The sequence below is a fragment of the Dendrobates tinctorius genome, unplaced genomic scaffold (assembly GCF_039654945.1).
Source record: "Dendrobates tinctorius isolate UK_male_01 unplaced genomic scaffold, ASM3965494v1 ptg000020l, whole genome shotgun sequence".
In the NCBI taxonomy this organism is placed as follows: Eukaryota; Metazoa; Chordata; class Amphibia; order Anura; family Dendrobatidae; genus Dendrobates; species Dendrobates tinctorius.
In genome coordinates, this window is record NW_027361688.1 from 45,876,681 (window position 1) to 45,948,769 (window position 72,089).

The window sequence follows — 72,089 nt, forward strand, 5'->3', positions numbered from 1 at the left end:
ACAGTGGAAACTGACAGGTTAAATCTCTGAGACAACTTTTTGTATCCTTCCCCTGAAAAGCTATGTTGAATAATCTTTGTTTTCAGATCATTTGGGAGTTGTTTTGAGGAGCCCATGATGCCACTCTTCATAGGAGAATCAAATAGGAGAACTGCTTGCAAGTGGCCACCTTAAATATCTTTTCTCATGATTTGATACACCTGGCTATGAAGTTCAAAGCTCAATGAGGTTACAAAACCAATTTAGTGCTTCAGGAAGTCAGTAAAAAGTAGTTAGGAGTGTTCAAATCAAGAAAATGATAAGGGTGCCCATACTTTTGCACCGGTCAAATTTTGTTTAAATGCAGATTGCACATTTTCTGTTAGTACAATAAACCTCATTTGAATCCAGAAATATAACTGAGTCCATCAGTTATTATATATATGAAACTGAAATACCTGTTGCAAAAACCAAAATTGTTATAAAGAAAAAAGGTTAACATTAATAGGGGTGCCCAAACTTTTACATATGACTGTATATGCACACACATACTATATAAACATATACAGAGACACATGCTTTATACTGCACATGTACACACACAGATAAACATATACATTTATACTTACCAAGTTCTGTGGCTTCACTTGTATAGATCCAATCCCAGGAAAGTGCTTTAGGAGCAACCATGATGAGGACTCAGGAGGAGAGGACACAGACACACAGGGCTGCTGGCATCTTCCTGGCCAGCTCTGACCATGCTGTGCTGTAATTGGCCCCTCTCCCTCACTCTCAACTTCTAGCCTGACACTGCAGGGAGAAAGAGGGAGAGAGGGAGGCTGGAGGGGCTTTTTGGAGAGATACTCCGTGACTACAGAGGATGCACAGCGTTACTCACAGCTGTACACCCTCTGTGCACTTCATAAATGGGCTTCAGATGCAGAGTGCTCTGTTTGTGGGTTGGGGCCCTAGGCATCTGCCTCGTTTGATTGCCCCAAATGCCGGCCCTGGCTACATGCCTCATGGCTGTTCGACGGCTGCAACACATGCAGGGATCGCCTTTTTGTTAGGTAATTCTTCCATGTGTTGCGGCTATTGAAGAGCCATGAGACTAGGGCCAGTCACACTAAGAGATATCGCTAGCAATATCGCTATGACGTTATAGCGATATTGCTAGCGATATCTCTGTGTGTGATACTTACCTACGACCGGCTCCCCCGCTGGTTATCGCTGATCGCGCGAGAACGTTCAGGACTGTTTCTCGTCGTCAGCTTCCTGCGGCGCTTCCTGCTGTGATGACGAGCGACGCGTGGAGCCGGGCGGGAGGACGCAGGATCGCCGTGTCTGACAGGTAAGTAGCGACCCCCGTCCCCAGCGATGTCGCTGGTGAGATCTGCCTGTGTGGCAGCTCACTAGCGACCACTTAGCGATGTACCAGAGATCCTGACAGCGTCATATCGCTGGTCGGGATCGCTGGTACATCGCTAAGTGTGGCAGTACCTATACAGCTGCGGGGACTCGAACGTACTGTATATTTCGAGCATGCCGGAGTCACTCGGTTAGCACCCCAGCATGTTTAGGTGACACTTTATTAGAGAACATTCGCTCATCCCTAATGGCTATTTTTGGCATAAAAATGAAAAGAAAAGTTATGGCCCCTGGAAGAAGGTGAGAAAAATCTGAAATAGCAAAAAAAAAAAAAAAAAAGGAACTTAGTTGTGTCGAGAGGGGATTAAAAAATAGCCATTGGAAAAAAAAAAAACAGACTCAAACTCGAGCTATTAAATTTTTTTATTTTATCATTGATTCTCCTGGATAAATGTGGTGGATCTGATTTATTACTATTCCGAGTGCAGTAATAACACAGCGACTACCACTTTTATGGATCTCTTCTGTTCACTTGTAACAGCAAAAAAGTTATTAAAGAGACAGTATAAACTTCAAGAAAAGCATACAAATATGAAGTGGCATGTCGGCGTACCGGAATAAAAAAAAATGAAAGCCTCTTTATGACTTAGAGGCTCTCCTACCTGTCAGATGTACAAGACTCACACACTCAAAGCTGCTTTCTTAGCGCTATTCTTATTGTTCCGCAGCCAGATTAAGCCGTTTGGTGTTTTTTTCCCCACTTTCATCTGTTTGTCAAGAGATTGAAGGAAATTATTTTAATGCTTTTGCTTGCAAGTGGAAGGATTATATAGAGGTCAGACAGGTACGCTGCATCGCTGCACTCCACCGGTACTTAATGTTACATCCTTATTAACGTCCCCCAGTGGGTACAAGGCATTTTAAGTGATAAAAAGAATAGCACGGTGTTACCTCGGGTGTATAATATATAAGTGATTATAATCAGGCTTTAATGTGAACCTTATAGAGCTTCCATCGTGTGGCACCGTACTCAAAGGACATTTTAATAGCACTGTTGTGTTTTGAAATCTGTCAAGTAATCCCCTGTTTTGCTCATAATGCATGTCCTTTGCCGGCAAGAAGTCTTTGTGCATTGAATTTATCCAACAATGGCTAGTTAATTGGAGCATATTGGAAAGGTTACGCTACCTGGACCCCCTCAGAGGATTAAAACTAATTTCTCTAACTTGTTATAATGCATTGCTTAGAAAATAGTCCTGAATTACCAGTAACGCATACAAATATAGCAGGGCCGGGTACAACGTAGGCGAAGCTCATTCACTTTATTTTGCTGACGATTCCTCTGGCGTCGGTTTTGTTGCGAATAATCAAATTCTTCCCCCCCAAAAAAATCAGGAGCATTTTTCCTGTAGAAGTCTTCCGTGAGCCATTCCTCTATTCTGCTTAAAAATCTACAATGAGTGCTGCTTATTGTCAATAAGGTGTGTCCTGTTAGGGCTCGTGCACACCACCGTTTAAATCGGACGGGTGCTATCCATGGTTTTGATCAATGGCACTCATACCCATGTTTTTCTAAGAAGCAGTGCAGATGTCTGATTTTTACCCTCAGACCAAGAGTTCCAAGGAAAAGTAAGCGAAGCATGCCTACTTTGCATCCGAAAATCATTCAAGTCTATGGGTCCATGGAAAAAAATCAGACTGCACTTAGATGACATCCCAGTGTGATACGATTTTGAGACATTGACATAATGGAGAATGTGGAAGAACTTTTTTCTTTTATTTCTCTCCATGTGTAAAAATCAGATTCCACTCTAATCAAACTCTAATCAAAGTCTGATTAGCATAATTGGACCATTTTTCTGGGATGGAGAGAAAAAGGTCATTTGCACCTGCCTTGAAAAAATGTGTACTTTTTTCTATTTAACCCCTTTCCGACATCGGACATAGTACTCTGATGTCGGACTCACTCCCTTTGATTTGTGCTCCAGCACTGAGCCAACATCTTTCCCAGTACATGTCAGCTGTTTTGAACATCTGACATGTGCCACTAACAGCCTCGGGTGGAATCACGATCCACCCACATTTGGTAACCTGTTAAATGATGCTGTCAGTCTCTGACAGCAGCATAACCCACACTTCCGGCAAGCGCACCGTAAAATATCACCTATCGTGACCTTGTCACGTGATCGCGGGTCACCGATGGATTGGCATGAAAATCAGAGGTCTCCAGCAGACCTCTATGGTTGTCATTGCTAGCGGTGGTCGGCACTCATACCAAGTGAGCATTTCTGCTACATACAGGTGATCTGATCATCACCTGTATGTAGCAGTGCCAATCGGACAAGTGCAGCTTCTAGTTTCCCATGGAGACTATTGAAGCATGCAAAAAGTAAAAAAAAGTTTTAAAAAACATTAAAAAAATAAATAAAAGTTCAAATCATCCCCCTTTTGCCCCATTCAAAATAAAACAATAAAAAAATCAAACATACACATATTTAGTATCACAGCATTCAGAATCACCCGATCTATCAATAAAAAAAATAAATAACCCGATCGCTAAACCGCGGAATGAGAAAAAATGTCAAAATGCCAGAATTTTTTGGTCTCCGCAACAATGCATTAAAGTGCAATAACGAGCGATCTAAAGATTGTATCTACACCAACATGATATCATTAAAAACATCAGCTCAGCTCACAAAAAATAAGTCCTTACCCAACCAGAGATCACGAAAAATGGAAACGCTACGGGTATCAAAAAATTGGCGCAAATTTTTTTTTGTAATTTTTTTCACCACTTGAATACAAAAAAATTCTGAAGAAGAGTGATCGGTCACAAGGGGGAATGACCCCACCGGTATCGCCACACCGCGTGGTTTCCTCACGGAATCCAACAGGTCTTATTCAGCCTTAATTACTTTCTCTCCCCCACCCTCTGTTTATTTCTCAAAGGGCAGAGACACACTGGCAAATTTTTCGTCTGAGAATCGGATGGTAAAACTTGCCCTGGCCGGCACCTCTCCTGACCTGAACTTGACAGCTGCATAGTAATCCATCACGCTGTCATGCTCAGGTCAGGAGAGGTGCCGGCCAGGGCAAGTTTTACCTTCCGATTCTTGGACGAAAAATTTGCCAGTGTGTCTCTGCCCAAAGGGTTTATGTTTTCATCTCTCCCTTTTAAGGATTCCATTTATGTGTTTTTATGGGGCTTTAGGCAGCTACTATTGATTATTGTACTGTATTATATTTCATTGTGACTCTGTTGGTCTTACCTGGATAATTATTGTTTGCCACTGATATTACTATTGTATCTTTTGACAAATGTCCAGGCTTTTCTGGTGTGTTGCGATCTAATTTTGTCATTATTGTCAGTGGCTCTATGTATGTTTCATTATAACACACTCCCGGTGCACATAGCGGAGGAGGGGTTCTTTCTGCGTGTGGGGCACTTATAAGGCCCTTCATGCTGTTGTACATTTGATAACCTATTTTGTTTTTTTAATTGTTTTTAAATTTGTCTGTTGCTTGTCTAACTTTAATTGTCTCAATAAAAATGGAAAAATTGTTATTTGTCATACCATTTGTGATGATTGTTGCCTTTACAAGCTATTTTTTCCTCTTTTTTTGTAGAGCTTCACTACCATTGATGAAAGTAGAATCTCTTTCTTCAGAACTTGATTTCCCTGAACAGCACACCATGTGGTAAAGAGTGGCACTGCAAGCTTAGCACGGGCAGCATGGTGGCTCAGTGGATAGCACTGAAGCCTTGCAGCGCTGGAGTCCTGGGGTTTGAATCCCATCCATGACAACATCTGCAACGAGTTTGTATGTTCTCCCCGTGTTTGCGTGGGTTTCTCTGGGCACTCCAGTTTCCTCCCACATTCCAAAAGACATACTGATAGAGAATTTAGATTGTGAGCCTCATCGTGGACAGTGATGATAATGTGTGCAAACTGTAAAGCGCTGTGGAATATGTTAGTGCTATATAAAGATTATTATATCCAGCAGGGCACAATTATTATTTATTTATATAGCACCATTGGTTCCATGGTGCTGTACATGAGAAGGGGTAACATACAAAGTACAGATATCACTTACAGTAAACTAACAATCACATACTGATATAGAGGAGAGAGGACCCTGCCCTTTCGGGCCTACATTCTACAGGATGGTGGGAAAGGAGACAGTAGGTTGGGGGGTTGTGACAGCTCCGGTGTTTGGTGACGCGGTAGCTCCGGTAGTGGTGAGGAGGCAGCGTGGATAATTGCAGGCTCTAAGCTTTCTAAAGAAGTGGGTTTTCAGGTTCCATCTAAAGGATCCAAATGTGGTTGATAGCCGGACGTGTTTGGGCAAAGAATTCCAGAGGATAGGGGCAATTCGGGAGAAGTCATGGAGGCGATTAGGTGAGGAGCTAATAAGTGTGGAGGAGAGAAGGAAGTCTTGGGAGGATCGGAGATTACGTGAGGGAAGATATCGGGAGATTAGTTTAATTAGTTCAATTATCACAATTATAAGTAATAATTAGAGTTGAGCGAAACGGGTCGAAAAATTTCAAAAGTCGCCGACTTTTGGCAAAGTCGGGTTTCATGAAACGAAACCCGACCCTAGGATGAGGTCGGCCACGAGGTCGGCGACTTATGCGCCAAAGTCGCGTTTCAAAAGTTTGTTTTGCGCTCTTTTTCAGCCAATCAGGATCCACGGACACTGTGGGCAACGTGATGACATAGGCACGGGTCACCACCATCTTTCAGAAGGGCATGCAAGTGATTGGCTTGCTTTGGTGGGCGTCACAGGGGGTATAAAAGGGCGTGCACGCCGACCGCCATCTTACTTCTGCCGATCTTAGCATAGGGAGAGGTTGCTGCTGATTCTGTAGGGAGAGTGTTAGGCAGGGAAGAAGAAAAAAAAAATGCTTCTGCTGCTAGCGATTGTGCCTGTACAACACACCAGTCACTGTGTGTGCAGTGCAAGGGGAGGCTATATTGTGGTGTATCAGTGGTGTTGGTTGTTGGGCTGCCTTCTAAGGCTTCCTGACAGCTGCATTGCTGTTTACCCACTGCTCTGCAAACTGCTTTTTTAAAAGCAATCCCAATTTTTTTTTTTTGTCCTGCTGAGGTACTGAGCTGCAAACTGCTTTTTTAAAAGCAATCCCAATTTTTTTTTTTGTCCTGCTGAGGTACTGAGCGTGCATTTTTTCACACCATACAGCGGTGTACTCTCCTCACACAGTACCGTGTAACGGCTGTTATCACAGCCACAGTGAAGCTATCTGTGTCACTCTGTGAGAATAAGTCGAGGACATGTTCCGTTCTTACAGACCTGCACTCTAGGGAGATTCCTACTCTGCCCAATTCTACATACACCTTGTAGTTTGTGATACACTAGCCAATTTCTGCCTGTGACATAGCGCTGTGAAATTCAGTGGCCTCACACAATCCAAAAGTGTCCAGTGTCCAAAAGTGTCTGCAGAAATTCAAAATCTCACTTATCCTCTAGTCACTTTGGTCACAGCTGTGCCATCGAGCCTGTGACATAGCGCTCAGATATTCAGTGGGCCTCACACAATCCAAAAGTGTCCAGTGTCTGCAGAAATTCAAAATCTCACTTATCCTCTAGTCACTTTGGTCACAGCTGTGCCATCGAGCCTGTGACATAGCGCTCAGATATTCAGTGGGCCTCACACAATCCAAAAGTGTCCAGTGTCCACAAGTGTCTGCAGAAATTCAAAATCTCACTTATCCTCTAGTCACTTTGGTCACAGCTGTGCCATCGAGCCTGTGACATAGCGCTCAGATATTCAGTGGGCCTCACACAATCCAAAAGTGTCCAGTGTCCACAAGTGTCTGCAGAAATTCAAAATCTCACTTATCCTCTAGTCACTTTGGTCTCAGCTGTGCCATCGAGCCTGTGACATAGCGCTCAGATATTCAGTGGGCCTCACACAATCCAAAAGTGTCCAGTGTCCACTAGTGTGAGCAGAAATTCAAAATCTCACTTATCCTCTAGTCACTTTGGTCACAGCTGTGCCATCGAGCCTGTGACATAGCGCTCAGATATTCAGTGGGCCTCACACAATCCAAAAGTGTCCAGTGTCCACAAGTGTCTGCAGAAATTCAAAATCTCACTTATCCTCTAGTCACTTTGGTCACAGCTGTGCCATCGAGCCTGTGACATAGCGCTCAGATATTCAGTGGGCCTCACACAATCCAAAAGTGTCCAGTGTCCACAAGTGTCTGCAGAAATTCAAAATCTCACTTATCCTCTAGTCACTTTGGTCACAGCTGTGCCATCGAGCCTGTGACATAGCGCTCAGATATTCAGTGGGCCTCACACAATCCAAAAGTGTCCAGTGTCCACTAGTGTGAGCAGAAATTCAAAATCTCACTTATCCTCTAGTCACTTTGGTCACAGCTGTGCCATCGAGCCTGTGACATAGCGCTCAGATATTCAGTGGGCCTCACACAATCCAAAAGTGTCCAGTGTCCAAAAGTATCTGCAGAAATTCAAAATCTCACTTATCCTCTAGTCACTTTGGTCACAGCTGTGCCATCGAGCCTGTGACATAGCGCTCAGATATTCAGTGGGCCTCACACAATCCAAAAGTGTCCAGTGTCCACAAGTGTCTGCAGAAATTCAAAATCTCACTTATCCTCTAGTCACTTTGGTCACAGCTGTGCCATCGAGCCTGTGACATAGCGCTCAGATATTCAGTGGGCCTCACACAATCCAAAAGTGTCCAGTGTCCACTAGTGTGAGCAGAAATTCAAAATCTCACTTATCCTCTAGTCACTTTGGTCACAGCTGTGCCATCGAGCCTGTGACATAGCGCTCAGATATTCAGTGGGCCTCACACAATCCAAAAGTGTCCAGTGTCCACAAGTGTCTGCAGAAATTCAAAATCTCACTTATCCTCTAGTCACTTTGGTCACAGCTGTGCCATCGAGCCTGTGACATAGCGCTCAGATATTCAGTGGGCCTCACACAATCCAAAAGTGTCCAGTGTCCACAAGTGTCTGCAGAAATTCAAAATCTCACTTATCCTCTAGTCACTTTGGTCACAGCTGTGCCATCGAGCCTGTGACATAGCGCTCAGATATTCAGTGGGCCTCACACAATCCAAAAGTGTCCAGTGTCCACTAGTGTGAGCAGAAATTCAAAATCTCACTTATCCTCTAGTCACTTTGGTCACAGCTGTGCCATCGAGCCTGTGACATAGCGCTCAGATATTCAGTGGGCCTCACACAATCCAAAAGTGTCCAGTGTCCAAAAGTGTCTGCAGAAATTCAAAATCTCACTTATCCTCTAGTCACTTTGGTCACAGCTGTGCCATCGAGCCTGTGACATAGCGCTCAGATATTCAGTGGGCCTCACACAATCCAAAAGTGTCCAGTGTCCACAAGTGTCTGCAGAAATTCAAAATCTCACTTATCCTCTAGTCACTTTGGTCACAGCTGTGCCATCGAGCCTGTGACATAGCGCTCAGATATTCAGTGGGCCTCACACAATCCAAAAGTGTCCAGTGTCCACTAGTGTGAGCAGAAATTCAAAATCTCCCCTGTCCTATAGACACCTTGTACCTTGTTTTACATTACTATATAGTTTGTTGGATTTTGTATACATTTCTACCAAAAATGAGGAAGGCTGGTGGAAGAGGCCGTGGAATTGGGCGGGGGTTGGCAGCTGGTAATGATGGTGTTGGTGGTGGATCTGATGGTAGTGGCAAGAGCAAAATAGGACCGAATGCAGGAGGTGTTGAGCCTGCGTCATCGTCTGGCTCCATAAGGCTTCGAAGGCTTAGTTTTCTAGGAGTTGGCAAACCGCTTTTAAAGCCAGAGCATCAGGAAAAAGTTTTGTCTTACATTGCTGACTCAGCCTCCATCTCTATCGCCTCCTCTTCTTCAGTTGTAAAAAGTAAAAGCACTGAGTCGTCATTGGAGGCTCATGTTCATGAACCACACCTTTCCTTGTGTCCTTCACCCCAACCAAGATTGAAGGATGACGCAGGCCATACTACTGATTACTCCATGGAGCTGTTTTCACATACCATGCCTGGATTATCAAGTCAAATGGTGAATTACCCAGGCCAAGATGAATCTGACATGGAGTGCACTGATGCACAGCCGCTGATGGATGATTCTGCTGGTACATTCACTCAGAGCACTACATTGTCCTCGCAGTGTACAGAGCCAGATTCTGACCCTGATGAGACTCAGGTGCCCCTTCCCGCACACTATACCACCATACACGGTGACACAGAGGAAGGTACACTTGACATAGAAGAGGAGGTGATGGATGACCCAATTGTTGACCCAGATTGGCATCCATTGGGGGAAGAGGGTGCTGCTTCCAATAGCTCAGATGAGGAGCATCCACAGCAGACATCGACATCGCAACAGCTGTTATCTGGCAGGCCCGGAGCACTCCAAAGACAGGTTCCAAAAATCAAAAGAGTTGCTGGACAGCTTGTCCAGAGGGTCAAAAGATCACAGCGTGCTAGGCCGCAAAATGTCTGCCAAAGTAGGAAGAGTGCAGTGTGGCACTTTTTTGAACAAAATCCTCATGATCAGGCCAAGGTTATCTGTAAGAAGTGCGCAAAGACCTTTAGCCGACGGAAAAATCTGAAAAATTTGAATACCAGTTGCATGCTTAGACATTTAAACACCATGCACTTGCAAGCGTGGACACAACACCAAACTTCAAGTGCCACATGTGCAACTGATCACAACGAAGGTAGTCAGCAACGCTACATTGTTTCCCCCACTGTAAGCCCACCGGTTAGCACAGCAGCAAATGTTGAGGTGTCGTTGCAAGGCCACAGCAGTCAGGGAATCCCACTGTTATATCAACGAAACACTGATTCTAGGCCATCAGAAAGAACACCAACTCCATCACCATCATCAACCCTCTCTCAGTCCACCCTGTCCACCGCTATTTCCACCATATGCAGCTCTCAAGTCCAGCTCACCCTCCCAGACACTATGAGTAGGTCAAGAAAGTACTCAGTCTCTCATCCGCGTACACTGGGTTTGAACGCCCACATTGCCATACTAATCTCGTTTGAGATGATGCCCTTTCGGTTGGTGGAAAGCGCAGCTTTCCGCGAACTCATGGCCTATGCAGTACCACGCTATGACCTGCCCAGTCACCACTTCTTCTCTCGCAAAGCCATCCCAGCCCTCCACCATCATGTGAAAGACCGCATTGTCCATGCACTCAAGCAGTCAGTGAGCGGAAAGGTGCACCTCACAACTGATGCATGGTCCAGTCGGCATGGCCAGGGCCGTTACGTGTCCATCACTGCGCACTGGGTTAATGTGGTGGATGCAGGGTCCACAGGGGACAGCGGTGGTGGGACAGTGCTGCCTAGCCCACGGTATAGGAAACAGTTGGCTGTAGGCGTTCGACCCTCCTCCTCCTCCTCCTCCTCCAGAAGCGAAAGCTCGTCCACAGAGCGCAGTCGTACGAGCACTCCATCTGCAGCTGCCACTGTTGCACACGAGGTGTCCCCCTATCGACCAGCTAGTGGAAAGCGTCAGCAGGCTGTGTTGCAGATGATGTGTTTGGGCGACAAACACACCGCCGAGGTGCTGGCCGAGTACTTGAAGCGACAAACTGAGTCATGGCTGGGCAGTGTACATCTTGAGGCAGGCAAGGTAGTTAGTGATAACGGCCGTAATTTTGTGGCAGCCATAGCCCTTTCAAAACTCAGCCACATACCTTGCTTGGCTCACACCTTGAACCTGGTGGTGCAGTGCTTCCTCAAAAATTATCCGGAGTTAACAGCCCTGCTCCAGAAGGTGCGAAGACTTGCGTGCACATCCGCCGGTCGCCTGTACACTCCGTTCGTATGCAGAAGCTGCAGCGATTGCTCCACCTTCCCAACCACCGCCTCATTATCGACATTGCAACAAGGTGGAACTCCACCCTTCACATGGTGGAGTGGCTGTGCGAGCAGAGGCAGGCCATAATGCATTTGTGGGAGGATACACGGCCAGGCACTTTGAGAGCAGACATGGAGTTGACAGGTGTGCAGTGGTCGAAGCTGAAAGACCTCTGTAAAGTCCTTCAGTGTTTTGAGGAATGCACACGGCTGGTAAGCGCAGACAACTCCATCCTAAGCATGAGCATCCCACTTATGCGTCTGCTCATGCAAACTTTGACGCATCTTAAGGAGCAGGCTTCTGCAGCCAATGTTGATGAGGAGGAAGAGGAGGAGGGAATCCTTGATGACATTCAGCCATTGTCTGCTCAGGGACCTCTCCTGGACGAGGTGGAGGAAGAAGAGGAGGAGTAGGATGATGGGGATGATTACTTAGGGGAGGAGGATGCATCTCGTGGGGCAAGTGAAAATGTTGGCGTGGCAAGGTCTGGTACAGGGTTTGTGCGTGACTGGAGGGATGTGGATTTGCCAGAAAGTGCTCCTCCAACCAGCACTCGCAGTGCATCATTGACACCAGGAACATTGGCCCACATGTCAGATTATGCCTTGCAGATCCTAAAAAGGGACCCCCGCATTGCCAAAATGATGAACGATGACGACTACTGGTTGGCCAGCATCCTGGATCCACGCTATAAAGGCAAATTACAAAACATCATGCCACAGGAGAACCTTGAACTAATATTGGCTAATAAACAAGCAACTCTGGTAAATCGGTTGCTTGAGGCATTCCCAGCACACAGCAGCGGTGATGGTTCTCACACGAGCCGTACGGGCCGGGGTCAGCTTGGCAGAGGTGTTCGTGGTGCACACAGCAGAAGTGGCGTTGGAGACAGGGGTTTCATGACAATGTTGTGGACTGATTTTTCAAGTACCGCTCACACAACTGGTAATACTGCATCGATGGAAAGTGACAGGAGACAGCAGTTGTCAACTATGGTTACAAACTACTTTTCCTCCCATATCGATGTTCTCCCACACAGGTCATTCCCCTTTGACTATTGGGCCGCTAAACTGGACACCTGGCCTGAATTGGCCCAATATGCCTTACAGGAGCTCGCTTGCCCAGCTGCAAGTGTGCTATCGGAAAGAGTCTTCAGTGCAGCTGGATCAATCCTGACAGAAAAAAGGACCCGTCTGTCAACCTAAAATGTGGATGATCTAACCTTCATTAAAATGAACCATGCATGGGTTTCCAAGGATTTTGTCCCACCTTCCCCTGATGACACATAGGGTGACAGAAAAATGGCTTGCTTTGGTCCACCTCTTCCTGGGACTTGACCTATTTCACCTTTTGCATCAGCTGAATGTCCAACATCAACATATGCCACTTTCTAAAACTCCCTAACTGTGCTGCCTCCCCCCCCATGGCCGGGGTCACCATCTAGCGCACGACACCGTGCGAGTGCCGTTGCCCTGGACAGGTGGGTAGGCCGACTCTTGGGCGCGGGCACTGGCACAGGGTCCCTCATAGTTCAATCAAGTGTCTCTGATGGTGGTGGTGCACACCCGCCGTCAGACACACCGCCGTACTATGAGGGGCCCAGTGCCAGTACCGACGCCCACGAGTGGGCCCCCCTTGCTTGGGCAGGACCCCAGCATTTGCAATCTTTACCTCTCCCTGCTCTTCCGCTGTGTAGTCTGGGCCGTCAAATCCATACTGTGCCTGACACCGTTTGAGCCTGCCTCCTGATGTATAGACATATATTTTGAATGTGTACGCTATCCATACATGTTATCTGGGGATACGGTACCCTTTCTCACCTTTGTGCAATCACGTGCAATCCATACTGGGCCTAACACCGTCTGAGTCTGCCTCCTGATGTATAGACATATATTTTGAATGTGTACACTATCCATACATGTTATCTGGGGATACGGTACCCTTTCTAACCTTTGTGCAATCACGTGCAATCCATACTGGGCCTAACACCGTCTGAGCCTGCCTCCTGATGTATAGACATATATTTTGAATATGTACGCTATCCATACATGTTATCTGGGGATACGGTACCCTTTCTAACCTTTGTGCAATCACGTGCAATCCATACTGGGCCTAACACCGTCTGAGCCTGCCTCCTGATGTATAGACATATATTTTGAATGTGTACGCTATCCATACATGTTATCTGGGGATACTGTACCCTTTCTAACCTTTGTGCAATCACGTGCAATCCATACTGGGCCTAACACAGTCTGAGCCTGCCTCCTGATGTATAGACATATATTTTGAATTTGTACGCTATCCATACATGTTATCTGGGGATACGGTACCCTTTCTAACCTTTGTGCAATCACGTGCAATCCATACTGGGCCTAACACCGTCTGAGCCTGCCTCCTGATGTATAGACATATATTTTGAATGTGTACGCTATCCATACATGTTATCCGGGGATACGGTACCCTTTCTCACCTTTGTGCAATCACGTGTAATCCATACTGGGCGTGAGAACGGCTGGCGAGCTGTTAAGCAAGCTACAGCACCTGTGGTTTGCACACGTAAGTTTTTCATTTTTTCAGGAATGACGGTTAGGCCTAATTCCGGAACTGCGGTTGACCTGCACTTACTGGGAAATCATTGTTCGCGGGTAATAATTGTAATCAGTGATCCCCATCACTAACGTTGTTCAGCGGGTTATCTTCACCTGTAAGCGACAAACGCTGGCCTTTTCAGTGTAGCGCACATGCAGCCACGGACATGTAAGAGCATGACACACCAGTTATTGGCCAATCTCATGTGCCAGAGCCTCACGTGTCCCTCTAGTAAGCCGGACTCGGACCGCGGGGCATGACGGAGTCTCGTTCGTTAACGGAATTAAGCTTGCAATGTGTGCATCTGTTCTGTAGCTGGCATGGTTGAGGTTTCCCAGGTGGAGTCGAATTTAACCGTAGGCTCCACTCCTGGTGGTGCCCTTCTGGACATTCCTTTAAGGTTCAGCTTTGCAACCATACTGCCCACGTAAAACAAACACTTTGCCTTCATGAACGCTGTTTGGAGGGTCATGACTCGTGGGAATAACGCCGCCCAATCAGTTATCCTGCTAGAGAGATTGTTCGTTGCTCCCAAGCATGACATCACACTCCCTAGGAAGAAGGTAATGCCACTGTGGCGACCGTACTCCTGGGGGCGACACAAGTGCACTGATGCCCAGCCACTGCTCGATGAATCTGCTGGTACATTGACCCAGACCACTACATTCCCCTCGCACGCTACACGGCCTGAATCTGACCCTGATGAAACTCAGGTTACCCTTCCCATATACAGTTCCATCTTACACGGTGACAAAGAGGAAGCTGCAGATGAAAGTTGCAGGTTCAGCCCACCCGCCATCAGACACACCACCGTACTATCAGGGGCCCTGTGCCAGTGCCGTCGCCAACGAGTGGGCCCCCCCTGCTTGCTCAGGATCACAGCACTTGCAAAGTTGAAATACTGTGCAGTGAGATGGAAGATGGGGACGACGAGGAGTCCAGACAAGTACAGGGATTCCCTAGCGAGGAGACTTATTTGATTGTTTTCAATGTTGGGACAGCAATTTTTGGGGAGCACTATACTCTGGAGAATAATAGATGGGGCCCACCATACACTGGAACATTCCAAAGGTGGACATCAGACACTGGAGCAGCATTTACAGGGCCCATTATACACTAGAGCATTAGAAATGGGGCCCATTATGTTTGGAGCATTATTTGGGCCCATAAGACAGTGGAGCTTCATCCATGGGGACCAACATATACTGTAGCATTATGTGGAGCTCATCATATACTGTTTCAAACATTATATGGGACCAATGATTCTGTATGGAGAAATAGATGGGCCTCGTGATGAGATGTAAAAAGTGAAGTATTTTTCATTGTACTATACCGCTATTTCTCTGCCGTATCGGAGCATGATGAGTTGTGGTATGTGTTAAAGGGGTGCTCTTTCGCCCAGGGCACATGAAAACCTGGAGCCAGCCCTCCCCTCCCACAACTGTAGCCAAATAACCCCCATTTTTCAGTGCGTAACTTGTATTATGAAGTTAATTAAGGTTGACAAGCTTAAGTAAGAAGAATTGATGCTTTTGTCATTCAAATGGGCACTGTAGGTGTGTTTCCTGTCCTCCTCTCACTGCCGACTTTTATTCCCCATTGACTTACATTGGGTTTCGTGTTTCGGGACGACCCCGACTTTTCCCTATAATCGGACGATCTTGCTCGACCCGACTTTTGGAAAAGTTGGGTTTCACAAAACAAAACGCGACCCTAAAAAACCAAAAGTCGCTCAACTCTAGTAATAATCATTATAGAAGAAGCACACCGGAATTAAATAGGCCGTTGATGCCTGTTACGTCTGTATTTCTTTGCCATGTAAACAACAAGGTGGAAAGTGTTATTTCTAATTATTGAATGTAACATGTCATTTCGTGTTATCTAAACATTTATTTTCCTCCGTTTCCTTTCTGGTTTTCCGCGCTTGTCATTAACATTGTTATCATTCACCAAGAACATTGAGTTGCTCATCCAAATAAACCAAGTTAACTCCATTATTATTCACTAAGGCTTAGCAAATGTGTTTCTATTCAATTACCCTCGGTCTCGCTCTTGTCCGATGCTACGCCGGTACGGTGATGTCATAAATGTCGTCTCGTTCAGTCTGCAGAGGCGCGCAGAGAGAGAGACAGAGAGACATGTACGGAATTAAAATCCATCATTTATTCCAGAGCGAATATTACTTAATTACAGCCTATGATATAATACACGGCGCATTGTGATCTGGGGTTTCTTTGCTTAATGGGATGCATCCCATGCTGTAAATTATTGAGTGCTCCTATAAGCTATTTATTTAACCTCATTTTGCACAAGGCTGAATTCCCTATTCAGAGGAACACATCTTTATTAACACCGATCCATAAAGAAATCAAGGGACACAAGTCTTATTTCAAATTACAAAAGCATTGCAATTAGCAGAGCCATAGCTAGAGGCTCTATCAACAGCAGAACAGATCCTCTGACTAGATAACCCATGAATTTCAATAACGTCTCAAATTCTTCCTTTTTTTTCCCTTCCTACATGCAGATGTGCCTTCTAACTTCCCGAACGTCGAGGCAAGTGACTCACAATGGTAAATATCCTGACGCGAACACAAGTATCCGCTACCTGCCCCCATTGCGTCTCAATCAAAGCAATTTGTATCATCTAAAGAAATGAAAAATATTATAGCTGACGGGACGTTACAGTGATTTCAAATCCCCTTGATCTTCAGGAACGGAGCTCTATATAAGCAGCCATTTATCCGGCTTTTTTTTTTTATTTTATTTTTTTTGCTACATAAATACATACCACAAATGGTTTTGATGAGTCTTTTGACTCGATGCAAATCACTCCAGGCATTTTTGCTCCATACATAGCTGTTGATTCCTTTTTGTTACCGCTTTGAATGTGTGTCAGCATAAAGTATAATTTCTTGTATGGTTTTAAAACATTTCAAGATTTCAGGCATATGGTAATGACACATTCAAGTGCTTTCTTAGCAGTGTTTGTATATATATATATATGCAGTGTGTGATGGTGCTCCATTAAAGAGGCCACCATGCTTAGTGGACCAAAAGGCTTCTTTTTAATTATTCCCTAAGACAAGCCCTGTCTATTTGCCCTATTAGAGCACTTCAATGTCATTAAAGTGGTGACCCCTTTAAGACCGAAGCCCCTTTTTGAGTCAGGACACTTTGATAGACTTTAGACGACCATGAACAGAAGCAAAACCAAAGAAGTGAGCTGGAACGAACGTTGGAACAAATGCTATGAGTAGGTGGCACACTCACACTGAGGCCACCTACAAACACATCCCAGGACAAAAACAAAATGAGCAAGTATCCTGCAACAAGCAAATTGCAATAGTACATGTAAAAAACATGCATAGTTGACACCATTTTGATCAAAAGTGTAAAAGCCATCCCACCGCGAAAAGGAGCACCCAATCAGACAGCCCTATCTCTAGTATTAGAACTTTCTACCTGCTAGCAGGTCTCAATAGATGGAGGTAAGGTAGGGTTAAATGCATAGCCCAAAAAATGGAGAGCCAAGCCTGTGTATGTATGTAGGGATGTGGACTGTCTTACCCTGTTCCTGTCCCTGGGAACAACAGATGCACTGCGTGATTACAATAGTGCGGTTTTATATGTGAAAGTAATGTGATGTACAGTTTTATGGTTATGTATAGTGTGTAGCATGTTAGAGCATAATGTGACTGTGGCATAAGGATATGCTTGGGACAGCATAGGATATAGAACAGGTTAGCGTAGAGATAGGAAGTTGTTAAGAATAGGTTTAGCCAAGTGTGAGGGCACTAGTGCTGATAAGAAAGGGGAAACTTTCTGGTTAGAGGGAGTTTTTTGTAATCCAGTGAAGTGTGGAGTGGGTTCAAGTTCAGGTACGGTGGGTTGTTAGGGACAGAATATGTAGCTTGTTCCAGGCAGTGGGAGGCGTTACTGGGATCCTGAACAGCCGGTCCTGTCACGTTGTAGGGAAGGTGACCTGACGGACGGACGGACCTGTCAGTATAGAGAAGGAAAGGTTTGCACAGTTTAGATAGTTGTCAGTGACTGCAGTGGGGAAACAGCTAGGAAAGTGTAGTGGACGTGCAGTACCTGGGTTGACCATTAGAGGGCAGGGAGGAGTGTGAGCAAAGAACTTGACATCAGCTTAGGGCTTAGGAAACCGTTGGTCATGGGGGGCGGAGTTACAGGGAATCGGGAATGATATAAATACTGAGGGAGAGTTCCAGAAAGTTCCAGTCCCCAGGGGGAGCTCAGGTGACAGGTGGACTACGACAGTTCATGCACTCTGAGGAGAACCAGACCAGGGGGACTGAGGAGAGAGAACGTCAGGGGGGTGGTCCTGACAGGAAGAACCGCAGAAGAGACAAGACATCGGGTGTGGGACACTGTATATGACACGACGCCTGACCAGTAAAATTGCTGCTGGTTTAAGGACCTAAGGCGGCCACATTGACGGACCGGTCAGGAGCGTCAAACAGTGAAGAAGGGACAGTACGTGCATGTACTTCCCTAATGTAAAAGTACGGTGTGTATAACGGGCCCTGGAAACGGTGGGCCGTGAAGTGAAGAGAAGTGCGGTGTATTGCAGAGGCCGTCAAGTGGGCGGCAAGAGAGAATAAAACTTGGACCTGTTGTACCCAGAATCTGTCTCCATCTTGTCTCTGTTTGGTCTCTGTGCGGTAAGAAGAGGGACCACCCCCCAGCCAAGCCCTCGACCCTACACTTGGCGTAGTCGGCAGGATCAACGCCGCTAATACGTCATCTTCTGCGGCAGGCCTGCCTCAAAGAATGGAAAAAGACTGGGACTACTCTGTTTGGATTACAATCACCAGTGGATTACAAATTACCTACCTGTGGAAAACAAATGGGGAGCGCTGTGGCGGATCTGTGTCGCCAGCAGAAGATCCGGGGTGGTACCAAGTACTGTGCAGTATGGCGGTATTGCTTCAGTGTAGAGGAGAGGTCCGGGTGTTTGCAGTTGTTCAGAATGGACTGGGACTCCCTCCAACGTACCCCAAATGGAAGCTGTATGTGCCCGGAGACAGACGCTTCCATATATTGGACCCTGACCGGTGGGTGGAGAGGCCTGCCGACGCCCCACCCCACAGAGGGAGTCACACCGAAGAAAAGCTTGGGTGCGGCTGCTTGGTGCCATTCGATTGCTGCCCACCAGACGGTATGAGACGCTGCGGGTGTCGGGGCATTGGCCGCCTGGAGTGGCAATGGCGGCGGGAGACTGAGCTGCGCCAGAAGACATCATCTTCAGATCCACGGGCAGGAAGCCAGCGTGACCGAAGGTCTGGCCACGGAGGGCCCTATGGTGTACGCGGAGTTGAGTGAGGCCCCTGCCCCCATCCCTGAGTCATCCCACCCGGAGTCACCAGCGCAGAGCTCGGTTACAGAAGATGCGGCTGTACTCCCCCGACCGCTAACAGCTTCATTACCAGAACCTGCAGCCACCCCGGCTCTGTTGGAGGTTTTGGATGCGGCCTACCCAGCTGCCGCAGCTATGCCGGCGCTAGAACCGGCTGCGGCCTGCTTGACAGGCCCTATGGCTCAGTCCTCCGGAAACACAGCTGCTCCCGTCCGCCACCCGGCCCCAGTAGCTACTGGGCCGCAGATATCATCGGCTGCCTCTGGCCCATGTGCTTCTTCGGCAAAGTCCCGCCCACTGGGCTCTAGAGCCTGCGCAGTACCCTACGTTTGGGTGGCGGAGGTTATTAATGGGAAGAAGGCACGGGAGCAAGCGATCTGGAAGCAGCTGCATGAAAAGGGAGAGGCAGGTATGGCGGTGAAGAGATCGCGGGGCCGGCTGGTATACACCAACATCGATAGAGGATACGGTTTTATCCGGGATGAGACTGGACAAAAGGTCTATGTTAATGTGGCATCTATTCATCACGGCCGGGCTCTACATGAGGGGGACTGAGTGTCGTACTACAAGGAGTACTGCCCCCATGGCTTCTACGCGGTAGCAGTGGTTGCTGAGCCAGAGGACCGTGAACCCCCGTAGTAAGAACTCCTAGGACACTCCCTATACCCCGGGCGCTCCACGGCTGTGGGGCCCCTCTCTGCTGGCTGCCTGGGAGTGGTTTGAACTCTTGAAATTTCGTTGCACCGTTGTGCCAAAGCATAAGGACAGTTGATGTATACGTTAAGGAAAAGTTTGATATAAGAAGTTAAAGTTGATGGTTATATTAAGCCTGGTAAAGTGGAGGTGTCAAGAAGCGAGGGAGTGCATATGTCCAAGGAAGGGGGGAAGAAGGAAAAAGCATGTGATGTTTATTTGTTAAATGTTGGTTTAAAGAAAATGAGCAAAAGAAAATGAAAAAAAAAATATAAAAGAAAAAAATGTGTACTTGTGCTATTATAAAGTTGTTTAATGTATAATATGCCAAAGTAAAATGCAACAGGTCTGGGTAAGGGAAGGTCTGAGGGACCAACGGAAAGTGTGAGATCCGAAGAGGGGTCTATGTGTAAAGAGGGTCTGGGAGACCAAGACGCCGACCATGACATGTAATTGAAAGAAAGGTACAAGAGGTGATAGATGTGGAAAGACAGCCGTCCTAGGTCAGGTCCCCGACACCACGGACACCCTTTAAGGAGAGAGATAATGATCTGGTAGGTGTGAGACCTCGATCATGGCGTACCAGACAGTGGAAGGTAACAGAAGGGGAGAGTAGGGGAAGGTACACGCCATAGAGAGAATATGGGTGCACCTAGCCCAGTGTGAAAGACGTTGTCATGTGGCGTGTGCGCTGGTGAGTAGCAGTAGGCTACTCAGAGCATGGTGCTCCCAGTATGGTTCGGCCCCCGCAGGTAGTGGGTTTGGCCCAACAGCTGGTCCAACAACAGAGTGCAGGTGAAGCTTTAGAACGACGAAGGCAGGGATGACGATTGTCGAGGACGACAATGGACAAAGGAAGGAGGAGTATAAGGAAGGTGACCTGACGGACAGACCTGTCAGTATAGAGAAGGAAAGGTTTGCACAGTTTAGATAGTTGTCAGTGACTACAGTGGGGAAACAGCTAGGAAAGTGTAGTGGACGTGCAGTACCTGGGTTGACCATTAGAGGGCAGGGGGGAGTGTGAGCAAAGCACTTGACATCAGCTTAGGGCTTAGGAAACCGTTGGTCATGGGGGCGGAGTTACAGGGAACAGGGAATGATATAAATACTGAGGGAGGGTTCCAGAAAGTTCCAGTCCCCAGGGGGAGCTCAGGTGACAGGAGGACTACGACAGTTCGTGCACTCTGAGGAGAACCAGACCAGGGGGACTGAGGAGAGAGAACATCAGGGGGGTGGTCCTGACAGGAAGAACTGCAGAAGAGATGAGACATCGGGTGTGGGACACCGTATTTGACACGACGCCTGACCAGTAAAATTGCTGTTGGTTTACGGGCCTAAGGCGGCCACAGTGACGGACCTGTCAGGAGCGTCAAACAGTGAAGAAGGGACGGTACGTGCTTGTACGTCCCTAGTGTAAAAGTACGGTGTGTATAACGGGCCCTGGAAATGGTGGGCCGTGAAGTGAAGAGAAGTGCGATGTATTGCAGAGGCCGTCAAGTGGGCGGCAAGAGAGAATAAAACTTGGACCTGTTGCACCCAGAATCTGTCTCCATCTTGTCTCTGTTTCGTCTCTGTGCGGTAAGAAGAGGGACCACCCCCCAGCCCGGCACTCGACCCTACAACGTCAGGGTCTAAGGTGTGGCAGAAGGGCTGTTGGACACAAAGGGTCCTCTGAAGTGTAGGGGAAGATGGACAGCGACCCGCATAGATGGTAGGTCATGGCTGGTTCCTGGTGCACTGAAGAGGTGGACGAGAAATCCTTGAAATTTATTGAATCAGTGGGCTTGAAGGTGATCCAGGATGAGCGTATGGCAGGACTGAAGAGAAGTTGTGCTATGAAGAAGAACAATGTGATTTGCTGTGCCTTATCCCATTTGTCACCACCTGAAAGACTTGGACTGTTTAGTAAAAGTTTGACTGTTATAAAGATCCCTGTGTCCCATGCATTGAGTGCGGTGACTCCTGAGGACAGAAGCCATGGAGGCAGAGGAGACCTGTGGCCTACAAGTGAGTATGATGCACACCACACCCTACAGCCCTCAAGAGCTGGGACACCCATTGTCTGTAAAGAGCCAGAGCAAAACTGGACAACTCTGTCGCAACTACCTCTCTGCCACATTTTACACGTGCAAAGTACAAAAAGCTAAAGCAAAGCCAAAGAAATGACCCAGAACCAACGTTGGCACAAGTGGAATGTTTAGGTGTACACTTATAGTGCAGCTACCAGCAAACACAATCCAAGACAAAAACAAAATTTAGGACATGCCCTGTAGCAAGCAAGCAGACCATGAACAGAAGTAGCAGTTGACAACCTGATGGCAACCATGCAACAACAACCAAAAAATGTTTGCAGTAAGAGTACCCATTTTATAGAGTTTGTAGAGCACTTTGGCAACAGTACTGCTAAGAATCCAGGTCTTTGGTTTATACAGCAGACAGACATTCTCAATTATACAGGCTTCATGTTTCCCAAATTGAACACTTTTTGTTTCTCACTGTCAGCAGAGTTTGTGCTGGAGTTTTGCAATCTGTGAAATATAATCTTTACATCAAAAACTACTGTACAGTAAGCTAAAAAATTACCATCCTACTGCACTATATGTTAATTGTTTGCAATAGTAATCGGCAGAAGTTTCAATGCAGCTCTGGAGCATGAAACATGGTGTAAGTAGTCCGTGCACGATAATATGGCCAATATAGTTACAAGGTTAGCCATTTTTATGAAAATAATGTATTTAAGTGAATTGTAAAATTGTATTAAAGGCTTCTTCTCAACATAGTAAGATATCTCCTATCCATAGGATGGCTGATAGTTAGGCTTACTTGTCTCTGAGAGTCAGACTTCTGGGACAAGGACGGGGCTCTGAAAACCTTTGAACTGGGCTGTGGGGACTCTTACCTTTATAGAAGCAGAGGTAGGCTTGCTTGACCTCTGCATCATTTATTATTAGTGATGAGCAAGTATACTCATTACTCGAGATTTCCCGAGCATGCTCTGGTGATCTCCGAGTATTTGGATGAACTGTAGGTACATGTGCTGACTGGGGGGTGGTCCCTTTCGGCTGTGGAACAGACTGGGTGCAGACACAGGAATCCGTTCAATCCGGTCCAAAGCTGTATTGGGTGTCCTCTTGACATCCACCGCAACCACAACAGCTCCTGCTCCTAGGTCTGGGTACCTGTCACCTCCTCCTGCTCCTGTTTGGTGAAAACCCTGGGTTCCTCCACCGTGGCTGCCTTTAGGCTCATGGCCACAGTCTGCCCGCTGTGACACTTGCTGCTCCTTCGGTGCCCAGCCATCCGATACCCCAGCGCCTCTCTGGTCAGTGCCTCCCTGACCTGCAGCTGTCCGCTCAGGGCCACCCCCCTCTCCGAGTCTCCGTCTCTCCTCTCTCTTTTCTGAGCTCGTCCTCTCTCTGTCTTCTCCTGAGCTCTTCTTGCTTCTGTCTCCTTCAGGGTGTCTGCCCTGCCCCCGGGACTCTCCTTCCTTTCATCTCCCCTCCTGGGAAATTCCCTCTCAGTCCCCCGTAACTCCGCCCACCATAACTTTGCAGTTTCCCTAAAGTAAAGCTGCTGTTAAGTCCTTTTCTCACTACTCTATGTGGCCAAAACCCAGTACTACACCATCTTTTCCTATTTCTAGCTGTTATCTTACACGTGTACAATCAAGTCAGAATAAAGCATTGTACGCATCACCTTTTACATTTCCCTTCTTCATCAGACAGATCCATAGGTCAGTCCACCCCCTACAGTACTCGGAAAATTAGTTTCTGTCGCCGTAGCTGCATGATTTGCGGCTGCTAGACAGCCTTGATACATGTGGGGATTTCCTAACAAACATGCAACCCCCACATGTATTCAGGCTGTCTAGCAGCTGCAAATCATGCAGCTATGGTGACAGAAACTAAATCTCCAAGCACATCCAAATACTCAGAGATCACCGAGCATGCTTGGGAAATCTCGAGTAACGAGTATACTTGCTCATCACTATTCATTATCTATGGTACTGCCAGACATGGCCAAGAGCAGTACTCAACTTTCTCAGCAGGTCTATAAACAATGAATGGTTCAGAGGCTAGACATATACACCTCCTCTAAAATTAGATCCCTATCACCTTTATCACTGGAGTCAACATGGTTAAACCCCAAACAATCAGTAAGCATTCACCTGTCCCGCAGATAAGGGATAACTCATTATCTTGGGAATAACTTTTTTTAAAAAAGGGGTTTCCCTCCTTTGTAGCTGAAACATTTATAATAAATTAATCAGTAAGTCTGCATTACTGTGTGAGAATTTGGAAATGCTTGTGAAAAACCTTGGCATTCTTCTCCGGGCACCCGTGCAGATCTTTATTTATTACACTTTTCATGTTTATGCAAAGACCGGACCAAATAACTACCGGCAACTCTTAGATTGAGTCTATGAAAACTGGAACAGATGGCAGACGTGTGTTTTTATATTGGCACGTCCTCTATAACCAGGTCTATTCATTCTGCAACATTTGGCAACTGTATATTAGGCAAAAAATTCTTCTGCGTTTATAAACTGTAACTCAGTTTCACATGTACGGAGTTACTTTGTGACTGCTCTATTATTCTACCGACTTCTGTGTAAGAAATTGTATGTAATGAGCAACCACGATATATTGTATTGTTTGCCATCCACTTTGTAAGATATGTTATTTAACTATGACATGGCATTATTAGAAAAAAGTATCTATCAATATAAATAGCAGTAGAAAAGTTGTTTTGTTGCGCTAGTTACACCCCCTTCTGTTGGACAGCAGGACTTTGCCCTTGTGGAGTGACGGTCCTTGGACTAATAGACCGGGTGTGTCTGTGGCAACAGAATGTGTTTCTGGACCAGACAGCACGCACACGGCTTATGTGACCATACTTTGCAAAAAGGGAGGGGGACGCCTTTCCCTTTAAGGACTGTAGACCCAAAGAATGGGTCACATTATGTGTAATTAAGTTTGGTCTTAACTGACAGGACCGTGCTTTCCACAAAGGAAGGGGGAGCTTACCCCAGGGACTGTGGACCCAAATAAAGGGTTGTCTTGTAAATATGTTAGACTCCAGAGGGCCGGAGTAAATGAACCATGGACATGAATACCACTTGGAGGACTGTGAGCCAGGCTCATGTTACTTTAAGAGCACAGACCCTAACAGGACACTTAAGGACTCGGCTCATTCGGAGTCATTGTAAATGTTCTACCTCAGTGAAGTGTGTTTGCCTCCTTGCGTGGTGTATAATGGGAACAAAATAGATGGATGTGCTGAGAAATGGAAACAGTAAAGATGTCCAGTTTCAAGTTGAAATGGACTGCGTCTCATTTCTTGCAAAAATGCCTGCAGACAGCCTTCAGTGGCACAGAAGAGAACCTGATGATGCTGGTCCTGAAGACACAGGTATGCTGACTAAGGGACACTATCTTTACGTGTGGGGAGGCCAGGGTGTGATGGAGCAGAATTCCTCAACCACAACTACCATCCTGGCCGAACCTTACAAATGACAAGCTGCTACATAGGTATGCGTATACAGTAACCTATCAATAAAGTTGCCGAGGAGAAGGGGAAGGCTGTGTGAGCACTGACTCTGGACCTCTTATTAGTAATGTTTTTCTACAGTGTTGATACTAAAATACCTATGGTCTGTCTGGGGCCACCCTTTTAATTGAATAAAACAATAGGCTGTCCCAGACTAGTGATTGTTCCAAATCTAATCCAATGACAAAGCTATTCACAATTGTCCTTAATGTCCCCAAGAAGGGCAAAGTCTATCAAAGTCATACCCAAGCTTATGGGTTGTAGGATCCTTGCATGAAGAGTGAAACTCCACAACCCTGGTCACAGTAAAAGAGCAATGCCTTGTTCTTTTCACTTATCTAGCACTGCCGCATAATCTACTTATGATGTTACTGACAGAAACTGTTGTAATGATGTTGATTAACAGCTTAAATTAATATTCCAATCAGAACACAGAAACCATAAACAACGTCCAGACACAATAGCTTGTGTCATTGGCTGCCAAAGCCACGTCCCTCTCCATATAAAAAGTGGACATGCCTCTAGTTAAAGGAGTCTCAGAGCACCATTATACTATTTCTACTCTGTGGAAATTGATGTCACTTTAGTATTGTGGGACAATATTTTTTTAAATGTGGAGACTCCAAGTTTGGTCTAGTGGGTTGCCTTTAGTTGAAGGGGTCTTAAAGCACCAGGCGTACACCTGTCACTCATCCACCTCTTACTAAACAATTTGTAAGCTAGAAATGCTGGGTCATGTTCTGTCTCATCAATCCAAGCTGCGTCATTATTAAATTTCTACTGTGGGTCAATTAATGCCACTTTTTTTGGTGTCTGAGCCTAATTTTTGGAAATGTTTTGACTCCAAATTGGATTTCCTTCATGTTTGTTGCCTGAATTTGGCAGGTAGAAAAGGTTGCGCCGCACTCTAGTTAGGAATGGGGTGCACAAATAGGATACCACTCCAAAATATTTAAAGAAAAATTCGGCACTCCCACATTTGTGATGCAAAAATCATATATAGAGAAAGATTTCCAGTTTGTCAAGGAGCGCTTCCGGCTGATTCATTAATTACTCCGAGTATTTCAAGGAATATCCAGAAAAAGAAGGGGGGTGCAGTTCTAAGTGCAGAGTTTTAATTATGTCAGATAGAAATAAAAAATTCTTCTCAGCTTTTGGTGTCTTGTTGCTCAGAGTATAACCCTGTGTTTGGGTACTGGAGTAATCGTCTGGATCTGCTGGCCTGCAGCTCAAAACAGGTGGAACGAACTATCTTGTAGGAGATTCGTCAGAGAATACAGAAAAGGATTTCCAGTTTGTCAAGGAGCACTTCCGGCTGATTCATTAATTACTCCGAATATTTAAAGGAATACCCGGTTTATTATTAGACATAAAAACACAACGCGTTTCGGCTATACATAAAATTAGCCTTCATCAGGTGAAAATCTTGATGAAATCTAATTTTATGTATAGCCGAAACCAAAGATGGTTTACATTGAGGTGTAATCTCTACTGGGCCTGAGATTTGAGATGAGCGACTTTGCCTTTTTTCGGGTCGAGTCGGGTTTTATGACTTTTTTCAAAAGTCGGGTCGAACGAAATCGGCCGATTATCGTGAAAAGTGGAAGGCTGACTGAAACACGAAACCCAATGCAAGTCAATGGGGAACCAAGGTCGCAAGGGAGTGGAGGACAGGAAACACACCTACAGTGCCCATTTTAATGCCAAAAACATCAATTCTTATTACTTAAGCTTGTCAACCTTAATTTACTTTATAATAATAGTTAGGCATTGAAAACTAGGGGTTATTTGGCTAAAGTTGTGGGGGGGTAGGGCTGGCTTCAGATTTTCGTGGGCCCTGGGCCAAAGAGTGTCACTGGGCTCTTTTAACACATACCACAATTCATGATCCTCTGATACGGCAGAGAAATAGCGGTATAGTACAACGAAAAATACTTCACTTCTTACATCTCATGACTGATATCCATTTTAAATTTTCCAATAGCTCCAAAAACGGACAGTGTATTACTCCATACAGTATTATGGCCACCGCATAGTGCGCTACACAGAGTAATGAGGCCCATATATTTCTCCATACAGAATCATTGGTCCCATATAATGTTTGAAACAGTATATGATGAGCTCCACATAATGCTACAGTATATGCTGGTCCCCATGGATGAAGCTCCACTGTGTTATGGGACCAAATAATGCTCCATATATAATGGGCCCCATTTCTAATGCTCCAGTGCATAATGGGCCCTGTAAATGCTGCTCCAGTGTCTGATGTCCACCTTTGGAATGCTCCAGTGTATGGTGGGCCTCATATATCATTCTCCAGAGTATAGTGCTCCCCAAAAATAGCTGTCCCAACATTGAAAACAATTAAATAAGTCTCCTCACTAGGGAATCCCTGTACTAGTCTGGACTCCTCGTCGTCCCCATCTTTCATCTCACTGCACATGGACTGTTTAGGTAGAGGGCGTACAGACGTGGTGTCATCTCGCTCTCTGACCAGAATGTCACTGTCAGGAAATGCGGAAGATGTCACGGTGGTGGAGCAGGGAGAGGTAAGTATTTCAACTTTGCAAGTGCTGTGATCCTGAGCCAGCAGGGGGGGCCCACTCGTTGGCGACGGCGTTGGCACAGGGCCCCTCATAGTACGCCGATGTGTCTGATGGCGGGTGTGCCCCCCCACCGTCAGAGACACTTGATTCTACTATGAGGGACCTTGTGCCAGTGCCGTTGCCAAAGAGTGTGCCCACCCACCTGTCCAGGGCAACAGTATTCGCATGGGTGCGTGTGCCAGGTGGTGACCCCGGCTCTGTGGGGGGAGGCAGCCCAGTTAGGGAGGTGGAAAAAATGGCATATGTTGATGTTGGAAATTCAGCAGCTGCAAATGGAGTAATTGGAGAAGTCCGCAGAAGAGGAGGACAAAAGCAAGCCATTTTTCTGGCAACCTACGTGTCAGCAGGGGAGGGTGGGACAAAATCCTTTGAAACCCATGCATGGTTCATTTAATGAAGGTTAGAACATCAACATTTTGGGTCGACAGATTGATCCAGCAGCACTGAAGACTCGTTCAGATAACACACTAGCAGCAGGGCAAGCGAGCTCCTGTAAGGCATATTGTGCCAATTCAGGCCAGGTGTCAAGTTTACAGGCCCAATAGTCAAAGGGGAATGACCGGTGAGGGAGAACATCGATGTGGGAGGAGAAGTAGTTTGTTACCATAGTTGACAACTGCTGTCTCCTGTCACTTTCGATCGATGCAGTATTACCAGTCGTGTGAGCTGTACTTGAAAAATCAGTCCACAACATGGTCATGAAACCCCTGTGTCCAACGCCACTTCAGCTGTGTGCACCATGAACACCTCTTCCATGTTGCCCCCTACGGCTCGTTGGAAAAACATCACCGCCGCTGTGTGCTCGGAATGCCTCAAACAAACGGTTTACCAGAGTTGCTTGTTTGTTAGCCAACATTAGGTCAAGGTTCTCCTGTGGCGTGATGTATTGGAATTTGCCTTTATAGCGTGGATCCAGGATGCTGGCCAACCAGTAGTCGTCATTGTTCATCATTTTGGCAATGCGTGGGTCCCTTTTTAGGATCTGCAAGGCATAATCAGACATGTGGCCCAATGTTCCAGGTGTCAATTATGCACTGCGAGTGCTGGATGGAGGAGCACTTTCTGGCAAATCCACATCCCTCCAGTCACGCACAAACCCTGTACCTGATCTTGCCACGCCAACATTTTTTCTTGCCCCCTTAAGAAGCATCCACCTCCCCAAAATAATCATTCCCATCATCCTCCTCCCCCTCCTCTTCCTCTTCTTCCTCTACCTTGTCCACGAAACTTCCCAGAGCAGACAATGGCTGACTGTCATCAAGGCTTCCCTCCTCCTCTTCCTCCTCAGCTGCAGACGCCTGCTCCTTAATGTGTGTCAAAGTTTGCATGAGCAGACGCATAAGTGGGATGCTTATGCTTATGATGGCATAGACTGTGCTTACCAGCCGTGTGCATTCCTCAAAACACTGAAGGACTTTACAGAGGTCTTTCAGCTTCGACCACTGCACACCAGACAACTCCATGTCTGCCTGCAAACTGCCTGCCCGTGTATCCTCCCACAAATGAATTACAGCCTGCCTCTGTTCGCACAGCATCTGAACCATGTGCAGGGTGGAGTTCCACATTGTTGCAACGTCGATAATTAGGTGGTGCTTGGGAAGGTGGAGCAATCGCTGCAGCTTCTGCATACGACTGGAGTGTACGGGCGACCGGCGGATGTGCGAGCACAGCCTTCGCACCTTATGGAGCAGGGGTGTTAACTCCGGATAATTATTGAGGAAGCACTGCACCACCAGGTTCAAGGTGTGAGCCAGGCAAGGTATGTGTCTGAGTTTTGAAAGGGCTTTGGCTGCCACAAAATTCCGGCCATTATCACTAACTACCTTGCCTGCCTCAAGATGTAGAATGCCCAGCCATGACTCAGTTTGTCGCTGCAAGTAGTCGGCCAGTACCTTCGCGGTGTGTCTGCTGTCACCCAAACACATCATCTTCAACACAGCCTGCTGACGCTTACCACTAGCTGTTCGATAGTGGGACACCTCGTGTGCAACACTGGCAGCTGCGGATGGAGTGCTCGTGCGACTGCGCTCTGAGGATGAGCTTTCGCTTCTGGAGTAGGGTCGAACGCCTACAGCCAACTGTTTCCTATACCGTGGGCTAGGCAGCACTGTCCCACCGCCGCTGTCCCCTGTGGACCCTGCATCCACCACATTAACTCAGTGCGCAGTGATGGACACGTAACGGCCCTGGCCATGCCTACTGGAACTTGCATCTGTTGTGAGGTGCACCTTTCCACTCACTGATTGCTTGAGTGCATGGACAATGCGGTCTTTCGCATGGACAATGCGGTCTTTCACATGCACGTGGAGGGCTGGGATGGCTTTTCGTGAAAAGAAGTGACGACTGGGTAGGTCATAGCGTGGTACTACGTAGGCCATGAACTCGCGGAAAGCTTTGCTTTCAACCAACCGGTAGGACATAATCTCTAACGAGATTAGTTTGGCAATGTGGGCGTTCAAAGCCAGTGTACGCAGATGAGAGGATGAGTACTTTCTTGTCCTACTCAGAGTCTCTGGTAGGGTGAGCTGGACTTGAGAGCTGCATACGGTGGAACTAGCGGTGGACATGGCGGACTGAGAGAGGGTTGATGATGGTGTTGGTGGTGTTGCTGATGGCCTAGATTCAGTCTTTCGTAGCAATAACATTGTGATTCCATGACTGCTTTGCCCTTGAGACGACACATCGACATTTGCTGCTGGTGGTGTGCTAACCGGTGGGCTTACAGTGGGGGAAGTGATGTAGCGTTGCTGACTACCTTCATTCGGAGCAGGTGCACAAGTGGCACGTGAGGTTTGGTAATCCGTCCACGCTTGCAAGTGCATGGTGGTTAAATGTCTAAGCATGCAACTGGTATTCAAATTTCTCAGATTTTTCCCTCGGCTAAAGGTCTTTGGGCACTTCTTACAGATAACTTTTGCCTGATCATTAGGATTTTGTTCAAAAAAGTGCCACACTGCACTCCTCCTACTATGGAAGACATTTTGAGACCTTGCACGCTGTTCTAATATGACCATCTGGCCCAGGTGTCCTGCAACTTTTTTGTTTTTTGTAACACGTTTTTGGACTGCTACGGTCCAGCCAGATAACAGCTGTTGCGATGTCGTTGCCTGCTGCGGCTCCTCCTCCTCCTCTTCTGAGCTATTGGCAGCGGCACCCTCTTCCCCCAATGGATGCCAATCTGGGTCAACAACTGGGTCATCCATCACCTCCTCTTCAATTTCATGTGCACCTTCCTCTGTTTCACCTTGTAAGGTGGTATAGTATGCGGGAAGGGTCTGATTCTGCCTCTGTACACTACAAGGACAATGTAGTGCTCTGAGTGAATGTACCAGCAGAAAAATCTAGCAGTGGCTGTGCATCAGTGCACTCCATGTCAGATTCATCTTGGACTGGGGAATTCACGATTTGACTTGCTAACTCAGGCATGGTATGTGAAAAGAGCTCCATGGAGTAATTGGTAGTGTGGCTTGCCACATCCTTCATTTTGGTAGGGGTGAAGGACACAAGGAAAGGTGTTGTTCCTGACCAGGAGCCTCCACTGACAACTCAGTGCTTTTATTTTTTGAAACTTCAGAAGAGGAGGCGAGAGAGCTGGAGGCTGTGTCAGCAATGTAAGCCAAAACTTGTTCCTGAAGCTCCGGCTTTAAAAGCGGTTTACCTACTCCCAGAAAAGAGAGCCTTTGAAGCCTTGTGGAGCCAGACGATGATGCAGGCTCAACACCTCCTGCCTTAGGTGCTATTGTGCTTTTGCCACTACCAACAGATGCAACACCACCACCACCACCTTCGGGACATGCTGGCAACCCCCACCCACTTCTATGGCGTCTTCCACTGACATGGAAATTTGATTGATATAGATTTATATCTCTGTGCGTGCTGTGGCCTGTCCTAATTAGACAGAGTCTTATTGTGCGCTCAAGGAAGGAAAGACGCCAAACCTAGTTAGCAGCAATCCTTTCCAGCAGAACTCTGCTAATTTATTGAAATATACATGGTTTTGTCAGTTCGTACAGAAAGGAGTGGTTACTCATCAACATAAAGGCTGCACTTCTAATCTAATTGGTCAGTTTAAATACATGAACATATATGGGTGTCCGACATGGGGTTACTTAGACATCATATGATTTACTGTCCATAGTCTTGCAATGTCAGCAAGACTCCAATATCGTCTTGGAACATCTGTTGTTACTTCCTCTTCTGTATGTCACAAGACAATGCTATCATGAGATAACATCAGCTCCCCAGACTGGCTCATGGGGTGTAGCAAGTCATTTCCAACAACTGGTTACAAAGTTCAAGCTGTGAATATGAGTATATGGAGCATATAGCATATAGGAGGCAAGTGAGATCTTGATGAAATACATATACATATATATTTCTAGAACAATCCCCCTTAGATATCACTTGCTCTAAAATCCTGCTCCTGGCCTAAAGTGCTGCAACTCTTTTATGCTGCCAGTGGACTGACGCACGCCTAGCGCATACATCCTCCCTCCATACAGACTTTCGCAAATGGGCGGTCAGGAGATCTGTCGCTAACGGGGGTTTGGTGCAATGTTATCAAAGTCTCTTAGTTAGCAGTCTATGCAGTCAGTGATGTGTATTCTCTATCAGGTAGTTAATTTATTCAGTCAGGTTGGGCATCCACAGCATCATTCCATCTCAGGTGTATCTTCTGGTATGAGGGCTTTCCTGCAATGCGGTGTGTGGATCCAGGTGGGGGTTTTCCCTCCAGGTTGGTGGCGTCAGCACTTGGAGAAGGGCCATCGGATATGAGATTGAGTGCTTCTCCTTATGGACTTTTTTCACCAACACTCAGTCTCCTGACTTCAGGGCGTGCATACCAGGCACCAAATCTGGACCTGGCAATGAAGGAAAAACTCGAGAATGGATATTAGCAAGATTCTTGATAAATTCAATTACGCATGCACTCAAAGTATCACATTGCATAGTCCACTGCTAAGTAAAGAATACCCCTAACCTGGGTTTAGACCCAAATAAACTTGATTACTGGTGACAGCGTTTTCTGAGCCTATGGGAGTGTTTGTCTGTCTCTTGGCAAAAATTTTTTAGCATGCTGCTCTTAAGTGTACCACTTAGTCTATGGTGCGGGATGGTGGGAAGCGTGTAGGCCTAAGTCTGACCCTACTGCTGATCAGGTCTCTTGTGTCAGGTTTGCTGTGAATGGGGGTCCCTGATCACTTTCTATCACTTCTGGAAACCCCAATATCTGCACACTGTTTTTGAGAGTGGTTTCTTTGCAGTAGTCTTCGTCAACTGGTTCCTTACTGGGAAAATCCTCAGGCCAGATAATGTGGGGGAGCTTTTTCCCACTTGTCCGATGTTGCATTTGTCGGACGCCAGACAGCAGCTGCCGGAAACTTGGCTGTCAAGGTGGGAGTCCAGTCCAATCAGGTCATTCATCTGTGTCTTCATCTCTGTGCGGGGCCATGTGCCCATTGAACCACCGTAGGGTACATACTTTGAGGTAGACTGGGTCTGTCTTGAGGTAGACGTTTTTGAGGTAGACGTTTTTGAGGTAGACGTTTTGAGGTAGACGGTTTGAGGTAGACGGTTTGAGGTAGACAGGTTTCTAGGAGCCCAGTGCTTTTGCCCTTCAGCATCCAGCTTTCCTTCCCCTCCTTCCGAATCTGGTCCTGCTACGTCTTGTACAGGTTTCAGGAAGTCATTTTTTGTAAGGTTTTCCTCGTCTTCAGTCGTCATGTAGTAGCCGTCCGACTCTACGACCTCTCCCATTTTCCATATTGTCTTCCTATGGCTGCTTCTTTGGCTGCCACGTCCGCCATGTTGATGCCCCGTGTCTCTACTGTGTTCAGTTTTCCGTATGCCTTGACCTTCAACACTGCCACCACTTTTAGTAGTTGAAGAGCGTCCAGGAGGTCTCTGACGGCTTCATGATGCTCCATGGTTGACCCGCTTGCTGTGATGAAGTCTCTTGCAGCCCAGATGGGTCCGAAGTCATGTGTTATGCCATGCGAGTACCTGGAAGCTTTGTTCTACGCAATCTGGCAGGCCTTTCGTCAGCTGTATCGGTTCTGCTTTTTGGGCTCTTGGGCTGACAAACTTCTGGACCATACAGTAGGATGTCTTGATTGCTGGTCACTGCACATCCCGTATGGAAACCTTCCTTCATCATCTGCAAAACTGGAGCCATTTTTCAGACTTTTTTTTCCCTCTTAGGGTCCGTATCCGCATTATCCCTTGGGAGTGGGAGTAGAGACAGGTAACGGCTGAGAACACTGAAGAGTGGTGGAGAGCAGCCTTGTCAGGAGGGCGTGTGCTGCAGATATTGTTCTCATGCAGGAGGGCCTCCCCCTTGAAACTGGATCCAGGCCAGCTGAGAGGTAGTCTAGAGGCCTCTGCTTGTCCTCTGTGGGTCTGTTTTAAGACGCCAGTAGCATGACCTCCTCCATCTTTGTCCTTCCTTCTCCGTTTGGCCAAGATGGTATGGCTTCTCGTAGTCAGGGAGGCCTAGAGCTGGTGCAGAGACTATTGAGTCTTTCAGTTTCCTGTGCTAGATGAAGGCTGCAATGCGTTGATGCAATTGTACAGAGGCTGCATTAAGACTGGAGCACCAGGGATCCTAGTTCTGCAGTACGAGACTAGACCAAGGAAGGCCTGCATCTTCGGAGTTGTTGAGGGAGCCATCTTCTCCTCAGCGGTCTTCCGGTCATCTGTCAAGTGTTTCATCTAGTGGGCGATACGGTGTCTTCAGGAACGTAACTTGCTTTTGACACCACTGGACTCTGTTTTGCAGAACTTACGTTGCTGAAGAGACAAGGAAAAGGGCTGTGTGGGTAGCGATGTCGTTGACTTCTGCATGCTCCACAATCCAATTGAAGGGGATGGAGGACAATGCTCTGGCGAGCTGTGAAAGGCTGTTCTGGGCCCTCTTGGGCATCACTGTCCATTTGTTCTGCACCCCCCTTGTGCGTTTTCAGGAACTGGTCATCCAGGTGGGGGGGGACATTGAGGGGAGTTTTGGGAAGATCCATCACCGTGAGCATCGTTTCAGTGGCTGGCACGTTTGTCAGCAGAGTGTGCAGATCTGGCACAACTGGAGTTTCAAACACGGTTGCTTCGCTCACAGCCCTCAGGTTATGCACCATTCAATCCAGCCTGGTTTTCCTTTCACAGTCTTCACCTTGATCGAGTAAAGCTGGCACTGCATGATGATTCCCGTGGATGAGGCGGCTCAATCTGGCCTTGCTCTTCACAGTGCCGTTAGGGACTCCCATCTTCTGGCACAGAGCCGGCAGGAAAACAAGCCGTTTACTGGGGTCCTCTTCATCAGAGACGACGTCCAGCTGAGCTTGCTTGCTCTCACAGGGGGTCTTTTTGCTGGGACGTCTTCTTTTCCAGCCAGCAGCAGTTCCTTTCACCTAGCTTGATCTCAGCTCAGCATTTGTTAACCAGTTTGAGGAGCTGAGTGGCTGTCTTCTGGTCCAGGGCCTGGATAAACTTCAGGAAGCACGTTCAGAATCTTGTCCAAGCTGATCCTCTGGCGCTGGAGCCAGAAGCAATGTAGCCATTTCACGAAGTGGGTGTGGCCCATCTGGGTTAAGAGTCTCCTGACCCATGCCAAAGTTCTTAGGCTGTTTCTTGAACAGCAGTTCCACTTAGACCTCCAGTTGGTCAGAGGCAGTTTGGCTCTGGGTGATGAGCAGCGGATACTGGACCTTCTGATCATCCGGGGTTCCAGATTTGAGTGACAACTGCACTGGCGCAACTTGAAGTCTCCCTTAGACCATAGGCTTCCTGGTACTATGTCCAGCACCTCCTTGGGTAGGCTTGCACCAGTTGTTCGAGGCAGGCTCTTGTAGGGTCACCAATAGTAACTTGGCACTCAACTTGAATGATCCTTTTTGAAAGAAAATTTTATTATGTGCAGTCTCAGAAACGTTTCGGCCCACAACAGGCCTTCATCGGTCTGCCGACTGATGTCACAGTGTGGTGACTAAATGCAAGTCCAAAATTTCGTATATATTGATTCCTGCTATCAAGGTTGGTGCAGGTGTGCACTGTGCACTCACTTGATACTGTTTGCGTATGGGCTGGTAAACTAGCCAGACTCAATATATATTGATTTTGGTGCGGTATCTAACTCCTTGGATTCAAATTAGGATGACGCACATTGTGAGATGCTTGGCCATGTAAGACAGGCGTTTGATATGAAAAACTAAGTGCTCTTGAACCACACGTCCATCCAGGACTGTAGCTGAGAGGGAGCACAAGATAAGCAGTGTAATCAATGTAGTGGTATCCCCTAAAGCTTGTGGAGGTCGGTTGGGGTATGTAGATCAAAACGCGGTATCCACCTCATCCAAAAAGATCCTGTACTTAATAAAGTTTTGCCTGACAAACCTACTGTTACATTTAGGAAGGCCAGATCAATAAAAAATCATCTGGCCCCTAGCAGATTGAGCCAATGTACTCCCGACAATCATACCGGCTTGACACCAGGCATTTTTAGATGCCAGAGACCCAGGTGTAGCCTTTGCAGCAATATTGCCCTTAATACCTTCATTTTTTCACATCCATTCACCTCAGAAAAATTCACCATCACTAATCACCTGTCCTGTGTGTCTGCCTTTGTTATCTATGTTATCCTGTGTCCTTGTCCTAAATTATATGTTGGGAGAACCACACAACCCCTTCATTGTAGAATGAACTCACATAGACACAACACTAAAATTGGATATCAACAACATGGTCTGTCACGACACTTTGATTTATTTCACCAAAGAGATTTATCTAAAGCCATCATTTTTCCTATAGAACACATCCCTGAACACGTTTCCAATAGAACCCAAGCATTAAACAGAAAAGAGGTCTATTGGATCTATAAATTGAAGACAATTGGCCCCTATGGCCTCAATATTATCAATGATGCTTTTATTTGATTTTATCCTTATTGTGATTTTCATACACTTTTATTACATTTTACCCAATTTTATGTTTTTTTTCTTTTTTTTTTTTTTCTCTGATGTCCGATTTTGATTTTCTCTCTACAAAATAAAATGAAAAGACAATTTCTTTACAAAAAAACATCATTTAAGTCTAATGGTATAATGTACTAATACATACAAAAAACATCATTACAGTCTTATAGTCGAGTGGACTAATACCTTGTAATTGCATCTTATAGCCTGCTATGAGCCAGGTCCTAATACCATTTGAAGTGGTTTTTTTTTTTTTTTTTTTGAATTTTGATTCCTATAAAATAAATTGACAAACAATTCCTTTTATGTTCTTCACACCACTTCTGTTTATTCTAATGGTTCAGTGGATTAATACCTCGTACTTTACAACCTGCACTTGCACTTTATTAGTCAGGTTCTAATACCACTTCAAGTTATTATGCTGAATTTTGATTTCTATAAAACAAATAATTTCTTAAATTCTTTCTTAAACCACTCCAGCTAAATCCAATGGTTTAGTGGACTAATACCTGGTACTTGCACTTTACAGCATACATCAGCACTTCATGAGCTAGGTTCTAATACTCTTTGAGGTCTCACCCCTCCCCCCCTTTTTTTCATTAACCTTAGGCTACTTTCACACATCAGGTTTTCGGCGTCAGGCGCGATCCGGCGTCGTGCCGGAATGCCGGATCCGGCAAATGTTTTGTAAAACCTGATGTGCCGGATCCGGTTTTCTGCCGGATCCGTCTTGTTCTTGACAGACAAAACCGGATCCGTCTCATCCGGTTCATCCGTTTTTCTATCCGTTTTTCGACGGATTACGCCGGATCTGGTTTTTAAAATTGACCCTTGTGGCCTTCCGAACGGGATTGGCTACTGGAAAACTATATATAGCATGTTCCTACAGCCCTTCTTTGACAGGTTGTAGAGGAGAAAGTGCAGGTTGGAGAGAAGAGCAAGTTACTGGCGAAGATGGATGTTGTCATTGGAAATATTACCACTAGAAGTTCTGTGACGGTTTCAGTAATGAGGGACAATTTTGCACTATACTTTATGTCACCTCAAGGCAGAGTACACTGGCAGGATGACAGAGTGTGAAAGATTTGTGCCCTAACCAAACTTGTGTACCTTCTGGACCAACAGTATATACCTTTGCCAACCAAAGTTGGCTATCTTGTCATGGTCTTACTATTTTTAGCTTTAGGCCACAGGTGTGTACCTGGTTGTGTTTTATGCAAAGTATTTCACCTTTTAACAAAAGTTGTGTACATTGTTAGGAAATCACCAACAATAAACACAACTTTTCAGGTGAAATACTTTGCTTCAAACACAACCAGGAACACAACTGTGGCAAAAAGCTAAAATTTACCCACAGTTATACCTGGTTTTGAATACCTTTTTACCTTTTAAATACCCTGTATTTAACCTTTTTTTTAAACATATTTCGCCGCAGAAAGAAATGACAGACAACCAGTGTAAACAATAATTTAACTTTTATTTAAAATATTTTTTTTTGTGTAAACTGTTTTTAAAGTTAAAAAAACTTTTTTAATAAAGGTTTGAAACCAACCAAATAGGCATTTTTATTACAAAAAAAACATTATAACTCGGTGTAGTGTGGGGTGGAAATACTGCTGGAGGGGCTGCGGGACACTTCGACAATGGGAGTGTGGAGAGAGGACTGGGATCGTGGTGGGGAAGGAACAGTTAGAGGTGATGGTGTGGAAAAAGCTACAGAATGGGTGGACATGTGGGAGGCAGAAGAGGTGGTGGGCGGTGGAGTGGAGGGTTGGGCAGGGACTGTAGGAGCAGATGATGTTGATGGAAAGTTGTATGGGGAAGGAGTTTGGTACGGGGAAGGAGTTTGGTACGGGGAAGGAGTTTGGTACGGGGCAGGTTGCTGGAAGTGGGGAGATGTCTGGTACTGGGGAGGTTGCTGGTACTGGGAAGGTTGCTGGTACTGGTGAGGTTGCTGGTATGTAATAGGAGGGGGAGGATGGAAAGTGGCTGGAGGGGGTGCAGATGTAACAGGAGGGGGAGGATGGAAAGTGGCTGGAGGGGTGCAGATGTAATAGGAGGGGGAGGATGGAAAGTGGCTGGAGGGGGTGCAGGTGGAGGAACTACAGTGGTGGGAGGTGGAGGTTGGGAGGTAACCTGCTGTAGAGCACCGTGGCACGAATGCATTACATGCATCTGCTGGGTAGGAGATAGTGTTGCCATGCGCTCCACAACAGACCTGAAAAAGGTGTGGTTTGGCGAAGATCTTGCTTCTGAATGCATGGTTTGCAGAAGTGTCTTCACCTCCAGAATGCTGGAGTTGATCTGCTGAAAGCCTGCGGAGATTTGCTCTGACAAGACTTTTAGACAGTTCTGGAAAGATGCATTCAGATGCAAGAACTCTGGCGCATAACTCTTTTCCTGACCCCTCTGCCGCTGCCGCCCAGTACCCGCAGGTGTACTAGAGGTGGCAGGGGCAGAAGGGTGGGGTAAAGGGAAAGCGATCTCCTCACCAGCAGCTTCATGTAATGTAGGCGGCCACGATGCTCCTGTGCTGGTGGATGGGACAGATGGGTCGAATGTGTGGGAAGGCTGGGAAGGTGCAGATGTACCGGGGCGGTCGAAGTGTCCCTCGGTGCCGGTCTCCTCAGGGATCGCCTCAGAAGGGTCCAATCGTGCAGGCTCCCGAGTGCTGCTCACCTTGCTGTGGAATAAAGAGAAAAAAAAACAATTAAAATACTGACATGGTATGGCCCTGGCTGAAAAAAAAAGTTACATCTAACATTTTTTTTCACATGTGGTGTGTAATATTTACCTTCTAGTGACCATTGTTTCCCGGAGGAACGACAGGGCTTGTGCGTACTTGTACTTGCTCCTGCGTCCTCCAGATCCACTCGGGGCCCACATCTCTTTATTGAACTCCTTCTTGAAACGATCCCTCACAGACCGCCACCGATTCACAATTCTGTTCCCTGAAACGAGAAAGGAGTGGTTAGTATACAACATCAGTGTTTCACAAACTCCAGTCCTCATGGTCCCCAGGGGTCATGTTTTCAGGATTTCCATAGTAAATAGAAATCCTGAACACATGATCCGTGGGGACCACGAGGACTGGAGTTCGGGAAACACTGGTTTACATCAAGCAACCGGTACTGTATATACTTACGCTCTTTAATCTGGGCCCGAACATCGAGGTCCTCCCAGCGGCCCACAAGGAGCGAACAGATTTCCTCCCAGAGTCGTCGGGTAACGATAAGGTCAGCGTGGCGGTGGTCAGCCATATTCCAGAGCGGCTCCCTTTCTCTGACGAGATCGATGAGGTGGTCCACATCGAGTCCTCCATCCTCACCGTCAGAGTCGGGAGCACGCTGTGAAGGCTGTTAAAGAAAAAGACAAAAATAACATAATTAGCCTCCACAAAAGAAATGAAATAAAAAGTGCAAAAAAACAAAGCAAAAATATTTATATTTACACGCTGGTGACCGCCGCGTTGCTGTCGCCGACGACCCTGGGAGGCACTGCGAGGACCTCTTGGCCGAGCACCAGATTGGGAAGACTAGAGAAGAAAACAAAAAATGTTATGTCTTTGGTTGTAGGCATTTGTTTGCTGTGTGTGGTCTGCAGAACATTGTTTTCTATGTGTTGTGTGTAGTGTGATGTTGTGTTTCTGCGTTTGATGCAAAAAACTTACCAATTGTGAGCCCACTCCAAGTGTCTGTCCACCCCTTCCTTCTTCTTCTGGGAGCTCCTCTTCATCTTGTGAATCCTGTTTTGAAATAAAAGTCAATGAATAGACATATATTACAGAGATGATGGATTTTGGAAATAAAAACTTACCGTCAAACGCTGACGATGCGAGGGAGGGCTCCCAGAAGATGACGTGCTGTCTTCCTGGTGGCCACACTCCATGCCTGTGGGTGGTGTTCCAGCTGCTGCCATTGCTGCTGCTGCTGCTGCTGCATCTATTGGGCGGCTGTTGAATAAAGAGAAACAAAGGGCCAATGAATATCTTGATATTCAATAGCCCTAGTTTGGAGGAATGGGGGATTTGATAATTACCGTCTCTCATCTGCTGCTGGCCTCCCCTCCTCAGCATGTTCCATTTGCTGCACCATTTGGGGTGGTGGTGGTGCTGATGGTGCTGCATTGGTCTCCTGCCTTCTCCTGCTGCGCTTGGTTGCTTTCTTGGGTGGCATGTTGGGTGTGGCTGTGGGTCCCACTGTCTTGCTTTTATATATGTCTTGTGGGCAGAGCTACTGAGCATGCTCAGACCAAAAAAACCGGATCAGGCGCATTGCGGCGCTCATAGGCTTTCATTGTGTGAAAAAGCCGGACACGCCGGATCCGGCGTGTCCGGCTTTTTCGCCGGAGACAAAAAACGTTACAGTAGCCGTTTTTTCCAGACGCCGGATCGCGACACATTGCCGGATCCGGCGAAAACCGGATAAAACGCATGGCCATCCGGCGCGATCCGGCGCAAATGCAAGTCAATGGGGGGGAAACCGGATCCGGCATTGCATTTCGCCGGATCCGTTTTCTGTCAAAAGCGCCGGATCGCGCCTGACGGCGAAAACCTGATGTGTGAAAGAGGCCTTAGCCACTTTTTACCCCGTGATCCATAGCACTCTGTTTTATTTTTATTTTTGCATAATTTTATATATTTTTTCTCATTTTAATACACTTTTATTGTGGTGTTTTTATGTTAATAAAATTTCATTGTTTTTGAGTTTTTTTTTTTTTTTTTTTCTTTGACCTTTGCTGATGTCATTTAACCCTGTATTGGCGCCATTTTTTTCTCTATAAGAATGTTTCACCATCTTTCAATGTAATCTGCCCTGATGAAGTGAGCCAGTAGGCTCAGGAAACGCGTTGGCTGAATAAAGAACCTTGTACTCCACCAGAAGCAAGCGCAGTCTTTATTGCACTTTCACGCCGTTTTTGCAAATTTGTCCTAGGACCCTGTGCAGATTTGCTGCTGCTTCTCATGCGTTTATGGGTGTTGTGACTTCCTCACAACCCCAATAGGTGAGCACCTTCCTTTTTTCTCTGTTATTGTGTTTTTTGATACGGATTTACACAGTGGATGCACCCTGTATTTCTCCTTTCAATTCCCAGTGTCCACAAGGAAAGATATGACATCCCCCAGTGATTTGGGGTATTGGGTCCGCTGATGGGGTTTCACATGTCAGGGGCGTGACGTCTGGCGGACCTGGTTTGCCTCTGTCCTATGGACAGGGTTCTTCATTGTCTTCTGTGTTTCTTTCTTGGCCTATTCCTCTGCGTGATGCCCTGGGTTGCCGGGGTGCTGTGCACTGGTTCCGGAAATGGCCAAGGTTGCCACATTTGAAACACCTGACAGGTCTCCTGTCCCTGCAGGGTGGTTGCTCCTCCATGTCAGTGGCCACCATAGGAGGGACTGTCCTCCGCACTACTGGGAGGGACTCAATTCTTCTGGCTACTGCAAGCAGGGCATCTACTGCTATTGTCCTGTACTCAGGCCTGGCCACTATCAGCAGATTCTTGATTGGTACTCTTAGTCCATGCACAAAGGCCTGTGCCAGCATTTGTCCGTGTATCTGATCATGAATAGTAAAGCCTAAAACTTGGAATACTTGCCTCACTCTGCCATGAAACTCATCTATGGACTCTGTCTCGGCTTGGCTCATGTTATGTAGGCTGAGTGCTTGTCTGGCTTTGGCCCACTATCTGAGCTGTTCAATTAGCTTTGATCCTGATTCCCAGGAATGCACATTTAATTCTGATGGAAGCTTGAAGTGTTCCTTCATGATTGGCCAGAGTATTTCACCTGCGTTTATCTCCATTATGGACCAGAGCTCACTCCAGATTGGAGCATATGTCTGCTGGCTCTGCTGCATTCTTCGGTAAAATGGCATGGGGTCCATATCTGGGCCTGGCAGATTTCTTAGAATACTGAACACCTGATTAGGGGTGAAGGGCACATAGTGTAAGAGTTCTGGCTCTATCTGCCCGTGCCTACTTGGTGTCTGTGAGTTTCTCCTAATACTAGGCAGCATGTATCGTGCCGCTTCTTCATGTTCCTCAGAGGAGGCACTATGCCATTGTGTGTTTGTCTTGTGTGTGGGTAGTACTCCCCCCCTCTGAGACTGCTCCTTCTCAGACTTAGCAGGTGCAGTCTCTGATGGCCCACACCTCCGTTCTGCTAGCTGTTGTATTGGGAGGGCGCCTGTGTTGTTATGTGTGATTCACTTTCTTCTTCCGGTATCATAACTGGCTCCTTAGAGAGGGTGCCCTGTGGAGATAGGGACACCTCATTGTCTGGATTTGGCACTGGATCAGCTGGTGATGATGAACAGAGAGGTGGGGGGGAGAGAGGGAGAGAAGCAGGGAAGGATGGAGGAGAGATTGGGAATAGGAGGAGAAGTGAGAGATAGTGGAGGAGAGTGGGGAGGAGACAAAAGAGGGGGAGTGAGTGAAGACAAGGGGGATGAAAGAGGATGAGAGGTGGGCATTGAAGATGGAGAGGGAGGAGGAATGGGAGAGAGAGAAGGTGGAGAAGATAGAGAGGGGAGAGAGAGAGATGGTGAGGGAGGATGAGGTATAGGAGGAAGAATAGATGAGAGCGGGGAGGTTCGAGTGAGAGATGGTGGAGGGGAGGAAAGAGGATGAGAGGGATGGGAGAAAGGAAGAGTGGAGAGAGAGGAGGGAGGAGCGGACTCCTTCCCCTTTTCTGCTGTCACTGAAGGCATGCTTAGATTTGTGGTCCCTCTCAGACGGCACAGATTAGAATGCCGCTGAAAACACCTTTTCTACACGTAAAAAATAATCCTTTTCCTGTTCACATTAACTCTCAGCGCCTTCTACGCTGTAAAATCCGCTGTCACTTTAAGAAATGCAGACGGCAATTCAGCTTTAGTAGCTACTTCCCTTTTTTCCTTTCAATACATTATGTCATGCTACAGCATACGAAGCTGCCCTTGGAAAAAAAACATGTACTTGACTTTCTGAATAACACCTACTATGCCTGTTCTAAAAAACTTCAAAAAGGGTGATTAAAACTTCAAAAAACACTTTGCAACCCCTTTAACTTGCTTAAAGAGGAAGGAAAAACAAAACCAAAATATTTATTAAAAAACTTCAAAAGCAGAGGAACACAAAATGGAAAATCAAAAATTGACATGAGAACAAGGAAATAACCAAAAGCAGGTAAAAAATTCTCTTTTTACCAAAAAGAAAAGGAAAATGAACGAAGAAGTGAAAACAAAAAAAACTGATAACAAACCTTAAAAACGTGGAAGAAAAGTAAAAAGGAGTAAAAAAAGGAAAAGACTTTTAAAAAAAAAAAAAAAAAGAGAGAGAGTTAAAAAGTTGATAAAATCAAAAAGTATGTAAACCTTAAAAAGCACCACTCAGAAAAAATCAAAAACTCAGGAAAATGGAGGGAAAAAGAATGATCAGGAAGTTGGTAGACCTCGGAAAAAACACTCCAAAAAGAAAATAAAAATCCAAAAATCAGTACAACTTCCAACAATAAAAATGTCCTCGCACAAAATGCAGGACACACTTCCCTTTTTGTTTTTTTTCTCTGCCTGCATCTCTCAGTAAAATCTTCTGAAAACAATGGAAACCAAAATGCAGACCGAGACTACAGTGATATACTCAAAAACCCAACTTTCCCAAAAATTCTCACACTGCAGTCACAAAAAAAAACCTCTACCAAAAAAGCAAGATGAAACCGGGCAAAAAGCAGAGTACAAATATGACAGTATGAAAAATATATATCAGGGACGCACCCTATAGGCAAAAAGAGGAAGTGTAAAAAGACTTTCCAGTCCCGGGTCTACATGGAAAGCAAACGGTACATCACGGGGGGGTGGCAAACACTGAGACGTCCGGGGAGAGAGATCGAAACACACTGGGTGCACTGCGCTGGTGACCCGGGAATGCTACCACGCTGTACCGGACGTCCTGCCTGGCTCGCCGGTAACAGGAATGTGATAACCCCCACAAAATTGCCACCACCTGATACCTGGGCCGGCTTCTCCTGTCCTTCCCTATGTACAGGTGTGTTGGTGGCAACCTGTCAAGTGGTTTGGCTTGCAATATCTCCCCCAAACTAACACCACCACGTGACTGGCGTGGGCGCTCCTGTCCCTTCCTATGCACGGGTGTGTTTGTTGTGATAGCTTGATGGGAGATTCGCCTTGTGATAACTCTCTAAGACCCCACCACCAGTCCCTGGGCAGGCTTCTCCTGTCCTCCCCTGTGTCCAGGTGTATTTGTGAGGACTTATCTGAGTGATTCAACTCCCCTGCTATCGGTTTCCCAGCAAACACAAGCACAAATCAGTCACAGTTTCCACCAACTCTCTCACCCGGATCTAGACATATACAGGACCTCAGCAGACACTTTGCTTACCCCAGGGTTTGGATAAGGGTGGACTTTTTACACTACCTGGGTTTGGTGACCACACTGACCGGCTAGAGTTGCTGACCCGGACTGGGCACAGGGAACATTCAGGTAAGATAGCTAGATTTTCTTACCTTACTTATGGAGTTGTGCAAATCTCTGTTCCCATGAGCCAAGACCTTGGCCGCCGGCACCTCTCTTCTCTCCGGTCAGCAGGGTCCCCATGCGTTTCATCCACAGCCCCACGTTGGGCGCCAATTTGACATGGAAATTTGATTGATATAGATTTATATCTCTGTGTGTGCTGCGGCCTGTCCTAATTAGACAGAGTCTTATTGAGAGCTCATGGAAGGAAAGACGCCAAACCTAGATAGCAGCAATCCTTTCCAGCAGAACTCTGCTGATTTATTGAAATATACATGGTTTTGTCAGTTCGTACAGAAAGGAGTGGTTACTCATCAACATAAAGGCTGCACTTCTAATCTAATTGGTCAGTTTAAATACATGAACATACAGTCATGGCCAAAAGTATTGACACCCCTGCAGTTCTGTCAGATAATACTCAGTTTCTTCCTGAAAATGATTGCAAACACAAATTCTTTGGTATTATTATCTTCATTTAATTTGTCTTAAATGAAAAAACACAAAAGAGAATGAAGCAAAAAGCAAAACATTGATCATTTCACACAAAACTCCAAAAATGGGCCGGACAAAAGTATTGGCACCCTCAGCCTAATACTTGGTTGCACAACCTTTAGCCAGAATAACTGCGACCAACCGCTTCCGGTAACCATCAATGAGTTTCTTACAATGGTCTGCTGGAATTTTAGACCATTCTTCTTTGGCAAACTACTCCAGGTCCCTGATATTTGAAGGGTGCCTTCTCCAAACTGCCATTTTTAGATCTCTCCACAGGTGTTCTATAGGATTCAGGTCTGGACTCACTGCTGGCCACCTTAGAAGTCTCCAGTGCTTTCTCTCAAACCATTTTCTAGTGCTTTTTGAAGTGTGTTTTGTGTTATTGTCCTGCTGGAAGACCCATGACCTCTGAGGTAGACTCAGCTTTCTCACACTGGGCCCTAAATTATGCTGCAAAATTTGTTGGTAGTCTTCTGACTTCATAATGCCATGCACACGGTCAAGCAGTCCAGTGCCAGAGGCAGCAAAGCAACCCCAAAACATCAGGGAACCTCCGCCATGTTTGACTGTAGGGACCGTGTACTTTTCTTTGAATGCCTCTTTTTTCTCCTGTAAACTCTATGTTGATGCTTTTGCCCTAAAAGCTCTACTTTTGTCTCATCTGACCAGAGAACATTCTTCCAAAATGTTTTAGGCTTTTTCAGGTAAGTTTTGGCAAACTCCAGCCTGGCTTTTTTATGTCTCGGAGTAAGAAGTGGGGTCTTCCTGGGTCTCCTACCATACAGTCCCTTTTCATTCAGACGCCGACGGATAGTACGGGTTGACACTGTTGTACCCTCGGACTGCAGGGCAGATTGAACTTGTTTGGATGTTAGTCGAGGTTCTTTATCCAACATCCGCACAATCTTGCGTTGAAATCTCTTGTGAATTTTTCTTTTCCGTCCACATCTAGGGAGGTTAGCCACAGTGCCATGGGCTTTACACTTCTTGATGACACTGCGCACGGTAGACACAGGAACATTCAGGTCTTTGGAGATGGACTTGTAGCCTTGAGATTGCTCATGCTTCCTCACAATTTGGTTTCTCAAGTCCTCAGACAGTTCTTTGGTCTTCTTTCTTTTCTCCATGCTCAATGTGGTACGCACAAGGACACAGGACAGAGGTTGAGTCAACTTTAATCCATGTCAACTGGTTGCAAGTGTGATTTAGTTATTGCCAACACCTGTTAGGTGCCACAGGTAAGTTATAGGTGCTGTTAATTACACAAATTAGGCTGGTTTCACATTTGCGTTTTTTAGCGCTGGAAAAAAACGCATACCTGCGCATGCGTTTTTTCCCCTATATTTAACATGGGTGCGCATACCTGCGCGCTGGTAAGCGCATGTATGCGATTTTCATGCGCTGCGTTTTTTTGGGGTGTGCGTTGGTATTTTCCAGACGCAGCATGTTGCATTTTTTGGCCCTGCAAAAAAGCGCATGCGCACATATGCGCACGTTTTGCGCTAAAAATGGCCATTATAGCCTATGGATGCGCATATGTGCGCACTGGCATGCTCATGTATGCGTTTTTTTGCATATGCGTTTTTTTTTTTAACCATGGAATTTAGGGGTTTGGGTTAGAGTTAGGGTTAGTTAAGGGGGTTTAGGGTTAGGGTTAGGGTCAGGGTCAGGGTTAGGGTTGGGGTTTGGGTCAGGGTTAGGGTTAAGTATGGTTTGGTTAAGGGTTAGGGTCAGGGTTAGGGTCAGGATTAGGGTTAAGTATGGTTTTGTTAAGGGTTAGGGTCAGGGTTAGGGTTAGGGTTAGGGTTAGGGTCAGGGTTAGGGTTAGGGTTGGGGTCAGGGTTAGGGTTAGGGTCAGGGTTAGGGTTAAGTATGGTTTTGTTAAGGGTTAGGGTCAGGGTTAGGGTCAGGATTAGGGTTAAGTATGGTTTTGTTAAGGGTTAGGGTCAGGGTTAGGGTTAGGGTTAGGGTTAGGGTCAGGGTTAGGGTTAGGGTCAGGGTTAGGGTTAGGGTCAGGGTTAGGGTTAAGTATGGTTTTGTTAAGGATTAGGGTCAGGGTTAGGGTCAGGATTAGGGTTAAGTATGGTTTTGTTAAGGGTTAGGGTCAGGGTTAGGGTTAGGGTTAGGGTTAGGGTCAGGGTTAGGGTCAGGATTAGGGTTAAGTATGGTTTGGTTAAGGGTTAGGGTCAGGGTTAGGGTTAGGGTTAGGGTCAGGGTTAGGGTTAAGTATGGTTTTGTTAAGGGTTAGGGTCAGGGTTAGGGTTAGGGTTAGGGTCAGGGTTAGGGTTAGGGTTAGGGTTAGGGTTAGGGTCAGGGTTAGGGTTAGGGTTAGGGTTAGTTAGGGTTTAGGGTTTGGGTTAGGGTTAAGTATGATTTGGTTAAGGGTTAGGGTCAGGGTTAGGGTTAGGGTCAGGGTTAGGGTTAGGGTTAGGGTCAGGGTTAGGGTTAGTAAAGTCATGGTTTGGGTAGTGTGAGGGGCCACCTAAAAATGTTGGAAAAAAACGCAAACGCGGTAAAAACGCACTAAAAACGCATACAAACGCATAAAAACGCTGCGTTTTTTTCATGCATGCTCATAAAAATGCTTGAAAAAAACGCAGCAGTTGTATGCTTATGTATGCGTTTTTTCAATGCGTTTTTTTGCGGGAAAAACGCGCTGCAAAAAAAAGCAAGTGTGAAACTAGCCTTAGAGAAGCATCACATGATTTTTCGAACAGTGCCAATACTTTTGTCCACCCTCTTTTTTATGTTTGGTGTGGAATTATATCCAATTTGGCTTTAGGACAATTCTTTTTGTGTTTTTTCATTTAAGACAAATTAAATGAAGATAATAATACCAAAGAATTTGTGTTTGCAATCATTTTCAGGAAGAAACTGAGTATTATCTGACAGAATTGCAGGGGTGTCAATACTTTTGGCCATGACTGTATATGGGTGTCCGACATGGGGTTACTTAGACATCATATGATTTACTGTCCATAGTCTTGCAATGTCAGCAAGACTCCAATATCGTCTTGGAACATCTGTTGTTACATCCTCTTCTGTATGTCTGGGAGAAATGTCACAAGACTATGCTATCATGAGATAACATCAGCTCCCCTGACTGTCTCATGAGGTGTAGCAAGTCATTTCCAACAACTGGTTACAAAGTTCAAGCTGTGAATATGAGAATATGGAGTATATAGCATACAGCAGGCAAGTGAGATCTAGATGAAATACATATACATATATATTTCTATAACACCACCATACTTCCTCATTTTTGTGAAAAGGTACCCAAAATACCACCAGCTATATGGTACTGTAAAACAAGGTAGAAGGTGTATCTACTATTGGTGAGAATTTGAATCTCACTATAGATTTGAGGATGCTGAACTATTGTCTCAGGCCCAGTAGAGATTACACCTCAATGTAACAGGCTGAAATTGGATGGTGCATGACAAGGTGGAGGGTGTCTATAGTATTGGTGAGAATTTGAATCTCACTATAGATTTGAGGATGCAGAACTATTGTCTCAGGACCAGGAGAGATTACACCTCAATGTAACAGGCTGAAATTGGATGGTGCATGACAAGGTGGAGGGTGTCTATAGTATTGGTGAGAATTTGAATCTCACTATAGATTTGAGGATGCAGAACTATTGTCTCAGGACCAGGAGAGATTACACCTCAATGTAACAGGCTGAAATTGAATGGTGTATGACAAGGTGGAGGGTGTCTATAGGATTGGTGAGAATTTGGATCTCACTAGAGATTTGAGGACGCTGAACTATTGTCTCAGGTACAGGAGAGATTGCACCTCAATGTAACAGGCTGAAATTGAATGGTGTATGACAAGGTGGAGGGTGACTATAGGATTGGTGAGAATTTGAATCAATCTCACTATAGATTTGAGGACACAGAACTATTGTCACAGGACCAGGAGAGAGTACACCTCAATGTAACCGGCTGAAATTGGATGGTGTATGACAAGGTGGAGGGTGTCTATAAGATTGGTGAGAATTTGGATCTCACTAGAGATTTGATGACACTGAACTATTGTCTCAGGCACAGGAGAGATTACACCTCAATGTAACAGGCTGAAATTGGATGGTGTATGACAAGGTGGAGGGTGTCTATAGTATTGGTGAGAATTTGAATCTCACTAGAGATTTGAGGACGCTGAACTATTGTCTCAGGCACAGGAGAGATTACACCTCAATGTAACAGGCTGAAATTGGATGGTGTATGACAAGTGGAGGGTGTATATAGTATCGGTGAGAATTTGAATCTCACTAGAGATTTGAGGACGCTGAACTAGGATCTCAGGGCCAGTAGAGATTACACCTCAATGTAACAGGCTGAAGTTGGATGGTGTATGACAAGGTGGAGGGTGTCTATAGTATTGGTGAGAAATAGGATCTCACTAGAAATTTGAGGACGCTGAATTATTGTCTCAGGCACAGGAGAGATTACACCTCAATGTAACAGGCTGAAATTGGATGGTGTATGACAAGATGGAGGGTGTCTATAGGATTGGTGAGAATTTGGATCTCACTAGAGATTTGAGGACGCTGAACTATTGTCTCAGGTATAGTTGAGCGAAACAGGTCGGTCATATTCAAAAGTCGTCGACTTTCGCTGAAGTCGGGTTTCATGAAACGAAACCCGACCATAGCGTGAGGTCTGCCACGAGGTCAGCGACCAGAGCGCCAAAGTTGCGTTTCTCACCAATACCATATACACCCTCCACCTTGTCATACACATCCAATTTCAGCCTGTTACATTGAGGTGTAATCTCTACTGGTTCTGAAATACTAGTTCAGCATCCTCAAATCTCTAGTGAGATTCAAATTCTCACCAATGCTATATACACCCTCCAATTGTCATGCACCATCCAATTTCAGCCTGTTACATTGAGGTGTAATCTCTACTGGGCCTGAGACAATAGGTCAGCGTCCTCAAATCTATAGTGAGATTCAAATTCTCACCAATACTATATACACCCTCCACCTTGTCATACACCATCCAATTTCAGCCTGTTACATTGAGGTGTAATCTCTACTGGCCCAGAGATACTAGTTTAGCGTCCTCAAATATCTTGTGAGATTCAAATTCTCACCAAAACTATATAGGTAGTGAGGACAATGTCTACATCTCTCCCTGTGATCACAATTTGATGGAGATGAGCAACGGTGATGGGTTCCACGTACTGCGATACAGCAAACCTTTCTTTACAAGAACTGTATTCGCTGTCTCCACAGACAAAGTAATTGAGGGTCAGCATCGCCTCTGAGAATTCTCCCGGGAGTTTTTCCCATGATTAGTAATTCCAAAATTTCTGCAGTCAGTTGACTTTCCGTCTGTACTTGTTTCCATCTCGTTTCCTCTTGCGGAGAGTCTGGACTGTCTTACTGAGACTGAAATATATATGAAAATACCCCAATAGTGTATACTGGTGTACGCTTCGAATACATAACCCTTTTCTCCTTTTTAGATTCTTGTCAGATCCATACTGAGGCTGTGAGTGTCTTAGTCGGGCTCCGGAAATATACACACAGATTTTTAATGTTTAAGCTATGCTATATATACCTGCTATCCAGTGATACTGTACCCTTTCTCAACTTTCTACAATCATGTCGAATTCATACTGGGCCTGAGACCGTCTGAGTCTGCCTCCTGACATATAGACATAGGTTTTTAATGTGTAAACTATGCTACATATATACCTGTTATCCGGTGATACTGTACCCTTTCTGCCAGGAAGTCCTCCTCCACCCACCAGTCTAAGTGTATCATTGACACCTGGAACATTGTCCCACATGTGTGATTATTTCTTGCGGATCTTCTTGTTATATTGGGTGTGATCCATCCTGAGCGTGTGACAGTCTGTGAGTTACTCCTGCAATTTAGATGTACATTTAAAAATTATCCCAACACTAGTGTATACAGCTCTACGCTTGTGATACATTACCCATTTCCTGCTTTTCATATTCTGGTCTAATCCAAACTGACCAAGTGAGAGTTATTTTCTGACTGTGGAAATAAATACTGAGATTGACAACAATGACCCCTACACTGTGTACAGCTGTACTCTTCAGATCCATTACCATTTTACGGCTTTTTATATTGTGTTGTAATCCATACTGAGCCTGAGAGCATCTGTGTCTGCCTCCTGAAATATCTACAGAGATTTAGAATGTTTAAACTATGCTATATATACCTGCTATCTGATGATACTGTACACTTTTTCTACTTTTTATATTCTTGTCTAATGCATATTGAGCCTGTGAGTGTCTCTGTGTGACTGTTGGAATATATAGGGAGGTTGACAATTATCCTTTGACTGTATAGAGCTGTACACTTCTGATACAGTACCATATATCTGATGTTATTTTGGGTTCATTTTCTGCAAAATTTTGAATTTTGAAGTTTGGTGGAAGAGGCCGCGGACGTGGGCATTGGGGGGCCAGCTGGTGCTGATAGTGGTGATGCATCTTCTGGTAGTGGCAAAAGCACAATAGCAGCTAAGGCAGGAGGTGTTGAGGCTGCGTCATCGTCTGGCTCCGGAACGCCTGGAAGGCTACCTTTTCTGGGAGTAGGTTAACCGCTTTTAAAGCCGGAGCATCTGGAACTGGTTTTGGCTTACAATGCCGAAACAGTATTAGAACAAAACCGTTGGCACATCCCTGATAACCGGAGGTGGTGCACAAGTAGGATCCCAATCCGTGAACTTCAATTTATATAGACTTGGCACACACCAAAAAGATTCTGATGCAGAAAGGTGGTTTTAATGAATTGCAGTACATACATACAGACGTTTCGGTCTAGGACCTTCATCAATGTACAATAAGTTGTACTGTGAGCTCTTAGTGACTGGGCTTTAAGGGAGACACCAATACTGCAAGGAGGCACCTGCGACCGTCCCACGTGGTTCTATATAACAAGTGGACGCAGTATCCGCCGCGAATCCAAGGGTCTTGCAAAGTTGAAATACTTACCTCTCCCTGCTCCACCGCCGTGACGTCTTCCGCATTTCCTGACAGTGACATTCTGGTCAGAGAGCGCAATGACATCATGTCTGTACACCCTCTGTCTTAACAGTCCAAGTGCAGTGAGATGGAAGATGTGGATGACGAGGAGTCCAGACTAGTACAGGGATTCCCTAGTGAGGAGACTTATTTAATTGTTGGGACAGCAATTTTTGGGGAGCACTATACTCTTGAGAATGATATATGAGGCCCACCATACACTAGAGCATTCCAAAGGTGGACATCAGACACTGGAGCAGCATTTGCAGGGCCCATTATACACTGGAGCATTAGAAATGGGGCCCATTATATATGGAGCATTATTTGGGCCCATAAGACAGTGGTGCTTCATCCATGGGGACCAACATATACTGTAGCATTATGTGGAGCTCATCATATACTGTTTCAAACATTATATGGGACCAATGATTCTGTATGGAGAAATATATGGGCCTCATTACTCTATGTAGCGTACTATGCGATGTCCATAATACTGTATGGAGTAATATACTGTCTGTTTTTGGAGCTATTGGATAAATTAAAATTGATATCAGTCATGAGATGTAAGAAGTGAAGTATTTTCCATTGTACTATACTGCTATTTCTCTGCCGTATCAGAGGATCATGAATTGTGGCATGTGTTAAAGGAGCCCAGTAACACTCTTTGGCACAGGGCCCACGAAAATCTGGAGCCAGCCCTACCCCCCCACAACTTTAGCCAAATAACCTCCAGTTTTCAATGCTTAACTATTATTATAAAGTAAATTAAGGTTGACAAGCTTAAGTAATAATAATAATAATAATAATAATAATTTTTATTTATATAGTGCCAACATATTCCGCAGCACTTTACAATTAAGCGGGGACATGTACAGACAATAAATTCAATACAAGTTAAGACAATTCAAACAGTGACATTAGGAGTGAGGTCCCTGCTCGCAAGCTTACAATCTACAAGGAAATGGGGGGACACAGTAGGTGAGAAATGCTTGTTAATTCAGGTCTGGCAATTATAATAGGGATTTTCATATAAAGCTGCATGATCCGGTCATCAGCCCGTGTGTTTAAGTGCAATAGACAAGTATCAAATGCAGTTATCATGTGCATGAAGGGTGTGGAGACAGATGAATAGTAGGGTGCAGATTCAGAATAATATTTGGAAGGAGGGAACAGGGCAAAGTTAGCTTGCTGAGTAGTTGATGTGGTAGGCTTGTTTGAAGAGATGGGTTTTCAAAGCGCGCTTGAATAGGTCAGGGCTAGGTATCAGTCTGATCGTCTGGGGAAGTGCATTCCAGAGAGCTGGAGCAGCACGAGAGAAGTCTTGGAGACGGAGGTGCGAGGTTCGGATTACGGGGGATGTTAGTCTTAGGTCATTTGTAGAACGGAGGGCACGTGTAGGGCGATAGAAAGAGACGAGAGAGGAGATATAAGGTGGTGCAGAACAGTGGAGAGCTTTGTGGGTGAGAGAGATGAGTTTATACTGGACCCTGTAGCGAATAGGTAGCCAGTGTAATGACTGGCACAAGATGGAGGCATCGGTGAAGCGGCTGGACAGAAATATGACCCTGGCTGCCGCATTCAAGATGGATTGGAGAGGAGAAAGTTTGGTAAGAGGGAGACCGATCAGAAGAGAGTTGCAGTAGTCCAGACGAGAATGAATAAGAGCGACAGTAAGAGTCTTAGCAGTTTCAAAGGTGAGAAAAGGTCGGATTCTGGAGATGTTTTTAAGATGCAGGTGACAAGAGCGACTGAGTGATCGGATGTACGGAGTAAAGGAAAGTTCAGTGTCGAATATGACCCCAAGACAGCGGGCATGCTGCTTGGGAGTTATGGTTGAACCCTCCAGGGTTATTTCGATGTTAGGTAGAGTGAGGTTAGTAGAGGGGAGAAACACAAGAAGTTCAGTTTTAGAGAGATTTAGTTTCAGATAGAAGGAGGACATGATGCTAAAGACAGCAGACAGACAATCCTTGGTATTTTGAATTAGGGTAGGGGTGATGTCAGGGGAAGAAGTGTATAATTGGGTGTCATCAGCATAGAGATGATACTGGAACCCAAATCTGCTGATTGTTTGTCCAATAGGGGCAGTGTATAAAGAGAAGAGGAGGGGGCCTAGGACTGAGCCCTGCGGGACCCCGATAGTAAGGGGACGAGAAGAGGAAGAGGAGCCGGAAAAAGATACAGTGAAGGAGCGGTCTGAGAGGTAGGAGGAGAACCAGGAGAGGGCTGTGTCCTTGAGGCCTATAGAGCGGAGCATAGTGAGGAGGAGCTGGTGATCCACAGTGTCAAATGCGGCAGAGAGATCCAGTAGAATCAGCAGGGAGCAATGACCTTTCGATTTAGCTGTTATTAAATCATTAGAGACTTTAGTGAGGGCAGTTTCAGTAGAGTGTAAAGAGCGGAAACCAGATTGTAAGGGGTCGAGAAGAGAGTTATCCGAGAGATAGCGGATTAGACGGGAGTGGACCAGGCGTTCCAGGAGTTTAGAGATGAAGGGAAGGTTAGAGACAGGTCTGTAGTTAGCAGTGCAGTTCTGGTCCAGGGATGGCTTTTTAAGTAAAGGGGTTATGATGGCATGTTTAAATGAGGAGGGAAATATACCTGAAGAAAGAGAGAGGTTAAATATTTTAGTCAGGTGAGTGGTGACCACTGGTGAGAGAGACTGCAGGAGCTGTGAAGGAATAGGGTCACTGTTGCAGGTTGTAGGCCGAGCAGAAGCGAGGAGCTTGGAAACTTCTTCTTCTGAAACAGGCTCAAAGATGTCTAGTGAGCTTGAGGTGCGGCAGGGAAGGGGATCCAGGCACTGAGGAGATAGGGCTGAGATATCCTGATGTATGTGGTTGATTTTTTCTAGGAAATAAGTGGCCAGATCCTCACCGCTGAGGTTGGTGATGGGGGCCTGTACTTTAGGTTTCAGGAGGGAGTTTAAGGTTTCAAAAAGTCGTCTTGGGTTGCTGGATAGTGAGGTGATGAGGGTGGTGAAGTAGGATTGTTTGGCCAGATGAAGGGCAGAGTTATAGGTTTTGAGCATGAACTTATAGTGGATGAAGTCTTCTGCTAAGAGAGATTTTCTCCACTGCCGCTCTGCACACCTCGAGCAGCGCTGAAGAAAGCGTGTTTGCGTTGTGTGCCAGGGCTGCCGTTGTCTGTGTCGGGTCTGTCTGCGTATAGAAGGTGCTGCTTCATCTAGGGCATTCTTCAGTGTATTATTGAAGTGTGACAATGCTATGTCTGGACAGGAGAGGGTGGAGATGGGGGCTAAAGATGTGTGGAGATTGTCCCTAAGCTGTTGGGTATTAATGGTACGTGTATTCCGATAAGTGTGGTAAGTGGGGGTGTCCCGGGTGAGGAGACAATTCTTGACAGAGAAGGAAAGAAGGTTGTGGTCCGAGAGCGGGAGAGGCGAGTTAGTAAAGTCGTGCAGCGAGCCGGGACGGGAGAAAACCAGGTCCAGAGTATTCCCGTCCTCATGTGTAGGAGAATTAGTAAACTGTGAGAGGCCGAATGAAGAAGTTAGAGAAAGAAGATGAGAGGCAGACTGGGAGAGCGGATCATTGATGGGGATGTTAAAGTCTCCCATGATGAGGGTGGGGATGTCACAGGATAGAAAGTGAGTAAGCCAGGTGGTGAAGTGGTCTAGAAACTGGCGGGAGGAGCCTGGAGGGCGATAAACAACCGCCACTCGTAAGGAGAAAGGCTTAAAGAGTCTGACGGCATGTACTTCAAAGGAAGGAAATGTAAGTGAGGGAACCGGGGGGATGACCTGGAAAGCACATTGTGATGAAAGCAGCAAACCAACACCTCCACCCTGTCTGTTCTCAGGTCTGGGGGTATGTGAAAATTTCAGCCCACCAAACGAGAGAGTGGCAGCAGCGGTGGTGTCTGAATGCTGGATCCAGGTTTCTGTAATAGCCAGAAGGTTAAGGGAATTAGAGAGAAAAAGATTGTGAATGTAAGTCAGTTTGTTACACACAGACCGTGCATTCCAGAGAGCACATTGGAAAGTGAGAGGAGAAGGCATGCACTGAATGTTAATAAGATTAGCAGGGTTTCTATATGCAGCTGGAGGAGAGTAACGTATGCTGGTGGAGGGAGGCCCAGGGTTGGGGGAGATGTCACCTGCAGCTATTAAAAGGAGAAAAAACAGAAAAAGCAGGTGGTGGGATGATTTGTATGAACGTTTTGAGTGCTGCATGGTGGTTTTGGATGGTTTGGTGTGGGTAAGAAATGTCAATAGAGCCTCAGAGTTATACATGGGAGAGGGGAAAAGGGAGGGGTGGATATGCAGAGAGTGCACAGAATGTGTAAAAGGGCAGGCGAGTTTTTAGAAAGCAGAGGTGAAGACAAAAAAGCAGCAGGTTGATATGATCAATGCATATGTAGTACGACTGACCAAGAAGCATGCGTGCATGAAAAATTTATGCACCTTACCTGTCTCCTGCCCTGTCCAACTGCATTGTCTAACTGCAAAACACTTGATCCTGTTGCACTTAATATCTGTTGCACGCGTAAGCCCGCACGCGTGCTATCCCAGCCAGAGCTAAATATATATGAAATGAAATGTCTGCTAGCTTCAGCCACCAAAAGGCCACAATCAGTAATTAACCAATTAGCACAAGGCCAGAGCAGGCATTACTATGCAGGGTAAATAACTAATGCTGGACAAGGCCATCAAACAGAGAAAGGGGAAAAAAACAAACAAAAAAAAAAACACCTTTCTACACTTCAAAGCACAAACCAAATAGATAAAAAAAGAAAGACCCACCACAGGAGTGATGGAATGAATTACCATAAAAATATCTGGCAATATATGATGCAGTTCACACTTGTCAGACAGCACACATGGATGATGGAATGAATTACCATAAAAATATCTGGCAATATATGATGCAGTTCACACTTGTCAGACAGCACACATGGATGATGGAATGAATTACCATAAAAATATCTGGCAATATATGATGCAGTTCACACTTGTCAGACAGCACACATGGATGATGGAATGAATTACCATAAAAATATCTGGCAATATATGATGCAGTTCACACTTGTCAGACAGCACACATGGATGATGGAATGAATTACCTGTGTGAAGAAGAGAAGATAGGAACATCAGCTTCAATGCATTGTCTAACTGCAAAACACTTGATCCTGTTGCACTTAATATCTGTTGCACGCGTGAGCCCGCACGCGTGCTATCCCAGCCAGAGCTAAATATATGTAATAAGAATTGATGTTTTTGGCATTAAAATGGGCACTGTAGGTGTGTTTCCTGTCCTCCACTCCCTGCCGACCTTGGTTCCCCATTGACTTGCATTGGGTTTCGTGCTTCAGTCGGCCTTCGACTTTTCACAATAATCGGCAGATTGCGTTCGACCCAACTTTTGAGAAAGTCGGGTTTCATGAAACCCGACTTGACCTGAAAAAAGGCAAAGTCGCTCATCTCTAGTCGTTACATTTCGTGACATTATCACAGACTCATACTTTTTTTCTGGTGAACCAATGACTCAAGGACCGGCTTTTGCTCAGTTGATCCAGACCCTGACTGATGAGGTTAAGGATCTCCGGTATCAGGTGGTGCAGCAGCTTCAACAAGTGTCGGGTTCTGGGTCTCGACTAATGTGCAGGCTCAACCGGAACCCAACATATCTCTCCCTGACATGTTCTCTGGAGGGTGAGATACATTTTTGGCTTTTAAGTTTGCCTGTAAGTTATATTTCAGGCTCCGCCCTCGATATTCAGGGAGTGAGGAACAGCGTGTGTGGATTACAGTCTCCCTTCTCAAGGATGATGCCCAATCTTGGGCCTTCTTGCTGCTGACCGATTCACTATCTTTGTGGTCAGTGGACGAGAATTTTGTGGCATTGGCGCTGGTGTATGGGGATCCTGATGGCATCTCCCTGGCTGAGTCTAGACTCTGTAAGATCAAGCAAGGGGGCCAGCTGGCTGAGGAGTACTGCTCAGAGTTTAGGAGATGGGCCACTGACACTCAGTGGAATGATCCTGCCCTTAGGAGTCATTTCTGTCAGGGTTTGTGAGCTAGGCTACAGGATACTCTGGTGCAGTATGCTACTCCTGGGTGTTGGAGGCCACCATGGCACTTGCTATCCGGGTGGATAGACACCTCAGGGAAAGGCTTACACCAAATCTACCCTCTGCAATTCTTTATAGAGAGGAAGATGCACTGGTGCAGACGGATGAATCCATGCAGGTAGGAGAAGTCTCTCCTCCGACTAGGTTGCCTGTGGTGTGCAGTGGGAAAGGGCATGTTTTTTTCTTTGATTTGACTGATCATTACATCAATGTCTGCAAGCTCATGCCAAAGTATGCACACCATCTCAAAAGCCATGTTCCCCTGTTCGTGTGGAGGGAGGTGACCAGGGTGTGTATCTTTCCTCCATAGTTTCATCTCAGTGTACCATTCCTGCTGAAGTGGTGGTTGGCGGGGTTACTGAGACTATACTGGTGCTGGTGAATAGTGGAGCTGGAATCAATTTGCTGGATTCTTGCTTTGTCCAGACCCATGGTCTGATGGGAGGATGCTGGTGAGACCCATTAGTATTCAGGCAATTGACTCTGTTCCTCGGAGCCAGGGGAGGGTGATCCAAGTTGTAGATAATATTAACCTGTGTATAGGAACTCTACATGAGGAGTCCCTGTCGTGCTACGTCTTCGAGGGTATGCCAAATCCCAATGTCTTAGGCCTTCCTTGGTTGAAGAAACACAACCCGGGCAAAAATTGGCGGTCCAGGGAAGTAGTCAGTTGAGACTGGTCGTGTAAGGACTGCTGCCTGGGAGCTACGATCTCTGCCATCCTTCTCCAACCTACCCTTTCTTCTCCAGATGGGGAAGCTGAGGTGCTGCCAGGGAGTAGGGGCAAGACTCAATCCTCACTACAAGTAATCCCTGTGTCTCGGAGTCCTCTCAGGAGGAGGGATCAGGGGAGGGTGGTTGTTCTCTCTGTATGTAGTGAGGGTATGAGTTGTCGGTTCCTCAAAGAGTTCACCATCCTTTTGCAAACGCATGCATGGAAATAAACGTTCAGGTCCAGACCTGTGTGTGAATGAGTATGTGTGGGTGTCCACCAAAAAAATCAGGTGGAAGTATGCAAAGTGTGATCTGGCCATATCGAGTGTTGGCCATTCTCAGCCCGGGACTTTCCAGCTGGTGTTACTCCCAGTATTTCATGCACACAACATATTCCTCATGTCGGCGCTCTGGAGATTTGTTGTGCCTCCGGGGACTACTTTATTGCCATCTCCATTGGGCTGCGTTTTCCAAAAACCTGAGGATCAGGAGGCTTTGCAGGTGAATCTTTGTGGATCGAGGCATCCTCTCCACATGTAGTTTCCGGTGAGGTCTAGTGTTAAGGGTCCAGAGGCCCCTCATTGAAAGAAGGATACTGTCACAATCCATTTTTGGAGTCGTGGCAGTTCTGGTTCCATGTTTTTAATGTAGTTTTTTTCCTTTCAGGCCAGTGAGTGTTAATGTCAGTTTCCCTTGCTTATATCCTGCTGCAACTGCCGAGTTCTTAGTTCAGATAATGTGAGTGGTGACCACGTCCACCATCCTTTAAATGGTCACCTGATGCATCAGTTGACTGTCTGTGATAAGGAGCTCTCTGGCTGCAGTGGTGAACCTGCTGGTTTCGTGGAGATCGTGGTCTGGGTGCCTTTCTTTTGCTTTGCTGTGCTTTGCAGCAGAGAAGGCTATTAAGCTAAGTTTGGTGCTTTCCCCTTGTCTGTCTTGTGTTTGTCACTGTCCATTGTGTTGTACCATTTGCAGTGGTGAGGCTAGAGCCTTTACCGGACAGTGCACTAGCCAGGGCAGTGCTAGGTGACAGCGAGGGACAAAGTTCCTGATGGCGGTTTGGGGGGAGAACCCACTTAGGGAGTTAGGGGAGAGCAGGGACAGGCTCAAGTTTGAGCTCAGATGGTGACCATCCCTCATTCCCTATCAGTAGGGCCTTCCTCTCCCCATTCCTATCCTGTTGCTTTTTGCGCCGTCCGCTGACCGACCCCTCGTTGGGTCATTACATTTCGTGACAATGCTGTTTACAAGTCTCCTAGATTGCCTGCAACCTCCCTTCTCAATTTACCATGCAACTTACTGCATGAATGTAAGTACATACTAGTTTTCTACTGAAAGCCTTCACAGCAGTGGTGTAAGCTGTGTATTTCTCTTCTGATGACATGGAGGATCATCCTGGTCTCAGATTTTACCAAATAGTCCAGGGTACTGATGTATATTGAGAACACTGTAAACATTTCTGTTGGTTGAAGCTGTAACCCATTGCCTCATAGCTGGAGGAAGAGTCATTCATGTAGGTGAGTTGTACGGCAGAGCACTCATAGCAAAGTAGTGCAGGTGAGCATGGTGATAGGGAATTTTTGTGGGGGTCATGGTTTGGTGATAGTGAGAGTTGTGTGGGTAGTGAAGGTAGATTTGAGGATGGGCAAAAAATAAAGTAGTCTGAAGATCCTACCTTCTCGCATCTACTGACCATGTTCTTCCAAGTTATAGCAGCTGGAATTTTTTACTGGCTACTCTAAACGGATTACAGGACTCAGCCCTTCACTAGGTTTCACCCATATGTGGCTTTTTCTGGAGTATACTCCCTCTCCACTGCATACATGTGATAGTACTTCAGGGGAAGTAAGTGCATAATAATGTGCATGCAATGTGTATAAAAATATGTTTACTGTGTAAAGGGTATGTGTAAACTGTATATAAGCAATGCATGTGTGTATCATAAAGTCAAATTATATATGTTACAGAAGAGCTGTATAGTATTTGTGTGCCATATAACACTATATCATTACTATGTATGTGTGCATTATACTGATATGTATTTGACATTTTATAGAGTGCTGTATCTTTGTGTGCAAGTTATAGTGTATGCATTTTCCATTTTATGGACTAAGAACCAAGTAGCCCATTCCATCTCCAGAGAAAATCAATGTTCAGCACTACTATGATTGATTTTTAATTCACCTAAGAGTCCATTCAGATTGTGCTTTTTCCTACATTCAGTGGTCCTGTTGTGGCTTATGTTCGAGCTCCCCAGAGCCCGGCTCTTCAAAATGGAATAAGTGCGTATACACCGACAGGACCATTGGCTATAATGATGCAGAAAGATTCACCATGTGCTCTGACGTTTATCATTTTTAGCTATATAAGCCTATTGGAGGTGGACAGCAAGACATTCCACTGCACATAGGAAAGAACACAATCTGAAAGGGCCATAAGAGATAGAATGAATCAGAGAGTTATAGCAAATACACCTCTCTCCCTGTTGAAAAAATATCCATGCTTGAGCAAAAGATTTCTTCTGGAAATAATGGAAGTGAAGGAGCTAAAGACCCCACATACATTCCATAAAGGTTACCTCATTCCTCCAGTTTCAGTAGGACCAAATGACCATCTAATGGGTATGGGAGCCCCTTGACTCTCCCCCGACAGCCAAACTTTTTGTTTTTATGGGATATAAACCTCTTCCATTGGTACCTGGAAATGTCTTTTTCTACTATCTCCACTAAAAACACATGAATGTGTAGGTACGTGTGCCGACTGGAGGGTGGTCCTTTTTCCGCCGCAAACAGACTTGAGACAGGCACCGATGTGCATTCAACAGGTCCTCTTTATTGGCCGTCCTCTCTATGACTGCAGCACCACACAGCAGCTGCACAACAACTTCTACGCACAGGCCCGGGTACCCTTCACTTTTCTTTTTCTTCTACAGTGACGTCCCTTGCGGTTCTTTCACTGTGGCTGTCATTAGGCACATAGCCACAGCGCTTCCCATGTCTGAGTCCGTCCGTCTGGTACCCCCTGGACTTTCTCTGTCCTGTGGCTCTCCTGTCAGGGCCACCCCCCCGACTGTCTCTCTCCTCTTCTCCTGAGCTCCTCTCCCTGGACTGGCTTGCTTCTGGAACTTTCTGCCACTATTTATTCCCCTCCCGGGGAATTCCCTTCTAGAGCTCCTGAAACTCCGCCCCCCACGACTCTGCGGTTTCGTAGCCTTAAGCTGTTGGTAAGCCCTTTCCTCACTGCTCCCTGCTTCCATCTTGTGGCCAAACCACAGTACTACACCGCCTTCATTTCCCGCTGTTCTTGGTCTCCCCCTAGTGGCCATACCCAGCATCTTACCATCCTCTACTGTCTCCAGCTGTCTCCCCACACACATATACAGCAGTCCACGTCAAGCACTTTTACGGCACATTTTACATTTACCTTCCTGCTGCAGACAGGTCCATAGGTCAGTCAACTTCCCTACAAATGCTCAGCTGAACAATCCACTCACATGTATGGGGGAGCTGGAGAGCTAGTTGTCTCTTGTACAAACATTGGCTGATAGCTATCACATGTTTAATGACCAGCTTTAGGATTTCAATCTTTTCTTCTGTATCTGAGAAAAGACTAAAGATAATTGGGGACTGGGTTGTAATTGTACAAAGATGTTTTGGGTTTAAATGGGTTGTCTGGCCTTAGGTTCATTCTATGTGACTGTAGACTTGGGAATCCTCACATCATGCACACTGAATACTGTGAGGATTCTTTATTCTTGGTGACGGGCACGTGACCACAAGTTTGCAGTTTGCGTACATGCAGTCACATGCCAACTAGATGTTCATAAGCGTATTGAGCAAGGCCGGACACGTCTAGTCGGAATGTGGCTGGAAGGATGCAAATTGCATAGATGCAGACTTATAGCCCAAGACTAGACAACCCCGTTAATGGAATTATTCAATTTATTGGTTCTGTGGTTCACGTTTATTCTGCTAAATATAAAACTAGTCAATCAATGCCCTGCCGTAATGCTAACCAATCACAACATTCACCTATGCATCCATGGAATGATTTAACTTGTGTCTAATAATCAAAGATAATCCAGGATGTGCCGTTCTGTGCGGTTCTGATGAAAGCCCTTGAATTTCTGTCAGCCCACTGAGCCTTTAATATACTTTGAAGATAATGAACTCGTCACTAGGATAAGGAAAAAAAATGTAAAAAAGAAAAAAAAAAAAGCAGCTGAAGCCTCGCCGCACATTTATAGAATTTATGTCTGCTTAGAAAAGCTTTCGCTACAGTCTTACACTGTATTAGCAGAGACATTCAAAATGTGATAGATCAATAAAATATATAGCGCACTCCTATTTTTACTGCTGTTTCTGTCTTACAATGGCAGGGGCTGTAAAAACACAATGTGAGGAAATATGGTTCCGGATAATGTAAAATCTCCACTAGGCACGGCTTACGATTTGATAGTGGATTCCGTGGGCCTGGCAATTCTTAAAGGATGAGTTGAAAGCTGTGTTCTCTGTTTGTTATACCGCTTGGCTATGCTTCAGAAGACTTATAGCATTTGTCAATTGTCCTTACACCCTCAATTCCCCGGATTATTCTCCAATCAGTCTCCATAGTAACAGTTTGTTTTTTTTTGCAGCTCTTTCTAATTAGAAGTAACACATTTAAAGCGCTACATTGTGCCGCGCTCATTATGTTTATTCATTGTATGACATCAGCGTAAGTTGTCAAAGTTTTTATTTTTTCACAACTGATGTCACTAATTGGAGAATTATAGGAGTCTGTAAAGTTTTAAAAAAACATTTTTTATAAAGCTTTTTTGGGAATTCTTAGTTACTATAGGATCGGTTTTCAGTTCTAGATCCTCCTGTTGGACACTGGGGAATAAGGTGCTAGAGTAAGGAACGGGTTCATGTGTTCAGGCCTGCCAAATTTCACAGATTTTGGTAATTCTCACAAGAGAGCACTTAAAGGGGTTATCCGGTCCAAAATGATGTCTGCATTAACTCTGTGACTGCAGAATTCCCCCCGCGCATGCACTGTGCACTTCTGATATTCGCCGGTTTCTTTGCCGGGACCAACAGGTATGTATGTATGCGTTATATACACAGTACGTTCATCCAGAACTCGACTAGTGGGCACAACCTAGCTCCCTACCCTTGTGTAGAGCGAGGCCGCACCCTCTGGACAGCCAAGTCAGTTGACAGGGCGCGGTGTTGCACAATATAAGTGCATGGATTGAAGCCACAACCACTAGTCAGGTTTTGGCAGGGAGTATGCATGACGAATACTTGATTGTAGACTTATAAATTTACCCCAGACAACCTCTTTAAGCAAAAACCTGTTGAGGAATGTGACTAAGCTGAGTTGATACAGGGAGTGTCAATTCTTATTATGCACCTATGTATTCTGCTACTTGCTATCATATAAGGAATGCCTATATTCACGAAGCCTATAAAATAAACGAACACTTCCGAATTCATTGGAGATTGCTGGAAATCACAAGTCTTTGTCTTTCTTATTCTCACCGCCCATAAATGACTCCCATAAGTTTCTAAGTTAAAGTTTGAGCTGTTTACACTGTTACAAAGAAAGTGTCTTGCTCCTACATTACCCAGACAACACATTTATTTAAATATTTACAGTGTAATTAATAATTTCCCCTGTGGAGGCACTGCAGGGAAATTCAACACTAGCTGTTTGGTTTTCCCACACATTACTGCTATTTGTTGAGGAATCCACCAATGAGTCACTTTGTGAAAAAAAAATTGTCACTGGTAGTGTTGAGCATTCCGATACCGCAAGTATCGGGTATCGGCCGATACTTGCTGTATCGGAATTCCGATACCGACTTCCGATATTTTTTCAATATCGGAAGTCGGCATCGGAATCGGAAGTTCAAAGTTGATTGACAGCCTGACGTCATCATGATGCGCGGTGTGTGCGCATCATGATGCGCCGTCATTTCGGGCCTTCCGGGGGTCTCTGCCGGCCTGCCGGGGGGCTGTGCCGGCCTGCCGGGGGGCTGTGTGGACTGCCTGGGGTCTGTACCGGCCTGCCGGGGGGCTGTGCCGGCCTGCCGGTGGTCTGTGCACCCTGTGGGGGTCTGTACCGGCCTGCCGGGGGGCTGTGCCGGCCTGCCGGTGGTCTGTGCACCCTGTGGGGGTCTGTACCGGCCTGCCGGGGGGCTGTGCCGGCCTGCCGGGGGGCTGTGCTGATGTCCGGGGGTCTGTGCAAGCATCGTCCGATGGGACTACAAGTCCCATCTGGCGATGCCTGCTACCATGACAGTGATTGACACATTAGCAAATGATGGGACAGTAGCAGTCCCATCATCCGGCTAATGTGTTAAATGTTAAAAAAAAAAAAAAAAAAATACTACATACATACTACATGCATGCTACATACATACTACATGCTACATACATACTACATACATACTACATACATACTACATACATACCACATATATACTACATACATACTACATACATAACACATATATACTACATACATACTACATACATACTACATACATACTACATATATGCTACATGCATGCTACATACATACTACATGCTACATACATACTACATACATACTACATGCATGCTACATACATACTACATGCTACATACATACTACATATATACTACATGCATGCTACATACATACTACATGCTACATACATACTACATATATACTACATACATACTACATACATACTACATGCATGCTACATACATACTACATGCTACATACATACTACATATATACTACATGCATGCTACATACATACTACATGCTACATACATACTACATATATACTACATACATACTACATACATACTACATGCATGCTACATACATACTACATGCTACATACATACTACATATATACTACATACATGCTACATACATACTACATACATACTACATACATACTACATGCATGCTACATACATACTACATGCTACATACATACTACATATATACTACATGCATGCTACATACATACTACATGCTACATACATACTACATATATACTACATACATACTACATACATACTACATGCTACATACATACCACATATATACTACATGCATGCTACATACATACTGCATGCTACATGCATGCTACATACATACTACATACATACTACATGCTACATACATACCACATATATACTACATACATACTACATACAATACATTCATACAATACATACATAGACATACAGTACATATAACATAGAGTAACATACTTACCAATACTTGTCACATTGTTCCCCGAAGCCATTGTCTTTTACGGAATAAATATTAACATAACAAACCACAAAAATACTCACCCACGATCCGAAGCAGTCCACGAGTGTGTCCCACGACGATCTTGGGTAGAGAACTGCAGCATCAGCTGATGCTGCCGTTCTCTACGGGCTGCAGGAATCCAATGACGGAAGGTAGGTATCCTTCCGCACTGTATTCCTCCGCCACTTAAAAAAAAAAAAGTCCCTAGTCTCACTTTATGCCATTGCTGCGTGGGAAATTCCCACACAGCAATGGCATAAAGTGAGACTAGGGACTTTTTAGGATACCTACCTTCCGTCATTGGATTCCTGCAGCCCGTAGAGAATGGCAGCATCATCTGATGCTGCAGTTCTCTACCCAAGATCGTCGTGGGACACACTCGTGGACTGCTTCAGATCGTGGGTGAGTATTTTTGTGGTTTGTTATGTTAATATTTATTCCGTAAAAGACAATGGCTTCGGGGAACAATGTGACAAGTATTGGTAAGTATGTTACTCTATGTTATATGTACTGTATGTCTATGTATGTATTGTATGAATGTATTGTATGTAGTATGTATGTAGTATATATGTGGTATGTATGTAGCATGTAGTATGTATGTAGTATGTATGTAGCATGCATGTAGCATGCAGTATGTAGCATGCATGTAGTATATATGTAGTATGTATGTAGCATGTAGTATGTATGTAGCATGCATGTAGTATATATGTAGTATGTATGTAGCATGTAGTATGTATGTAGCATGCATGTAGTATGTATGTAGTATGTATGTAGTATATATGTAGTATGTATGTAGTATGTATGTAGCATGCATGTAGTATGTATGTAGTATGTATGTAGCATATATGTAGTATGTATGTAGTATGTATGTAGCATGCATGTAGTATATATGTAGTATGTATGTAGCATATATGTAGTATGTATGTAGCATGTAGTATATATGTAGTATGCATGTTGCATGCATGTAGTATATATGTAGTATGTATGTTGCATGTAGTATGTATGTAGTATGTATGTTGCATGTAGTATATATGTAGTATGAATGTAGCATGTATGTAGTATGTAGTATGAATGTAGCATGTATGTAGTATGCATGTTGTATGTATGTAGCATGTAGTTTTTTTTTTTTTTTTTTACATTCAACACATTAGCCGGATGATGGGACTACTACTGTCCCATCATTGGCTAATGTGTCAATCACTGTCATGGTAGCAGGCATCGCCCGATGGGACTTGTAGTCCCATCGGACGATGCCTGCACAGACCCCCGAAGCCTGCACAGCCCCCCGGCAGGCCGGCACAGCCCCCCGGAGCCTGCACAGCCCCCCGGCAGGCCGGCACAGCCCCCCGGCAGGCCGGCACAGCCCACCGGAGCCTGCACAGCCCCCCTGGCAGGCCGGCACAGCCCCCCGGCAGGCCGGCACAGACCACCGGAGCCTGCACAGACCCCCTGGCAGGCCGGCACAGCCCCCCGAAAGGCCCGTACAGACCCCAGAGAGGCTGTACAAGGGAAAAACAGGATTTTTCTTATTCCGATACCGGAAGTCCCATAGACTTGAATGGGACTTCCGGTATCGGAATCGGCGATACCGATACTTTTTTTTAAGATCGGCCGATCCATTCCGATCCGATACTTTGAAGTATCGGACGGTATCGCTCAACTCTAATTATAAGTCTATGGGTGTGCATATGTGCGCATTGGCATGCTCATGTATGCGTTTTTTTGCGCATGCATTTTTTTGTTGATCATTGGTTAGACAATGGAAATTAGGGGTTTGGGTTAGAGTTAGGGTTAGTTAAGGGGGTTTAGGGTTAGGGTTAGGGTTTGGGTTAGGGTTGGTATGGTTTGGTTAAGGGTTAGGGTTTAGGGTTAGTTAGGGTTTAGGGTTAGGGTTAGGATTTGGGTTAGGGTTAGTAGGGTTTGGTTAAGGGTTAGGCTGGTTTCACATTTGCGTTTTTTTGCGCTGGAAAAAAACGCATACGTGCGCATGCGTTTTTTCCCCTATATTTAACATGGGTGCGCATACCTGCGCGCTGGTAAGCGCACGTATGCGATTTTCATGCGCTGCGTTTTTTTGGGGTGAGCGTTTGTATTTTCCAGACGCAGCATGTTGCATTTTTTGGCACTGCAAAAAAGCGCATGCGCACGTATGCGCACGTTTTGTGCTAAAAATGGCCATTATAGCCTATGGATGCGCATACGTGCGCACTGGCATGCTCATGTATGCGTTTTTTTGCACATGCGTTTTTTTTTGTTAACCATGGAATTTAGGGGTTTGGGTTAGAGTTAGGGTTAGTTAAGTGGGTTTAGGGTTAGGGTTAGGGTCAGGGTCAGGGTTAGGGTTGGGGTTAGGGTCAGGGTTAGGGTTAAGTATGGTTTGGTTAAGGGTTAGGATCAGGGTTAGGGTTAGGGTTAGGGTTAGGGTCAGGGTTAGGGTTAGGGTTAGTTAGGGTTTAGGGTTTGGGTTAGGGTTAAGTATGGTTTGGTTAAGGGTTAGGGTCAGGGTTAGGGTTAGGGTTAGGGTCAGGGTTAGGGTTAGGGTTAGAGTTAGTTAGGGTTTAGGGTTTGGTTTAGGGTTAAGTATGGTTTGGTTAAGGGTTAGGGTCAGGGTTAGGGTTAGGGTTAGGGTTAAGGTTAGTTAGGGTTTGGGTTAGGGTTAAGTATGGTTTGGTTAAGGGTTAGGGTCAGGGTTAGGGTTAGGGTCAGGGTTAGGGTTAAGTATGGTTTGGTTAAGGGTTAGGGTCAGGGTTAGGGTTAGGGTTAGGGTTAAGGTTAGTTAGGGTTTGGGTTAGGGTTAAGTATGGTTTGGTTAAGGGTTAGGGTCAGGGTTAGGGTTAGGGTTAGGGTCAGGGTTAGGGTTAGGGTCAGGGTTAGTTAGGGTTTAGGGTTTGGGTTAGAGTTAAGTATGGTTTGGTTAAGGGTTAGGGTCAGGGTTAGGGTTAGGGTCAGGGTTAGGGTTAGGGTTAGGGTCAGGGTTAGGGTTAGTAAAGTCATGGTTTGGGTTAGTGTGAGGGGCCACCTAATGTTGGAAAAAAACGCAAACGCGGTAAAAACGCACTAAAAACGCATACAAACGCATAAAAACGCTGCGTTTTTTTCATGCATGCTCATAAAAATGCTTGAAAAAAACGCAGCAGTTGTATGCTTTTGTATGCGTGTTTTCAATGCGTTTTTTTGCGGGAAAAACGCGCTGCAAAAAAAAGCAAGTGTGAAACTAGCCTTAGGGTTAGTAGGGTTTGGTTAAGGGTTAGGGTTAGGTTCAGTATGGTTTGGTTAAGGGTTAGGGTTAAGGTTAGTATGGTTTGGTTAAGGGTTAGGGTTAGGGTTAGTAAAGTCATGGTTTGGGTTAGTGTGAGGGGCCAAGTAATGCTGGAAAAAAACGCAAACGCGGTAAAAACGCACTAAAAACGCATAAAAACGCTGCGTTTTTTTCATGCGTGCGCATAAAAATGCTTGAAAAAAACGCAGCATTTGTATGCATTTGCATGCGTTTTTTCCATGCGTTTTTTTGCGGGAAAAACGCGCTGCAAAAAAAAGCAAGTGTGAAAGAAGCCTTAGCTGCTAGGGCTCATGTTGTAAAATGTTTCCTCAAAGCCCAGCACTGTGTAGGCACACAATCCTGGGAATTGATGCAGCAGGCAAGTAAGAAATGCGGGAAACAAAGATTTAAAGCACTGGAGGCTGCAGGCAGACAAGACACTCAGAAGCAGGTACTAGAAGCACTGTACACCACAGACAGAACACAAGAAAACTAAAAGCCTTAATACCAAGATCTAGGTGTGTGTCTTGGTGGGCCTTATATAGGCCAAGACAGATAATCGCATAGGGGCATGCCAGACCACTTGCACAACTCAGTGTGAAGCACAGTAGCAGCAGCCATAGGAGAAGGTGATGAAGCCCTGCGAGCTGGGGCAGATACATAACAGTAACTAGTTTAAAATGGTTGTCTTTTTTCCAATGACCTATAAGGAAATTTTGAGTTAATAGGGTGTGTAGTGGTGGGAGGTTACAAATTTAAACCCCTATCTAATAGCAAAAGTAAAGTGTAGCCAATAAAGGTCTGTTTACCTGAACTGACCGGTGGCACGATACGGCTGCAGACTGGTAAACTTTAACTGATGGGTGGTTGTTTAATAGCCTGTTCACGTAGACAGACTAGAGTACATGATGCGCACTGAGACGATCTAAGGTAAATTGCTAGTGCACATAGGCCCGCCATAGTTCTCGGCACAGAATGATGCACAGTCGAGAATGATGCTTTTTTGTGCTGCACAAAAGATCATATTACCCAATGAATCAGTGTTTTGCTCATTTAACGAGTGATCAGCAGCCTGTTTACATGGCAAGGTAATGGTGAAAAGAGCTTTTTAACTATGCTCTTTCATGATTATCTTACAGCTTAAATGCACCCCCGCCGATAAGCTTGATGTTTGCGGCGGCCAGAAATGTTTAATCGCGGAGCTGCTCTGTCTTCCGATAGTGGCCGTGGCAGGATAATGCACACCTGTCTCCTGTTAATTTGAATAGGAGGCACGTGTGCAGTACCCAGCCTCGGCCACTATCGGAAGTCAGAGCAGCTATGTAATTGAGCATTTTCGCAAATGTCCTTAAACAGTCAAAGCAGAGCACAGCTACAAAGATTGTCTCTTGATATGCATGACCCAGCATGTTCATTGGTTGCACATACCACTTATTGAATTTCATGATTAACATGTAATACTATATTTCTCCTGTGGGGGTGCTGCAGGGGAATTATTTAGTAACAAAAAACAGTAATCTAAAGCAGGAAACCCTTTTGCAGCTTCACAGATTGAGAATTTGCCATTAGACAGGCTGGGAAGGATGAGCAGTGACTGTTGATTGTCACAATCAGCCTAGAACTTTCCTAGAACTATATAAAACTAAGGAACGACTTTTGAAGAATATGAAAAAAAGGCGAATCACAAAGTA